This window comes from Pinus tabuliformis, chromosome 7, assembly GCF_031772625.1.
Source record: "Pinus tabuliformis cultivar Carrire ecotype Pingquan chromosome 7, CPIR1, whole genome shotgun sequence".
In the NCBI taxonomy this organism is placed as follows: Eukaryota; Viridiplantae; Streptophyta; class Pinopsida; order Pinales; family Pinaceae; genus Pinus; species Pinus tabuliformis.
The window spans coordinates 1004576815-1004648903 of NC_142293.1; positions in this window are offsets into that span (position 1 = coordinate 1004576815).

Genomic DNA, 72089 nt, shown 5'->3' on the forward strand with positions numbered 1-72089 from the left:
CGTCTATCATTGGAGATAAACCATCTGAATCCACACCAGATGAAACTCAAAAGGTCGAGGCAACAGTTGACCCAGTCTTGCCTTCTGAGGATCCATCTTCAGATGATACAGTCACCTGAGAGAACAAGAACGACACCGTCCAAATTCTCTTCGTAAGCACAGACTCCGATCAACATGGGGGTAGTCTACCCGTTCCTTTACCGCAGGAAGGAAGTTCGTCAGAGTCATACCTGGCCATGTATTTGGTCCCACCTCCAAGCAACCTGGTTGTTTCCTTTGATTGGAATCTACTAGGCAGACCCCGCTTACTGGCTAGTGTGCCATTTTGAATCATTGCTCAAATATATAGAATGGTCATGGCTGGTACCATCATATATGAAGGAGCTTCTGTGAGTATCCTTTCCTCAACTACATGGAAAGCGCTTGGTTTGCCATCGCTTTTTCCTGAAATGAGAAATCTAACAGGATTTGACAAAGGAACCAGTCGACCGTTAGGGATCCTTCCCAGTGTGCCGATAACATTGAGAAAGAAAATCGTTCACATGAACGTAATGGTAGTCCAAGGACCCCTGGATTATAATCTACTCCTTGGACGTGACTATATTTATTGCATGGGAGCCATTGTCTCCTCACTCTTTAGAGTAATGTGTTTTCCGCATGAAGGAAGAGTGGTCAAGCTCGTAGACCAGCTTTCATTCCCTGGTTCACACATCACAAATAGTCAAATACAATCCCTGAATGGTCTTTTCATGCAAGGAATGTCTCATCAATCCCCAGTCCGTCCACCTGATGGGCGCAAGTGATTCATGAGGACATGACTGAAACCCAAGGGGCATGCACCCTGGTCTGTTTCAGAAGGAAAACCTTCGGCATAGAATAGGTTTTTGCAAAGGATATATGACTGGTTGACATACCCGCCATTTAGGAAAATGGGGTTAGACCAGAATAATATACCTCTATTAAAGGTAGGCCTTTCCTGATAAAACAAATGTTTTGTCTACAAATTGAGGGGTAACCTGGAAACTCTACTTCACTATACCTGGGGGCATGCAAGCGAAGAGCGACCATTTATTTTTTTAAATTTGTAGGTCCTCTAACCCTTTAAACTCATAGGATTGGTCATTTCCTAACTTGCATAAAGAATGGATGCGGGGCAAAGCTTTGAAAAAATGCCAGTTATATGAGACATCCTTATTATACGACTGGATCGAGCAGTTTTAAAACGAAATTCAAGCTCGTTAAAAAATAAACATAAGTAATGAGCAAATGTTCCCCCAGAGTTTAAGCTCATTAAAAAATGAACCAATTTCCAACAAATAACCATCGTGAATGTATTATCATCAGCCTTTGAAGCCTTGGTCATGTTCTCATCATCACCTCCACTCTATATTGGCCGATCATTCACCTCCATTTGATTGTTTACCCCTTTTGAGGAACAACTGCGAAGAGTGATCCTGTTAGCCATCCTCGTGACACTGCCGTGATTGGAAAATTCCAAACCTTACCTGGAATTAGTTGCTACCCAAATTTATCACTCGTTCCTAAAAAAACGAGTCTCCTTTAAGTTCTTTTCAACTGACTCATAAAATATGAAAAGATTGTCGAGCAATTGGCCTCTCCAACTCGTTAAAATGACTGGAAGTTCTATCCCTCCTTTAGATTTTAATCTTTTTGGACTTGAGGGATTATTACGCGGAAATATCGAGTGATTTTTTTTTTTGGCTCGTTAAAAGTACCGGAAATTCATCCCTTTTGTATTGTTTTATACTTTTTCAGACTCAAGGGATTATATGACGAAAAAGGATTATGTGAGTTTTCTTTACGTCCCTTTTTCAGACTCTCTAAAATTGAAAAGGACCGAGTTATCTTTGTCGTTAAACTTGTTAAAACTCAATAGCGAAAAACTTGTCCATATAGACAAGAATGAGTTTCACTATTGCTAGGCTCGTTAAAACATAGCGATGGGTTTGCCCGAAGGGAAAATTATAGAACAATCATATGTTATCCTCCTCAAGCTTGACAAAAATAAAGAGGTATTGGTCAACAATGACTGGGGAAAAATTGGGAAGAAAACTTGAAGAAAATTTATTGGTAGCAAGTCGCTCTTGAACATGACACTTTCACTCCACATCCGAGTCAGGTTGGGTTGTTCCGTTCACTGGTCATATCACCATGGGTCCATCACACCATCCATATTTGGGGTTAACGCTACCAATCCATCATGTCAGTGTCACCAATATGTTTAAGAGAAGTTGCTCAGAGAATTCACCTGTGTCTCATCCACTACAATACATTTATGCTCCATCCTTTCATGATCGCCACCCTGAACCTTATATCATCAGATCGTTTTCACCTCCATTAAAATCATTTGCTCCATTCCGTGTCATTGATGTGGGATTCAATAAGGCCCTCCTATGACGGATCACTTCTTGTCTACATCAGCTCATTATCCAGGAAGTCGATCTAGGAACAACCCTTTCAGTACTTTGAAGCTTGCATGCCTCAATGGCAAGTTTCTCACATCCGGCGACAGGTTTACATCAATGTCCTTCGACCGAAAGATTTTGCGTGGTGTTCAATGCCAAGTCCTTTATTAACACCACGTGAATTGTACTGTAGTACCTTGAGGGTCACCATCATTATCGGTGATTCCTCTCGCGCCTATTAACAACTTACATCATTGGCTAGTAATCAGGCAATGTCTTTCCATGTTCAACTCCAGAACATCTCTCACATGGATCGACTTGTACTTTGAGTGAAGATCGAACGCGATTTAAGACCCCGGATCTAGTTTCATCCATTTGGGCTGTGATATATATTCAGCAAAATAAAGACATCAATTGTACATCATTACTGCACAGATAATCATCCAATCCAAAGGATGATGGCTCTACCAGAATCATCAGTCTTCACTCAGACAATTGTCTGTCTTATGTACATGAAAATGAATTTATAAAGCTGAGCATGGGAATGCCCGCCTCAACTAGATCATGAAAATATTATGAAAATAATGTATTGTATTTTATCTTATTATAGGTCGCCTTCCAGATCGAAAAAACTTCAGATCCTCATGATAAAGCATTTCACCCGACATCAACAGATTAACGACCTCATGCTTTAGGGGGCAACTGTTATAGACGTTATTGGGCACTGCAACCCCAATAATAAATGTAACCCCAATAATAAATGTCCATAAACCAAGGGCTCTTAAGTCCTTAAAAGTGTTGTTCCAACCTCTAAAAGAACAAGGTCAACTGATTACATCTTCTCCCAGAAGTTCTCCATGAAAAACTACTCAGAACTGGTCAAAACTCGACCATCTCACTTGCTCCATGGTCAAAGTGCGTTGCATCCCACCTAAATACACACGGGAGGTGTGATGCATATTGAAAAGCCCTTTCTATGGGGTGCGATGGGTGAGAGTGGACAAATGGCAGGGTCAATCTGCAAGGTGGAGGATCGTGGAATCTTCTAGAAACTTCTCCTGTGACACTTGCCTCTCTGCATTCGCCCAGGGATGAGTAAGAGATCATCAATCTCTAAGTGGAATCAAGAACTATCAGAGAGAGGACACTAATCAAATCTCAAAAGCTGACTCACCCCCTTGCAAACATCTATATATGGATCCCTCATCCTAGAGAACTAGAGGCTGGAATTTTGTATCTTGTAAGGAAGTGCTGCTGGTTTCTTGGTGTAACATCATAGCATTGGGTGATCTAAGATTTTCATGAGGTGAAGAAGGGCTTTCTTGCTAAGAAGATGATGCTGGGTCAGAACAATTGGTTGTAATCCTCTTTTCTATTCTTGATTATTAATAAAGCTATTCAATTTTTCCTCCACATTCTTGTATGATTGATGATATATGCATTTGTGTGGTCAATATATATCTGGTCCTATATTGTTTATGATATTAGATCTATGTTCTTGGATAGTGTTATGCTGCTTTGATTCTACAGGTGCTCTTTGAAGCTGGGTAGACGAGGAAGCGAGGGGCAAAGATCTATCATAAGGGAGAGGAATCAAGCAAGGAACCAAGCACAAGACAGAGGTTGGTCTCCTTCTTTCCCCTCTTATCTACTTCTCATAAATGAAAACGAAATTGGTTTTAGTTTGTTTGTTTCTAAGGTAGCTACCAGCCTTAGTGGGACTAGCAGCTCTGCATAGACACTAGATTTCCCAATAACACCCTACAATATCATGTTCGCAATGGTGTTCTACCTATCTAGAGTAATCCAATGTTTTGTCATTGTAGAATATATTTAATTACCTTTTTTGTTTCCATAATTACCCATGTATACAATGCCATAGGTGAGGTTAAAGGAAGAAAAAATGGTATTCCTAGAAGCAGAATTAAATATTTTACATGTCATACACTTGATGAGGATGTCATTTTTGAGATGGTTGACATGGGATTTCCAGGGTCTAGTGGAGAGGAAGGATTGAGGCATGTTGAAGTAAATACCATTGAAATGGGTATGGAGTGGTTCTTCCGAGGAAATTAAAAGGATGTCACTTGATCTCCTAGACTTTTACACTAAATAGAGTTCTATCTGCAATGTGATCGTCCTGTGTGACTCTTGTGAAGGTGTTGGTAGTTCCCATTCGACACCGTGATGATATAGGATCACTTAGTGCAGCAACCAAGAGTGTGGTGATTCCTCCTGCAAAAAAATTTCATCATAGTCTTGATGTGGATGATAATTCTAGCTCATTTTCATTTGAGTCATCAATTTCTTCAAAGTTTCGCTACTTGGAAAGTTGTGGATGACATGCCAACAATTATATATGACAACCATAAGCAAATGTGTGATACAAAAATGGTGAATTATTTATTTGCTAATGGTATAGTTAAAAGTATTTTCTTACTACTTTTGAAGCAACAGTTCATCTAGTGTGGACAGTACCATTATGTCACAGCAAGGAATGGAAAGAAAAGATGGTAAAGGTATTGGAAATTACAAGCAAGAGAATGCACCTTGATTTTTAGAGACATTCGAAGCTATTGCAGGTTTTCGTAGTAAATTTTGAATTGTTCTTTGCTATTAATTATGCCCTCTACAACACAATTGTTAGTGCAACCAATTTTTGAAGGCTCTATCACTATTCTGAGGGATTCAAATGTTTTTTTTTGCACCCTACAAGGTCAAGTTATCAATGGTGTTCTACCTATCTAGAGTAATCCAACATTTTGTCGTTGTAGTCCATATTTAATTGCCTTCATTGTTTCCATTATTACCCATATGTACACTGCCATAGGTGATGTTAAAGGAAGAACCAATGGTATTCCTGGAAGCACAGGTCAATTTTTTACAAGTCACCCACTTGATGAGGCTGTCATTTCTATGATGGTTGACATGGGATTGCTAAGGTCTAGTGCAGAGGAAGCATTGAGTTGTGTTGCAACAAATAGAATTGAAATTGGTATAGAGTGGTTCTTGCCAATAAATTATTATAAATTAAAAGGATGTCACCTAATGTCCTGGACTTTAACACTAAATAAGGTTATGTATTCAATTTGATCATCTTGTGTGGCTCTTGTGAAAGTTTTGGTAGTTCCCAATCAACATTGTGATGATATAGGATTGCTTAGTGCAACAACCAAGAGTGTGGTGGTATCTCTTGATAAAAATTTTCATGCCAGTCTTGATGTGTATGATAATTGTAGCTCATCTGAGTTTTAGCCATCACTTTCTTCAAATTATTTCTACTTTGAAAGTTGTGGATGACACGACAACAATTATATATGACAACCATAGGCGAATGTCTGATACAACAATGGTGAATTGTTTTTATGATCATGGTATAATTAAAAGTTTTTTTTATTACTTTTGAAGCAATAGTTAACTTATTGTGGACAATACCATTATGCCACAACAAGGAATGGAAACAAAAAATGATAAATGTATTGGAAATGACAAGCAAGAGCATGCACGTTGGTTGTTAGAGACATACAAATCTATTGAAAACTTTTGGAGTACATTGTGAGTTATTATTTTTTGTTAAATGTGCCCTCTACATCAAAACTGTTGGTGAAACTAGTTTTTGGAGGCTCTGTCACTATTCCAAGGGATTTAGAGGTTTTTGTTAGCACCCTACAAGATCAAGTTCTCAATGGTGTTCTACCTATCTAGGGAAATCCAATGTTTTGTTGCTACAACCCATATTTAATTACCTTTATTGTTCCATTATTACCCATGTATACACTACCATAGGTGATGTTAAAGTAAGAACATATGGTATTCCTGGAAGCATAGGTCAATGTTTTACAGGTCATCCACTTAATGAGGCTAACATTTCTATGATGGTTGACATGGGATTTCCTGCGTCCAATGCAGAGGAATCATTGAGGCATGTTGCGAAAAATAGCATTGAAATGGCTATGAAGTGTTTCTTTAGTCATCTTGAGGAGCCAATGCAAGAATATGATGAAATTTCGCAAGATCTTTCCTTGTCACTTAGTAATTATAAGGTTCCCAAAGACAATGCCAATGAAAAAGGAAGAAAGTTTTCTTTTCATATGAAACCTCTAGAAAACCCTCCCATTGAGGATATCTTAACTACATGTATGAATCAGTTGCAAAGTATAGATGCAAATGTTTTTTCCATGCCTTATTTTGTTGTGACTTTATGAAACCAAAAGAAAGCCCGGTATTGTCTAAGAGTTAATAAATTTCTTTTTCAATAACTAAATCTTTGTAAGGTGGATGGATCTGAAACTTAGTTGGCATGATTTTTCCTAAGCTTTTCTTGAAGGTTGCATACTAAGTTCCTAAGGTGTTTTTCTCTATGATGAAATTTTATTTTCTTTGCTTATATAGGTTATTTCGCCACATAGTGACCACTATTTCTCAATTGAAGAAAAAATGTTCGAGTTTCTTGCTTTTCTGGGGAAAAATGGCATTGACATTAGTAATGTTGAGGTATATCGTGTATAAATATTTTATAGTCTACTTTATTTTATATTATAGTGTTCATTGTCTTTCATGTCTTATACTCTGCATTGCATCTTCTTTCATTTTTAGAAGATGAACTTAGTATTGATGGCCAGATGCAGGAATTGAAGAAAGAGGAGAACAATAACACTGGAGCCACAAATACAAAAAGATAGAGAGAAGAGAAATGGTATAGTGATACCCTTAAATCCAATATCCTGCATGAGACACAGAAATACAGATGGATGATCAAGTCTTTAGAGTTGGTGAATTCACCTACAATGCCTTGGATATAATATATGGATTTTTGTTTTGTAGATTTGTTATTGTTTCTACCCAAGTTATCATAGGAAGAAAAATATTGATATTGTAATAATTATTTGAGTACCTCATTAAGGTCGATCTTTCTGATGTCCTACTTGATTGATACCTTCTCATTAGAGGAAGGATTTAAATATGAATTAATATGTTCTTGAAACAAATTAGATTCAAAGTTCATAGATATAAAAGATAATAAAAAAATATCAATTCCTTCACTTGATTGTTACTTGATTATGGTGTGGGTAGGTTACAGAAAATGGGATTTGAAAAAAGATGGGGAGACAATGCGAAGCATGTCTTGGATATGATTCATTCGTTGTTGTAGATCCTTCAGGCACGTGAGCCATATTTTTTGGAAATGTCTCTATTATGGATTCCTATGGTTTTTAATGTTGTGATTCTTTCACCTCATGGTTATTTTTGGCAAGCTAATGTTTAGGAATGTTAGACAAAACACTAGTGGACATGTAAAGAAATTTCTTATGATTGAAATGTTCATTCCATGATATTCACTCTTTATTGTTTGATTTTATTTTGAATGTTTCTTTTGATTTTGTTTTGTATTTTAAATATGAAATTGAAAATACTTGGTATCATTTCCAATTGAAAAACATCCAAAGTTTGAAAATGAGTTTAGTATTACACGATATTAATTGAAATCCTTTTAGTTGTTTTGTGTTAAGATATTTTCATGGCTATTAAAAAAGTTTATTTTCATGTTGTTTTTTGAGCACAGGTTTTCTATAAACTTGACCAAGTTCATGTGTTAGAGAATGAAATGTTGTTGCAAATAAACTAACAAGGGTTAAACATCCAACCTTAAATTATTTGTTTTAAAAAGTTATCTACAACCTGATATTTTTAACATGTGACTTAATTGACATGATTGTGCCTAAGATTTATTTGAAGGTTGAATATAACTAAGTTACTAAGGTGTTCTTTTCTATGGTGATGTTTTATTTTCTCTGTTTATATGGGTCATATGACCTTATAATGGCCATTATCCCCAATTAAAGAAAACTTATTCAAGTTTCTTGATTTTATGGGGGGAATTGAGATTGACATTGTTGATGTTGAGGTATATGTTGTATAAATATTTTATAGTCCACTTCAATTTATATTCAAGTATTCATCTTCTTTCATGTCTTATACACTGCATTTATCTTCTTTCATTTTCAGGAGAGGAACTCAAAATTGATGGTAGAAGTAGGAATTGAAGAAAGAGGAGACCAATAATATTGGAGTGACAAATACAAAATGAGAGAGAGAAGAGAATACCCTTAGAGCTAATATCTTGCCTAAGACACACAAATAGAGGTTGGTGATCAAGTCTTCAGAGTTGGAAAATTCACTTGCAATGCCTTTGAAACACAGTGATAATGTTTTGAAATGAGCAAACAATATTTCATGTGAAAATTGTAGTCCAATCAATATTAAGTTGGAAACTCATATTGTAATACTTGACATTTTATATAATAAAATTTACGTGGTTAAAATTATTTTATTTTAAATTTATATTATTTAGTCTTGTAATTAATATATGTAACTTTGTGTTATCATATTAGATGAACATGCACATTGTATGACATTTCTTTTTAATTGAGTCAGAAAATCATACTAATTAATTTATGTTGATTAATAATGAACACATAAAATCAATCTAAAACTACTAAAATTAGTAGTTAATATTAATTAATTATGAACACAAATAAAATGAATATATGACTAAATTAGTTGTTTATAATGATTATGAATGAAATTAAGTGAAATGAATAGAAACTACTAAATCAATCGTTTATATAAGGAATATGAAACTACAAAAAAATGACTACTACAAATGATAAATTTGTGATTACAAATGATGACTAAGTTTTGCATATATATGACTATTAGTAGCTTATTTACAGTATCTTATAACACATTTAAAATTTAGTCATATTTCTTTGGCTATTAATTGGTTTCAAATGATGTCTAAAATCTGCATATATATGACTATTAGTAGCTAATTTACAATATCTTATAACACGACCAACATTTTGGTCATATTTATTTGGCCATTAATTGGTTTTCTTGGGTAATCATATAGTAATATATTTTGTTGTATATTTGGTTATTAATTGCAGCAATTAATGACTAAATCAATAATTAAATTAGTGACTAAATATATTAAATTGAGACAACCAATGAATGACTAAGTCAAAAAAGAATAAAAGTTGGTCGCGTTATAAGATATTGTAAATTAGCTACTATTGGTTACCAACTAAAAAATGGTATTTTATATCCAAATTTTAGTCATTTTTTTAGTAACTAATTAACCATTTTTTGATAGCGGAATGTAAAGTTTAGGCCAATGGTATATATGTCTACTTAATATATTTATCAGTGTAATTGGCTAGAATTGTTTCCCCAACAGTTCTGAAAATTGCACAAGCTTCTTATGACTTTTAATAATATAGTGATGAATACATTTATGTCGTTGCTTCAATCTAATCAATAATCAAAACATTAACTAATTTTTCTAGTGCCCTTAATCGGTAGTTTTTCATTTCTCTCTTTCAACTGTAAGCTCAACTTGAAAGTCACATAACTTGAACTCATAATGACAGAAAATTTGAATAAAAGGAGTTAAATCAAACTTGGAAATATTAGGGAAAATTTTGAGATTTTTTGTTCCATAAAATTTTCAAATAATGTTTTTTTCTCCATGATGATTTTATTCTTATACATTTTAAGAGACACAAACTGATAAATTGTGAATTTATCAGTGTAGAAAATGACAACAAAAGTAGAAGTTGGAACTGAAAATGCAGATATAAAAAATGAGTGGTTGCAGGTATGAATTTGTCTATGAATGTGGGAGAAACTATCAATGTAATCATTAGAGAACTAGTCAGAATTTTTCTAGTATAGATATTAAAGTTGTGTGAAAATATGCATCTTCTTACTATCACTCCTTTTCCTTTTGTAGGAATTGCATTCATGCAAAATATTTTGAATGGGAAATCTCAATCAATGAAGTCAAAGAAAAAGAAATAAATAATAATAGTCTGGTTGTTGGTTCCTTGTGGAATTTATGGCAGAGCTACTTGTTATTGGCTACAGTGGTAAATATGGGCAGTTTTGTAGTCCACATGTAATGTAGACAATCAAGGTGAGGAGGTATATATTTAGAGTTAGGTTAGTTGTGAATTGATGAACCATGCCCTCGTCATTGTTCAATTGAAAATTTGAAAGCTACGAGATTTTTAGGTTTCATATTTAACCTTCCTTTAAAACTAATAATGTTAATTTAATATCGTTGTTTGAGTTGACGTTGTCAATGGAGTTTTTGATTTTGTATGTGATTTCAATTTCATTTAGATGGATTGTAAGAATTATGATCCTTAATTTGATGAATTCAGTGGCATCATGGCCTTCCAAATGATTGGTTTCACCAAAGTATTTACATAGTAGATAGTGTAGTAACTAATATGATGATTTTGAGTAGGTCATTTCTTTGTATTTGCTGGTGTTGGAGAGCATACTAGAGAATGAAATGATTTATACAGGGAAATGATTAAGAGTGGTGTTATCAAGCTTGGGGAAAAACAGGTTGGATGTTATTGTATATTATTTGTTGTTCTTTGCATGCATAGTCAAAGAATTAACTACTAATGGTTTTCTTGTTATACCGGGTTAAAGCAAGTGTTCTCTTGTATGTGGTCAAATGAATGAGTTTGCTAGTGCTCATGCACATGTTGGACTTACAATATTCACTGTTGCAAAGAATTTTCAAGATGCTGAAAGCCAAGATGTGTTACTCTTCATCGAAAACATTTTATGTTTTAGACGAGTATGATTGGTATTATGTCCAATGTAATTTTTTCTCTTTTTTAGGAATTCGGAGAATTTAAATTTCTAAAAAACTATCACAAACTTTACAAGCTTGTTATGTCATTCAATAACTATTGTTTTAAAATATCACCATCACAAACTAATACTTTATAATGGATTACCTATACAATGGATTACCTATGTCCTTAAAGCAAATGAATTTGACATCAATACTGACATTAACATAAAAAGAAATTGTTTTCATGTTATTCTATTTGACAAGAAAACTTTGAAGTGTCTGATTTGATGGGATGAATTCCTTTAGCTGTCAGATACTAGACAACTTTAGCTATTGATATTGCAGTCTTGCAAAAATGTATTACAACAACCAAGAAGGGTTCCATTATTTTCGTGCAAGCTATGGATGTGTCAAGTGATGATTTGACAAATCCAACACCTGAAACAACATTCATCCATCTTGATGCCACCAATGTGATGTCTAGGTAAGTCTGTTTTGGTTTCTATCTATAGTTTTTTCCTCTAATGTGTTTTTCTTGTTTAACTTCTTTTTACTTTATTATGGATCCCTATGCCTATGAAATTTTTATATTAATATATTAGGTCTTAGTATATACCCAGTGGTTTACCCACTACATCGTACATGGTTTCTACTCACATCCTAGGAGAATACCACTATAATACTTATCGAGGTGTGTAGAAGGTCCTTCAGAACTATAATAACCTTCAAGATATTATTGCAATTTTACGTATGGATGAAATAAGTGAAGATGAATTTATTATTGTCTCCTAAGCTAAAAATATTTAGCGATTCTTCAGTTAACCCTTCTACGTGGTTGAATTTTTCATGGGTGCTCCAGGAAAATATGATGACCTGAAAGCGAGCATTGCTAGCTTCCAAGTATGTTGGAATGTATAAATGAAATGGTTGCAATATAGTTTTATTTTTTACATGATTCTTTTTCCAATTCTATATTTATTGAGAGCCATTGAAATTTTCTATAATGTTTAGCAATTGTGATTGGGTAGTAGCATTCTTTTTGTAGTCTATCATCTTTAGAATTACCTTAAGTTGAATAAGTAAAAATCTAGTTTCTGCTTTTAGTTAAAATGTTGTGAGTGAACTATTGATCTTCTCTTTAACTTTTCTCGACACTTCAATCCAAAACCCTTGATGCTTGTAGAAATACATTGCTTCTTTTATATTTGTCACACCATGAAAACCATGATTTATACCATCTTGTACACCATTGTAAAACATTATAAAATGTTGTGAAATACTATGGAAACATATATAATGCATTTGAAAAGGACGTTTATATATATAAACTTTATGAAACATATTGTTACAGGTCTATCTGGTCACATCACTCCTAACATTTAGATCAATATTATTAGGGCTCATCAAACCCTAATTCAGTTGTTACATACCCTAGACAAGCCATCACATTGATGCTTCCTTCTACGAAAGTTTCCTAGCCTGAAGCCTTCCTGAAGTGACTCCTTAGGACACCAGCGCAGCCTTGGTCAGGGGTAACTATGTTGTAGAGCAAGTAGGCCCACTATGGCCTACACTGCAGTGCAATTAGGACCTATTTAACCTACTTTGGGCGAGATTGAGAGAAATTTTCATAGGGTTTAGGAATATTCCTTCATTCTAGATGATTCGAGAAGGATCCCATCTCTTATCTCCTCCTATGAGCTTGAAATTGGATAGGCTAAGGATCAATTAACCTCCTATCCTCTCATCCATTACTCCATGGAAACTAACTCCAACTTTGATTAGTGTCATTTCACTAATATTTCTTGGTTCCACTTGGATATTTCATGATCTCTTACTCATCCCTGGGCGAATTCAGAGAGGCAAGTGTCATATGAGCAGTTTCTAGAAGATTTTTTGAGTTTCCACCTAGCAAATTGATTTTTCCATTTATTTGCTCTCGCTCATCGCACCCTACAGAAGGTATTTTCAGTATGCATCGCACCCCCCATGTGTAACAGGTGAGATGCATCGCACCCTCATCATGGAGCAGTCTGTATGGTCAAGTTTTGACCAGTTTTTCCGAGAGAACTTCTGGTAAATGATGTAATCAGCTGACCTTATTCCTTTAGGGTATGAAATGAAACTTTTAAGGGTTCAGAAGCCCTTGGTTTATGGACATATGTGATTGGAGTTGCAGTTCCCAAATATGTCTATAACAGTTGCCCCCTAAAGCATGAGGTTGTAAATCTTTTGATGTCGGGTGAAATGCTTTATAATGAGGATCCGAGGGTTTTCGAACTGGAAGGTGACATGTAATAAGATAAAATAAAATACATTATATTCATAACATTTTCATGATCTAGCTGAGGCGGGCATTCCCATGCTCAGCTTTATAAATTCAGTTTCATGTACATAGGACGGACAATCGTCTGTGTGGAAAATTGATGATTTTGGTAGAGCCATCATCCCTTAATTTAGATGATTATCTATGCATCTATGATTACATTTGATGTCTTTATTTATCTGAATATATCGTAGCCCAAATGGATGAAACTAGATCCAGGGTCTTCAAACTCGTTCAATCTTCGCTCGAAGTACAAGTCGATCCATGTGAAAAGATGTTCTGATGTCGAACATGGAAAGACATCGCCTGATTACCAGCCAATGATGTAAGCTGTTAATAGGTGCAAGAGGAATCATCGATAATTATAATGACCCTCAAGGTACTGCAGTACAATTCACGTGGTGTGAATACAGGAGTTGATGTCAAACACCACACAAAATTTTTCGGTCGAAGGCCATTGATGTAAACCTGTCATCGTAAGTGAGAAACTTGCCATTGAGGCATGCAAGCTTCAAAGTACTGAAAGGGTTGTTCCTAACTCTACTTCTTGGATAATGAGCTGATGTCGAAAAGAAGTGACCCACCATAGGAGGGCCTTAATGAATCCCACATGTACGACACGGAACGGAGCAAATGATTTTGTGGAGGTGAAAACAATCTGATGATACAAGGTTCAGGGTGGCGGTCAGGAAAAATGGAGAGTGAAGGTATTGCAGTGGATGAGGCATTAGCTGGGTTGGTGAATTCTCTGAGCGACTTCTCTTGAACATATTGGTGACACTGAAAATGGGTTGGTAGCGTTAACCCCAAAGTGGATGGTATAGTGTACCAATGGTGATATGACCAATGAATGGAATAACTCAACCCATCTCAATCATGGTGATGGAGTGAAAGTGTCATGTTCAAGAGTGACCTGCTACCAATGAAGTTATTCAAGTTTTCTTCCCTTTTTCCCCAATCATTGCTGACTAGTACCTCTTTATTTTTGTCAAGCTTGAGGAGGATAACATATGCTTTTTCTATAATTTTCCCTTCGGGCAAACCTGTCGCTATGTTTTAACGAGCCTGGCGATAGTGAAACTTGCTATTGTTTGCATGGACAAGTTTGTTGCTATTGTTTTAATGAGTTTAACAACAAAGATAACTCGGTCCTTTTCAATTTTAGAGAGTCTAAAAAGAGACGGAAAGGCAACTCCTGTAGTCCTTTTTCGTAATATAATCCCTTAAGTTTGAAAAGGTATAAAATAATACGAAAGGGATGACTTTTCGATATTTTTAATGAGCCGAACAAGACAAGTGCTCGATATTTTTGTGTAATGATCCCTCAAGTCCAAAAAGAAATAAATATAGAGGAGGGATGGCACTTCCGATCGCTTTAATGAGCTGGAGAGCCAAATTTCTCGGCAATATTTTCATATTTTACGAGTGAAATGAAAAGAGCTTAAAGGGGACTCGTTTTTTGAGGAACGAGTGACATTTTTGTATAGAAACTGGTTCTAGGTAAGGTTTGGAACTCTTCAATCATGGCATTGTAAAGAAAGTGGCTAATAGAATCACTCGTCACAGTTATTCCTCAAAAGGGGTAAATAATCAAATGGAGGCATATGATCAACTAAAAAAGAGTGGAGGTGATGGTAAGAACACAACCAAGGTTCAAAAGCTGATAATTATGCAATCGCAAAGATTATTTACCGAAGGTGGGTTCATTTTTTAATGAGCTTAAACTCTGGGGGAACATTTTCTCATTGCTAAGTTTATTTTTTAACAAGATTCAACTTTGCGTAAAACTACTCGTGACAGTCGTATAATAAGGATGTCTCATCGAAAGGTTCTTTTTTTAGGGAGCTTGCACCATTCGAAACTTTGCTCTGAAGCCTTTTGTTATGCAAGCTAGGAATGACCAACCTATGATTTTAAAGGGTTAAGAGCCTACAAACTAATAAAATAAATGGTCGCTTTTCACTTGCATGAAAAAAAGTTTGCATGCCCCCAGGTATAATGAAATAGAGCTTCCAGGTTACCATACAGAAGTTCTTGCATTTATTAAGATTGGTCCATCCGTGTAGCAGACAAAACACTTCCTTGGCTTCATCCATCCAAATGGAGAAGGGTGACTATTGTCAGTGCTAGTCACATAACCTTTTACGGGGGAATCCTTTTCCAGTCTAAATCCATTTTCCTAAATAGATAGGGGTATCAGACTAGTCATATTCCTACATGGAAACCTACCTTATATCTGGGGTTTTCCTACCGTAGCAGACCAGGGCGCATGCCTCCTGGGTTTAGTCACATTCACCGAATCACTCGCGCTCATCAGGTGGATAGAATAGAGGTTGATGAGACATTCCTTGCACAAAAACACCATTTAGCGATGGAATTTGACTAGTAGTCGTGTTTGAACCAGCGAATGAAAGCTGGTCTATGATCTAGACCATTCTACCTTCATATGGGAAACACATCACTCGAAAGAGTGAGGAAACAATAGCTCCCATGCTATAAATGTAGTCATGCCTAAGGAGTAGATTGTAATCTAGAGGCCCTTGGACTACCATCACGTTTATATGAACAATTTTCCTTCTCAAAGTGATATGTAAATTTGGAAGGATCCCAAATGGTTGACTAGTTCCTTTGTTGAAGCCTGTTAGATTTTGAATCTCAGGCAGAAGTGATGGCGAACCAAGCTCTTTCCAAGTAGTTAAGGAAGGGATACTCACAGAAGCCCCTTCACCTATGATAGTACTGTTACCGGGAAAAGTGTCTATTTAGAACTGCTCTATCCCACTAAGGTGTGACAGCTGCCTTAGAAACAAACATAGAAAACTACTTTTGTCTTTCCTTTATGAATTAAAGATAGAGGGGGATAGAAAGAACCGACCTGTGTCTTGCGCTAATCCTTTGATCCAATCCCTCTCTTCTTTGACAGCTTCCAGCTACTTGCTCCCTTACTTGCCCAGCTTCACCAAGTTCCTGTAAGATCACAGAAGAAGAAAACTATACAAAGACATGGATCTATATTCATAAACAGCTTAGGATCAGATTTAAGCTAAACATACAAATGTAACAAGCATCAATGATACACAAGCATGTAGGAGAAACTCAAATAGTTTTTATTGATATACAAGAAGATCCAGGAGGAGTTACAACCGATGATTCCTAACCCAGCATCAAACTCCCAGCAAAGAAGCCCCTTCTTCACCTCCAACAAAGCATAAATCACCCAATACTCTGATATCTATCTCAAAACCAACAGCAATTTCTTGCAATGTACAAAATTCCAGCCTCCGGATCTCTGGGATGAGGGATCCATATATAGATGCATGCGAGGAGGATGAGTCAGCTTATGATTTGATTAGTGTCTTCTCTCTGTCAGTTCTTGCTTCCACTTGGAGACTGAAAGCCTCTTACTCATCCTTGGTCGAATTCAGTGAGGCAAGTGTCATTGGAGAAGATTCTGGAAGCTTCCATTGTCTTTCCACCTCGCGGAATGGCACTTCCATTTTTCATTTCTTGCTCAACGCACCCTGATATTGCATTTAGGTGCGTTGCAACGCACCCAGCTAGTGTATTTAGGTGCTATGCAATGCAGCTAGCTAGTGGAGCAGCTAAAATGATCCTGTTTTGACTTATTCTGAGCAATTTCTGGTGGAGAACTTCTCAGAGAAGCTGTAATTTGTTGACCTTGTTCCTTTATGGGTTGGAACAACACTTTTAGGGACTTAGGAGCCCTTGGTTTATGGACATTTCATGCTTGGAGCTGCAAGGCACAAAAATGTCTATAATAGTTGCCCCCTAAAGTATGAGGCCATTAATCGGGTGAAATGCTTTATTATGAGGATCCGAAGTTCTTTCAATGCTGGGAGGAGACCTGTAATAAGATACAATAGAGTACATTATCTTCATACCATTTTTCATGACCTAGCTGAGGCGGGAATTCCCATGTTCAGCTTTATAAATTCATTTTCATGTACATAGGACATACAATCGTCTGAGTGTAGACTGATGATTATGATAGAGCCATCATCCTTTTGGTAGGATGATTATCTGTGCTGCAATGCTTGTACATTTAATGTCTTTATTTCCCTGAATATATATCGCATCCTGGATGGATGAAACTAGATCCGGGGTCTTCAATCTCATCCGATCTTCACTCGAAGTACAAGTCGATTCATGTGAGAAATGTTTTGAAGTCGAACATGGAAAGACATCGCTTGATTACCAGTCAATGATGTAAACTGTTAAAAAGCGCGAGAGGAATCACCGATAATGATAATGACCCTCAAGGTACTGCAGTACAATTCACGTGGTGTGAATAAAGGACTTGGCGTCGAACACCACGCAAAATCTTTCGGTCGAAGGCCATTGATGGAAACCTGTTGCCGGAAGTGAGAAACATTCCATTAAGGCATGCAAGCTTCAAAGTACTGAATGGGGTGTCCCTAGATCAACTTCTTGGATAATGAGCTGATGTCGACAAGAAGTGATCCGTCATAGGAGGGCCTTAATGAATCCCACATCAATGACACGGAACGGATCAAATGATTTTGATGGAGGTGAAAACGATCATATGATATATGGTTCAGGGTGGCGGTCATGAAAGAATGGAGTATAATGTATGGTAGTGGGTGAGACACAGGTGGCTTCTCTGGATGACTTCTCTTGAACATGTCGGCGACACTGATGTGATGGATTGGTAGCATTAACCCCAAATGTGGATGGTATGGTGTGACCATGGCGATGTGACCGGTGAATGAAACAACCCAACCTAACTCGGACACAGAGTGGAAGTGTCATGTTCAAGAGCGACTTAAATTTTCTAATATGATTTGAATTATTTACTTTATATAATAATTATATTAATATATTAATCAATATATTAATTAATTAATTAATTATTATATTTAATATTCAATTATAATTAATTATTTATACAATATTAATTAATTATTTATATAATAATTGATTTCTATTGTTGTAGTTTCATATTAATTAAATTTATTAATTAATATATTAATTATAAATATCATTTATGTTTAATAATTAGTAATTAATATGAATAACAAGAAAATATGATTATTATTAATTATGTATAATAATTAATTTATTGTAAATATTAATTATTTATAATAATTAATATGTATAACAATAATATTATTAATACTAATTAATTATTTATTTATAATATTAACTTATTATAAAAATTAATTATTTATAATAATTAATATGAATAAAATAAAAATAAAATTATATAAAAATAAAATAAAATTAAAAATTCGAGCCGACTCTTTGTTCTCTCTTATTCTTCCTCCTCATTAGTATTTATTTAGGTTTTTTGCTCTTCTTGTATCATCATTCTTCAACCCTGATGATGGATCCCACTTGGGATTTGAAACGTTGGTATAAAGATGTTAAAACTGTGGATTCTCCGATCACTGATTCAAAAGACACAAGCCACAGATCTCTAAAATCCAAAAAGATTCTTTGAGTTTTCTTCCCAATTTTTCCCCAGTCATTGCTGACCAATACCTCTTTATTTTTGTCAAGCTTGAGGAGGATAACATATGCTTGTTCTATAATTTGCCCTTCGGGCAAACCCATCACTGTGTTTTAACGAGCCTAGCGATAGTGAAATTCATTCTCGTCTTAAAGACAAGTTTGTCGCTATTAATATTTTTAACGAGTTTAACGACAAAGATAACTCGGTCCTTTTCAATTTTAGAGAGTCTTAAAAGGTACGTAAAGGTAACTCCAAAATTCCTTTTTCGTCATCTAATCCCTTAAGTCCGAAAAAGTATAAAACAATACAGAAGGGATGAATTTTCGGTAGTTTTAACGAGCCGAACAAAACAAGTGCTCGATCTTTTTGTGCAATAATCCCTCAGGTCCAAAAAGATTAAAATCTAGATGAGGGATAGCACTTCCTGTCCCTTTAACAAGCTGGAAGGCCAAGAACTCGGCAATCTTTTCATAGTTTACGAGTCAGTTGAAAAGAGCTTAAAGGAGACTCGTCTTTTGAGGAACGAGTGATAAAACGGGTAGCAGTTGATTCCAGGTAAGGTTTGGAATTTTCCAATCACAGCAGTGTCACAAGGATGGCTAGTGAAATCACTCTTCGCAGCTGTTCCTCAAAATGGGTAAACAATCAAATGGAGGTGAATGATCGGCCAATGAAAAAGTGGAGGTGATGGTGCAAACACAACCAAGGCTTTAAAGGCTGAAGTACTACATTCACGGTGGTTATTTGCCGGGGAATATTTCATTTTTTAACGAGCTTAAACGCGGGTGGAAACATTTGCTCATGTCTTATGTTTATTTTTTAACGAGCTTGAACTATGTGCTAAAACTGCTCGATGCGGGTTTATTTTTTAACGAGCTTGAACCTTGTGGTAACACTGCTCGAGGCGAGTTTATTTTTTAACGAGCTTGAACCCTACAGTAACATTTCTCGTAGTGGGTTTATTTTTTAACGAGCTTGAACCCTACAGTAAAACTGCTCATGATAAGTTTGCATGCCCCCAGCATAATAATGCAAATCGAGGTGCATGCCCCCCAAGCTTCATTGCATTCAACTCGGTGGTTGGAATGAAGGTTTACCTTTGAGATTTGGAAAGGGGATTTGTTTCAATTTTTAATGAGGTTGACACACTAAAAGAACCATCCTCAAGACTCCTTGTTTCTACAGTATTTGATAGAAAATAAAAAACTGATGGATGATTAAGGTTGCTAGAATAATCTTCGTGGTAATCTTCCCATGGTGCCTCTACTATGATCCCTTTGTCTGTGGAATGTACATGCAACCAAGGATTTGAAGAGGTGCCATTTTCCTTAGACCTATCTATCCAAACACTCGATGAGCGTTGATTTGGGTTTGCCCCCCAGGCCAAGAAAATTGATTGATACAATATTTCTAAAATGGCGATGATCCATGCTGGCAAAATGTTTAGGAATCTTCCAAATCCATTAGATATAGAAGATTTCATATTGCAGGCTTGCACTGTGGCCACTTCCGCCAGATTACTTGGAGGCGGTAGGGAAAAAGTACCCATTAAGGCAGGGTCTTTTAGGAGGCCTACTCCAATATTTTGAAGCGAATGATTGCTTCCATGGATCATTGGAATGCTTCCCGTAACTTGTGAACTATTGGGGAGAAATGTTTGTTGGTCGACGATTGTAATTCCTCCTTGAAAGGGAAATGCAATCTTCCTGAAGTAGGTCAACACAACTGCGGCCATGGCATATATCCAGGGTCTTCCCAGTAGGATGTTGTAATTGAGGTTTCCGTCAATTACTTCAACATCAATTTCTACTGTTTTACCCCCCAGTTCAACCTACCTTAAGGGATTAGATGACGAAAAAGGAATTTTGGAGTTATCTTTACATACCTTTTCAGACTCTCTAAAAATGAAAAGGACCGAGTTATCTTTGTCGTTAAACTCGTTAAAAAGATTAATAGCGACAAACTTGTCTTTAGACGAGAACGAGTTTCACTATCGCTAGGCTCGTTAAAACATAGTGATGGGTTTGCCCAAAGGGAAAATTATAGAACAAGCATATGTTATCCTCCTCAAGCTTGACAAAAATAAAGAGGTACTGGTCAGCAATGACTGCGGAAAAATTGGGAAGAAAACTCAGAGAATCTTTGTTGGTAGCAAGTCGCTCTTGAACATGACACTTCCACTCCGTGTCCGAGTCGGGTTGGGTTGTTTCATTCACCGGTCACATCACCATGGTCACACCATACCATCCACATTTGGGGTTAATGCTACCAATCCATCACATAAATGTCGCCGACATGTTCAAGAGAAGTCATCCAGAGAAGTCACCTGTCTCCCACCCACTACCATACATTATACTCCATACTTTCATGACCGCCACCCTGAACTGTATATCATCAGATCGTTTTCACCTCCATCAAAATCATTTGCTCTGTTCCGTGTCATTGATGTGGGATTCATTAAGGCCCTCCTTTGACGGATCACTTCTTGTCGACGTCAACTCATTACCCAAGAAGTTGATCTAGGAACACCCCATTCAGTACTTTGAAGCTTGCATGCCTCAATGGCAAGTTTCTCACTTCCGCCGACAGGTTTACATCAATGGCCTTCGGCTGAAAGATTTTGTGTGGTGTTCGATGCCAATTCCTTTATTCACACCACGTGAATTGTACTGTAGTACCTTGAGGGTCATTATCATTATCGGTGATTCCTATCGCGCTTGTTAACATTTTACATTATTGACTGGTAATCAAGCGATGTCTTTCCATGTTCGACTTCAGAAGATTTCTCACATGGATCGACTTGTACTTCGAGTTAAGATCGGATGATATTGAAGACCCCGGATCTAGTTTCATCCATCCGGGCTGCGATATATATTCAGGAAAATAAAGACATTAAATATACAACATTGCAGCATAGATAATCATCCTACCAAAAGGATGATGGCTCTATCAGAATCATCAGTCTACACTCAGACGATTGTCTGTCCTATGTACATGAAAATGAATTTATAAAGCTGAGCATGGGAATGCCTGCCTCAGCTATATCATGAAAAACAATATGAAGATAATGTATTGTATTGTATCTTATTACAGGTCTCCTCCCAGCATTGAAAGAACTTCGGATCCTCATAATAAAGAATTTCACTAGATTAACGGCCTCATACTTTAGAGGGCAACTGTTATAGACATTTTTTTGCCTTGCAGCACCAAGCATGAAATGTCCATAAACCAAGGGCTCCTAAGTTCCTAAAAGTGTTGTTCTAACCCCTAAAGGAACAAGGTCAACAAATTACAGCTTCTCCCAGAAGTTCTCCACCAGAAACTGCTCAGAATAAGTCAAAACACAATCATTTCAGTTGCTCCACTGGCTAGCTGCATTGCATAGCACCTAAATACACTAGCTGGGTGCGTTGCAACGCACCTAAATGCACTATCAGGGTGCGTTGAGCGGGAAATGACAAATGGCAGTGCCATTCCGTGAGGTGGAAAGACAATGGAAGCTTCCAGAATCTTCTCCTATGACACTTGCCTCACTGAATTCGACCAAGGATGAGTAAGAGGCTCTCAGTCTCCAAGTGGAAGCAAGAACTGACAGAGAGAAGACAGTAATCAAATCACAGGCTGACTCATCCTCCTTACATACATCTATATATGGATCCCTCATCCCAGAGATCCGGGGGCTGGAATTTTGTACATTGCAAGGAATTGATGTTGGTTTTGAGATAGATATCAGAGTATTGGGTGATTTATGCTTTGTTGGAGGTGAAGAAGGAACTTCTTTGATGGGAGGTTGATGCTGGGTGAGGAATCATCGGTTGTAACTCCTCCTAGATCTTCTTGTATATCAATAAAAACTATTTGAGTTTCTCCTACATGTTTGTGTATCATTGATGCTTGTTATAGACATTTTTGTGCCTTTCAACTCCAAGCATGAAATGTCCCTAAACCAAGGGCTCCTAAGTCCCTAAAAGTGTTGTTCCAACCCCTAAAGGGACAAGGTCAACAAATTACAGCTTCTCCCAGAAGTTCTCCACTAGAAATTGCTCAGAATAAGTCAAAACAGGATCATTTCAGCTGCTCCACTGGCTAGCTGCGTTGCATAGCACCTAAATACACTAGCTAGGTGCGTTGCAACGCACCTAAATGCACTATCAGGGTGCGTTGAGCGGGAAATGACAAATGGCAGTGCCATTCCGCGAGGTGGAAAGACAATTGACAGCTTCCAGCTACTTGCTCCCTTACTTGCCCAGCTTCACCAAGTTCCTGTAAGATCACAGAAGAAGAAAAATATACAAAGACATGGATCTATATTCATAAACAGCTTAGGATCAGATTTAAGCTAAACATACAAATGTAACAAGCATCAATGATACACAAGCATGTAGGAGAAACTCAAATAGTTTTTATTGATATACAAGAAGATCCAGGAGGAGTTACAACCGATGATTCCTGACCCAACATCAACCTCCTAGCAAAGAAGCCCCTTCTTGACCTCCAACAAAGCATAAATCACACAATACTCTAATATCTATCTCAAAACCAACAGCAATTCCTTGCAATGTACAAAATTCCAGCCTCCGGATCTCTGGGATGAGGGATCCATATATAGATGTATGCAAGGAGGATGAGTCAGCTTATGATTTGATTAGTGTCTTCTCTCTGTCAATTCTTGCTTCCACTTGGAGACTGAAAGCCTCTTACTCATCCTTGGTCGAATTCAGTGAGGCAAGTGTCATTGGAGAAGATTCTGGAAGCTTCCATTGTCTTTCAACCTCGCGGAATGGCACTGCCATTTGTCATTTCCCGCTCAACGCACCCTGATAGTGCATTTAGGTGCGTTGCAACGCACCCAGCTAGTGTATTTAGGTACTATGCAACACAACTAGCCAGTGGAGCAGCTGAAATGATCATGTTTTGACTTATTCTGAGCAATTTCTGGTGGAGAACTTCTGGGAGAAGTTGTAATTTGTTGACCTTGTTCCTTTAGGGGATGGAACAACACTTTTAGGGACTTAGGAGCCCTTGGTTTATGGACATTTCATGCTTGGAGATGCAAGGCACAAAAATGTCTATAACAAGTACCAACCATGATCATTTTGTAAGATTGTAGTATGATTCGGAATGGTACATTAGATGGTAGGCAGGGTCTCCCTAGTAGATTCCAATCGAGGGAAACGACTAGATTGCTTGGAGGAGGGGAAGAATAAATGGCCAGATAAATCTCTGACGAACTTCCTTCCTGTGGTAAAGGAACGGGCAGATTGCCCCATGTTCATCAGATTCTGTGTTAACGAAAAGAATTTGAACGGTGTCTTTCTCATCCACTTTGGTGACTATATCATTTGAAGGTGGGCCTTCTGAAGACAAGACTGGGTTGACTGCCGTCTCGACCTGTTGACTTTGGTCTGGTGTGGACTCAGAGGGTCTATCTTCAATGATAGGTGCTTTGACTGACAACAATGGTGTGTTAGTTGGATTTTCAACTAGCGATGGACTCGGCAAGAGTTTCTTGTATCCAGGAGGAAGTCGCTGTGGTGAAGCAGGACGATTATCCGAGACTCTTTTAGCTTCGTCTAGGAAAGGACAATGGTGGAGGGCATGATCGCCTTCACAGAGTCTAGAAGGAAATTTAGATCTTCCTTTCTTTCCATTGGCTTCATTTTCACTAGTTGGTGGTGTGCTCTCAACATGATTGTCAGAGGTTGAAGACACTGGATTGTGCAAGCGGGGAAACCAATCCCTCAGGATCTGTGGGATGCAGGGATAATCTCGATGATAGTGGTCTCCCTTGCAAATGACACATGGAGATTTAGGTTTGGAAGGTGTAGTGTGTGGATTTTCACCAGATGATGCATGGTTTCCCCCATTCGCTGTTGGCTTCTTCTTGTTCTTCTTCTCAGTTACTTGGTTTTTAGTGTTACTAGTTTCAGCAAGTGAAGAGGAAGAAGGAGAGGGAGAAACAAACAATGTAGAAGGTGGGGGAGCGACTTCAGGATCATCTGGTTGTTGATTTGATTGCTAAGGAACTGCAGTGTTTTGAATGACAGAGGTCAAGAAAAGCCATACTGGTAGGCCAATTGTGAGTCCTGGAAGGGACAATGTAGCCATGTGTAGAGCACCAACATCACCCCAAGAGGAGAAGGGACTAGGATCTCCCCCAAGGGAAAATCCTTGATTAGTAGACTCCATTTTCTCAACCTAAGACCAACGAGGGAACAATGGCATTATTCCGATTAAAATAAATTCTATGAAGCTTTGTCAACACTTGCTTTTTCAATTTTTAAGAGTCGAGAAAAAGCTAAAGATGACTCTAGTTGCCTTCAATTTTTAATGAACCTAAAGTGACAAGTGCTGAGATGGACCTTTTCTTTTAAGGAATCTGAAAAGGAATGAAAGCAACTACTATGGAAATATAGATAGAGGGATTACCAAACCAATCGCAAAACAACATAATATTTTTTACGGTACGACAGTCAATCTTCCCGAATGTTGTGTTCAGTGAATTGCGATCGATAGGGAGGTAGACACAGCTTCCTAAGGATAAAGGATGTAGCCTATTGTGGTCTCCCAATATGTACTCGACGGTACGTGGGAGCACAAGTTCATACTGCAACTTGTTGTCTCAAAGAGGAGGAATCACCCAACCTACGATGAAAGTGATAGTTACCAGGCTTTATGACACTGTAATACTTCTCTAGCCTAGACTTTTATATGTTGTGCGTTAGGTTCCAAAGCGTTTTTATGTTCACTGAGGTTTATTTTATAGTTGATCTTTCTTAAGAAGTTTTCCTTTAAGGTTCACCGCGTGATGTTGATATAAAATTCCTAAATGTCAAATCTAATATGATAAACAATCATTTACTTTCTTTTTGCAATGAAAATCCTAGCTACTATGGAAAGAGAAATGAAATTCTTTCAACATAGAGTAGAGATCACACACTATATGCACTTTTTCTAAATCAAATTCAACATGCAGTCTAAATTCAAATGCACATGCATGTATTTTTTTCACTTTCCTTAATGTGAGGATGACAAAAAAGAAAACTAAGTTCAAATCTAAATTATTTCCTTTCAAAGCGATAGTACTAACAATTTTCTCTTCATAAAGAGAAAGGAAGGATAAGATGACACTTTGCGATTTTGAACTTAAAATTGCTTTTGACACTTGAAATACTATTAATTCAAATAAAATACAATGGCAAAAGTGTAATCGACTATCTAAAAGAGGAATGCTTTATGACACTCTTTTTTTTGACTGAAAACGACACTTGCAACACTTTGAAATCAAAAGATGACAGTTCGATTAAGTTATTGTTTGCAAAGGAGAACTGTAAATGATGAAAAATACATTAAAAACATTCACAATTCCTTATCAGTGGAGGTTGAATAATGCAAAGGAAGATCATTTCGACAATGATATACTGATCATAGACAGAAAAAATACTGAATAAATCTGAAGACAATGAAGAAAAAAACCAAAATCTGGAAGCAGAAATAGTCTCACTCAATCATCGCACCTGTAACAGAGGGAAACAGGGATGCATCTCACCTGCAAGACATGGGAGGTGCGATGCATCCAGATTTCCAACGAGAGATAGTGCGATGGTCCAGGGATGAGACTAGGCTTGGTTTTCTCTCACAGTTTGCAGCTAAGTTCAGGGATTTAGGTTGAGCTAATGATAATCAGTAAACACAAAGTATAGGGGTTGATCTAATGAGGTTATTTGAGCTAGCACCAACGCACTTAGGATGTCTGCAAGTCAGATGTTCAGTTCATAAACCAACCCGGAGATTGACTGAAGAAGCGTTGATCTACTTTGTAGTTGCATAGCAAAAGCAGTTCGAAGGCTAGATGGCTTAACTTCAGGCTCCATTTGTGGTTTATAAAGAAAACAACAGTAACAAAACAAACAAACTATTCGCTCCCCAACGGAGTAACCATTTTGTTATCAGGAAAACTAGTGTCCATTCAGGGCTGTTAGTCCCACTAAGATAGGAAGCTATCTTAGAAGAAAACAATGTAAAGTTACTTATGTTTTCCTTTATGAGAGATAGATGAGAGAGAAGCATAGAGTACCAACCTCAATCTTTTTCTAGTCTCCTTGCTTGTTTCCTCTCTCCTATGATAGAGCTTTTTCCACTCCTTTCTCACTTGTCCCACTTCAAAGAACACCTGTAAGTCAAAGCAACAAAATACCATCAAAGCATAGAGATCTATAACCATAAACAATGTAGGATTAGATATACATTAACCATATACATTCATATACAAATACAAGATTGAAAGATATACAAGCATATGGAGGAAAACTCAAATAGATTTATTGATAAAAGTAGTAGAAGAGAGGATTACAACCAAGATGTCTGATCCAACATCATCCTCCCCGCATGAAAGCCCTCTTCACCTCATACAAAGCAAGATCACCCAACAATGTCTTCAAAGAGAAACTAACACCACTTCCTTGAAAATTACAAAATTCCAGCCTTTGGATCTCTAGGATGAGGGATCCATATTGTTACACTAAAATATCATCACCATGATTATTTGCAGTCAGTATGGGTCTATCATCACTTGTACTGTCCTCCTAAGCAAGTCTAAGACCTCAGCTCTTCAAATCAAGCTTTGGAAGTGGGAGAAAGACATAAAAAATCAATGTAACTCTAGTTCCGCACTTTCTCTCACGGTCACCTGCGGTACCGCACCTTCTGTGTACAAAAGCTGCGTACCTACCCGCTCTGTCCCTAACGGTGTAGGTGCGGACCCCTGTGAAAGTCAAAAGGCGTACATTTTATCTTAAAAAAACTCACTTTGGGTTAATTCTAGAGTTTTCTAGAAGGAATTTTGACGTGGATTGTTCGCTCTGTGGTGGTTCATGCATCCCAAAAGAGAAGGAGCTAATCCCTTGACTAAAGGAGCTATCCCTTTGAAGGAGGGCTTTATCCCTTTGAAGGAGGACCTAGTAACTTCCCTCCATTGCACTATAAATACAGGCATTGGGGTGAGGACTAGGGAGGTTAAAAGCTGAACATTTTGAGGGTAAATGCTGGTGAAATTAAGACTCTTTGGTTGAGCTTGAGAGGAGAGATCACATACCTCTTGGTTCCATTGGAGAGTGAGTGAAACTTGTCAAAGTAGAGGAGACATCTTGTTGGACCCTGGGAGGAGCTTGTACAGCGTCAAGGCAAAGGTTGTAAAGTTCTTCTTCTTTTGAATTAATACAATCAAACTCATTCTTCTCAACAAGTATCTTATGTTATTTGTTTCATGGACTCCTTGACTTTCATGTTAAATATGTTTTATGCAATTGGTTTTCAGGTGCTATTTAATTTTTTTGCCTTGTTTGTGTTTGCAGATTCGCAAAAAGGAGCTCATTTGGATGAAAGGAGCGAGGGCATCCACAAGCTTGCGTTGGACCAAAGGTAGGCCCTAAAAACACTTGTTTGCTATTGTTTATCAAAGCATATTTAGAGAAAGATAGTGTCTAGTTGGTTTGCTTGTCATTAGGTCTTCTTTAGATTCTAGGAAGGTCTATCTTGTCCGCAAGATCGACTCATTCCACGTGACAAAATGGCGACTCTACTGGGGACTTGATTGTTTTCTTTGTCTATACTTTGACCTGAGAAACTATATTTTCTATTTCTGTTTTTGACTTGATGATTGTGGGATTGGGTGAATTTAGTTAATTTTGAGTTAGTTTTCATTTTTCATAGTTTTGGGAGAGGTATACACCCTTTGAGTTAAGCACAGTGCGTACCTGTATGAACTTTTGCTTTGTGCACAGAGCGTGGACGCACCTGTGTAAACAGGTTGCCTGCGTACCCTGTCAAAATTTTGAAAAACTTTAAATATTTCTCTTTTTTATCAGTTTAGAATTTGTTTATAGGTTTTAGCCATTGCCCAGACCTGCTTGTTCCCTGTCAAAAACTTTCCTTGGTTTAATTTCATTAGCATTAGGGTTTTATGTGGAATTCCTAGGAATTTTTCTTGTTGGGTTTGTTTTTCGTTTTTGGTTGTGTAGTGGCTCTGAGCTTAGAAGCCATAGGGACTTCAGATTACCTTGGTGTCTACCAGTCTTCTTATGAGTCTGACCATTTATGAAATCTCCCCTTGTTGAGGAATCCGCTTTGAGTTTTCTCATTTCAAAATTTCGAAAAGCTTGTAGTTGAAAGTTTGGAATTTTCATTTTTAAAAAAGAAAACGAAAGATTGGTTGTTTTTTGACTAATTGTGATTCTGCATAAATTAGTCCTTAGCTCACATTTAGCTAAGTAAAACATCCTCAAAAAGACTTTTAGTAGGCTTTGACTTCAAGTAGCTTTTTATAGTTTGTAGCTCTCAAAGTTAGTCATTTTCATTAGTTTTGAGTGTTTTATTTACAAAATATAAAAAAAAATCTCTTTTGGAAAAGTTTGTTTTTTTGTAGTGATTGAGTGCTTTGAAAAGAAAAGGGAAATTTGTGTGAAATAGCTAGTTGTCTCATTTTGAGTGCTTTGGAAAGGAAAAGATCTTCTTTTAATTTGTTTAATTGAGAAAGATTTGTGTTTACAAAGTATTTGCATTCTCAAACTCTTTCTTAGTTTAGAAGTTCATCGAAGAGAAAAGATTGTTTAAATCGTCTTAGGTGCATCTTTTTAGTGATTTCGAGTTGAGTCTTTACACCACGAGTTTCATCTCCGCCACCTCTTGACTTAAACAAAAACCACTAAAATTAACGCTTAAATTAGAATTCACCTAGTAACATTTTATTTCTAGGGCTCTGATACACCAACTTAGCTTAGGCTAGTGTCTTGGAGTAGGAGAGTAATTAACTCTCCAAGACAGCTAAAAACAAACAAGTAGTTGTATCTTGTGGTAGGAAGAAATCAAATTGTTGCATTTATGCTCTGGGAAAGCTCCTCTTAAAGGAGAAGCATGAGATCGTGTTTGAACCAGTGTGGGAATCAATCCTTCCTCATTGGGAACGACGCCAGATATTCACGTATTAAAAACGATAAACCTTGGATTAACCATTGTCGAGGAGCCTGGGGTCACTTGTTGGTAAACCTTGGATTATGTCAAGGAGCCTTCAAAGGGATTGAGCTTGCTACTCTGCCCTTGTGTGCGTATCAGATCATAGACTGTTCCCCCAGGTGTATTTGTCTCAGTTGGTAACCTTAGTGGCCATATTCTTTAGGATTCTTCCTAAGGTGACAGTGGTGGGAAGATCCCACTGTACCTGGAGCAGATGTCGGCTAGACTCATTTGGATTTTCTATGGGGTTCACTTCACTCGAGATGGTTAAGTGGAGGAACTTGGTCCAGTCTATTCATTAAGCAGGTTGCTGGGGTAACTGTTCCAACCGCCATTTCTGTACTGAATTCTACGACGTTGGATTTCATCACCAACTAGTGTTTTCGGTCCGGAAAATTACTGTTTGTATGTGTTTGATCTCTAGATTCTTTAGGCGTGTGATTCAAATTTGTTTGGTTCTTTAGAGGCTTTAGGTGGTTTTCATTGAGATTTTACTTTGTTTGCGTGTGAAGTAGTTAAAAGTTTTTAACTGTGGCTGAATTACCAAGACAGTCCCGTAGACTTTGAGGCCAGTCTCCTGAGTTTGTAACCGTATCTGATTTATTGAGGAAGTCCCGTAGACTTCGGGGCCAACCTCCTGAAGAAGTCCCGAGCCAACTTGAAGGCTTGAAAGTCCTCGTAACTCCTAGTGGTAGTAAAGTTGGGTCACCTGAAGAAGGAGAGTCTTCATTGGTTGTACATCCTGATTACCAAACTCTAGTAACAGGTTATAATCCTGAATCTATTTCGGTTTCCGAACTTGCTAGTAGCTTTTCATCTACTAGTGATATAGGTGAAGAACCTGAGATATTTGAACCTGTTACTCCAACATCGGGGTTTGTCTCTCCAACTTCTAGTGGTCCTAATTCACCTAGGGTAGAAAGAGTAATCACCGAAAATCTTCCTTCTGGTTTGATAGCTATTGAAGAACTTGCTCCGGAAGAAGAAGTAGGCATCCCTATCCCTGAAAATCAACCTGTTATTGATCTAAGGGAGCGTGAATCAATTTTTTACAGTCCACCTAGAAGTACTACTTGGTATCTTTCTTTGACTAATTATTTGGAAAACCCAGCGTTAAGTTTTTCCCCACCTCGTGCTCCTTATCATCCTAGAGGTTTTTATACTCCCGTAAATATGTCAGGTCAGTCGTCCATGTTTACTCAATCTCCTGAATCTTTTTTGTACGTCGGTCCTTCTATTCCCTCTGGGTATAAGTCACTTTATGGTACTTTTTCAGGAGCATCTCCTCAACCCATTGAACAAGGGTTATTCACTCAAAGCAATGGTGCGAAGGCATTGAGCGTAGAAGACATTCTTATGATGTCAAAATCTATTCCCAATTCTCAACCTCAAGGTGGCCAGTTACCACCTGGGGGGCAGCCTCAATTAATGCCTGGGGGGCAACCTCAAGGTACCCAATTTGCATCTGGGGGGCAACCTCAACGATAGTACGTACCTACAGTACAATACGTTCCTCAAGGTCAACCCCAGACTCAATATGTACCCCAAGGTCAACCCCAGTATCAATTTATACCTCAAGGTCAACCCTAGTATTAGTACGTGCGTCAAAGGTATCTACCCCAAGGTCAGTACTCGAACCAAGGTTTCCAACCACCCCAAGGTCAATCTTATGTTCAAGGAACGGTAAATGTACCTTTCAATTATCAATCCTACCGTCAACCCGGTTATAGTCCTCAATATTCTCAACCTGTTATGGGTCAGTACCCCGGAATGAACATAGTGTGGGATCCATCGCAAACTCAACAGGTGTTGCAGCCAAGTGTACAGTTGTCATCTCAAACTGGACAACCCTTAGTTTCTGGTTCACCCCAGCAACCAGTCCAGTCTAACAATCAAACTTCTGTACCTTCGGTAGTTTCTCAGTCTGGGCCTACTGCGCCTCGTACTCCATCTCAAACGACTGCTGCAACTACCGCAACATCCGTTCAATCTACCCCACCTACTTTTGGAGTATCGACAGCTCCGGTTTCTACTATTCCTGTATCTACTCCTCAGACATCTTTACCACCATCTGGATCCACGATTCAAACTATGGTTCAGATGCCTGTAGGACAACCTGGTTTAAGTACAGTTGTCACAATTCAACCTCAATTCACCTATCAACCGTACCAGGGACAGTACCAATTCGGTCCTGCTGTCCAGAAGCCAGTTTATTAGTATCAACCGTATCTTGGGTACACTTATCAACAACCTCAACAACCCCAGCACGGTCCAGTTAATCCTGGTTTTTTGGGAGGATACAATATCCCGAGCGCGATTCCTATTCCTAGTTATCCCGGATATCCTCCTCCTGGGGCTGGTCTCATGAGCTAGAGTTTTAGGGATCCTAATCGGCAGTTACCGTTTATCGCAACTTTGGACTTACCTGATTTGTCGCGCCTAACGAACAATCCAATTAATTATCTTTCGTTTTGGCCGCCAATGCCGAATAAGTTTCCCAGTGACATTCCCAAGTTTGAAGGTAAATCTGGAGAGGACCCGTCGAACCATGTGATGACTTACCACCTCTGGTGTGCGTCTAATTCCATCACAGATGATTCGATCCGTCTTAGACTTTTCCAGCACACTCTAATTGGTCTCGCGGCCAAGTGGTACATTGAGTTACCGCGAGGCACTTTTTATAATTTTAGTCAGTTAGCTACCTCGTTTTTAACTCATTTTCAGTTGCCAGTCAGATATGACAATGGCACGGAATTGTTAACTTCGCTAAAACAATCGACATCCACGTACATTTCAGATCATATTCATGAGTGGAGACGTCGACGACGTTTAGTGAAGGTATTTATTCCGGATCAAATCTTGGCTGAGTGGTTTGTAAAATCTTTGTTGCCAAGGATCACTGAAGATGTTGCTAAAGCCGGAGTTGTTACTGAGGAGCAAGTGATTGCTCAAGCACAGTACCTTGACTTGGTCTATACTCAGTGAGATACGTTACATGAAAAGATCCCCGATCTTCCCAAGTCAAATCAAATCACTGCAGCTCCTTCAGGATCTCATGCCGCTGACGGTATGATTGGTACAGTTAACACTAAAAGTAAGAAGAAGTCTTCCAAGAATTATTCTCCTATCGTAACCTTGCCTGATTCCCCGACAGGAGATTCTTCTGCAGAGCTTTCCGCCGATATTCATGTTGTAGAGTCATATACAGCCAAATCAAAATCTAGTGGGAAGAAGAAAGGAAAGAAGAAGAATAAAACGGACAAAAATTCAAAGGAGAAACCTGAAAAGGCGGAATCTAATGATGAAAAGCGCAAACCTCGTTATCCATGTCTAATTTGTGACGAAGAAAACTTTACAAGAGACTGCCCTCATCGAGCAGAGGTTGCGAAGATCGTCAAAGGTTCCCAAACTCCTGCTGTTTTGAAGGATCCATTTCCAAGTCAAGATAGCAAGATGATAGGTTCTTCCTCGAGTGCCAATGAAGAACCCATATTGATGATGTCCCATGTAAGGATTGCGACTCGATTGCAAGATTATGGCAGTAAAAGTCCTGTTGATGGTAAAGAAGCAGAATCTTCTCATTCTAATCCATCAACCTCAGCTCTCGGTTCCGATCCACTACAGATCGAGAAACCTAATCCGGACTTAGTAATCAAACCGCCCGCCAACGGTATACTTTGAAAGTCAGCTTTCAATCCACATGCGAGAGTGGCTCAGAATTATAACATTGTTGAGGATTTAGTTGTTTCACCCTCAGTAATGTCAGCTTTGGAGGTGCTGCAATCATGCCCAGCACAGCGTAAATTACTTTTGTCGGCTATAGGAGCTGTTGACGTTCAGGACCCGAACCTAATAATATTTGATCTAGAAAATAGTACACCGCATTTGCCTCATCAAATGGCTTTCTAGATCCCCATGATAGTAAAAAACAAGCCTATTCATTGGACTGTAATTGATGAGGGAGCTTCAACGTGTATTATGTCGATACAGTGTTGGAGATCGCTTGGTTCTCATTCACTAAATCAATCCCCGACAATTCTAAAGGCCTTTGATGGCCGTGGGTTTCATCCTTTTGGCATTCTACAGGATTTGCCTATAGGGGTTGAAGGAAAAACTATTAGTCTAGACGTGGAGGTGGTTGATGCCCCTCTAGATTACAACCTTCTATTGGGTCGAAGTTGGTCTTACGCTATGACAGTGGTCGTTTCATCGGTCTTTCGAGTAATAAAGTTTCCACATAATGGAAAGATCGTAACAATAGACCAGCTAGCTTACTTTTCATTTGACCCAGCCTCTTCGGAGAGTATTCAGCATGTCGGTAAATCGACTATCCCATATAAGGATGTTGGAGTAGGATTAGTTAATGATGCCGGTTTACTGGGAACTTTTCCTTTTCCTCCAATCAACGCATCATCTTCATTTGCAACCATTCATATGATTACATTAGACACCATTTCTTATGACGATCCTTGGATCGTTCCTTCTGAATCTGAAATAGACTCATTTGGTAATTCCATGCCTTTGAGTCCATATGAAATTGCCTATGAAGTCGTGCAGTCTTTTGCCGACCCGCGTTCAACCGAAAATGAATTAATGAATGTGGTCCGTGAGGAATCACTTTTCACATCAACCTTGGATTTAACTACGTTTTCTGAACTTTTTTACTCTGATGAGCAAATTCGTGAAATCCTATGTGTAGATGATTTACCATGGGAAGATCTCCATCACAGATCTTCGTTTTTACCTGAGGATGATCATTTTGAAAATGATTTCTCATCAATCTTTAGGACTGAATATGTCAAGGAACCTCAAAATCCAATGAAACATCCCGATTCAGAGTTAAATTTGGGAAACATCTCTCGAACTATTCATTGACATTTCAGTTAAGCCCGGAATTGTTGAGAACATTCATATAGGTGCCTCGTGTATAGATGACAAAATTCAATTATATAAGGCCCTATTTCAAGAATTCCACGACGTGTTTTCCTAGTCCTATGAGGAAATGCCAGGAATTGACCCCATGATTGTTGTTCATGAGATCAAGACTTACCTGGACGCTAAACCCGTCCGGCAACGTTTGCGTCAGATTCACCCACGAAAAGCTGCTGCAATTAAAGCAGAAGTTGAAAAACTGTTGAAAGCAAGTTTCATTTATCCGATCCCGCTAACGAATTGGGTATCGAATATTGTTCCGGTTAACAAAAAACAGGGGACAATAAGAATATGCATCGACTATAGGGATATTAATCGAGCCTGTCCAAAGGAAAACTACCCAACTCCCTATATCGATCAAATCATTGATGATTGTGCCGGCAGCGAAATATTTTCCTTTATGGACGGTTTTTCCGGATACAATCAAATCAACATTCTACCTGACGATCAACCAAAAACAGCTTTCATTTGTCCATGGGGGACATTTGCTTATTGCAAATTACCTTTTGGGCTTAAGAATGCGAGAGCAACTTTTCAGAGGGCGATGTCTTATGCGTTTCAGGACATCAAGCACATTGTGCAACCCTATCTCGATGACTTGGCGACTCATTCATTACATCGAGCTGATCAGCTCGTCCATTTACGAGAAATCTTTATGAGGTGTAGGCATTATCGTATTCGATTGAACCCACACAAATGTGTCTTCTCTATAGAAACGGGTCGATTGCTGGGATTTGTGGTTTCGAAAGCCGGCATTCGAGTTGATCCCTCGAAGGTCGAAGCCATTATAAATTTGCTTCATCCTTCGAGTCTTGCCAACTCCAAAGTTTGCAGGGGAAAGCAAACTTTTTACGACGATTCATTCCTAACTACGCCGAGGTTACAAAGGGTTTTACACGGTTGTTGAAACAGAACACTCAATTCTCTTGGGATGAGATAGCTCAGAAATCTTTTGATGCACTCAAACACGCGTTGACCCATGCATCGTTGTTGCATCCTCCCAACTACAACCAGGATTACTTCTTGTATCTCGCCGCCTCCCATTCCACCATTGGAATGGTCTTAGTTCAGGAAGATGAATTCGGAACGGAACATGTGATATATTACCTTAGTCGAACGTTAAATCCAACTAAGCTAAAATACTCACATGTGGAGAAATTGGCATTGGCAGCCGTTCAAGCTGTCCAACGTTTTCGTCACTACATTTTACTATGTAAAACTACGGTAATTTCAGATTGCAACCCTATGATCTACATTTTTACCAAACAATTGCTAGGGGGCAAGTACTCTAAATGGATCATTATCCTGCAGGAGTTTGACTTGGAGTTTGAGAAATCTAAGTCTAAGAAATCTTTAGTTTTTGCAGAATTAATGTGTGACTTCCCGCGTGCTGACACAGAAACTGTGGCAGAGGAGCCCATTGCAGAAGAATCTTTGTTTCTAATCAGCACTTTAGATCCGTGGTATGGAGATATCTTCGTCTATCTCCAGACTCAATCCTTTCAGCCAGAAATTTCAAGGTTGGAACGTCGGAAAATTCGATTCTAGTCCCAACAATTCAAAATTATTGGAGATACTCTTTATCGCCGTGGGGCAGACTCTATTTTTTGACGTTGCTTAACTCACGAAGAGGTTGAGAGGGTTCTAAATGACTGTCACTCTGGAGCGTGTGGCGGTCATATGTCTGGGTATGCCACAACCCAAAAGATATTGCGTGTTGGCTATTCCTGGCCGTCCTTGTTTAAAGATTGTATTACCGCGGTCCGAAAATGCCACAACTGCAAGATTTTTGATCGTACGATGCGCGCTCCACCTGCTCCTCTCCACCCTATAATTGTCGTCGGTCCTTTTGCCAAATGGGGTATCGATTTTATTACATGTAAACCTCACTCGGCCGGGGGGCATGCGTATATCATCCTTGCGGTAGATTATTTTACTAAGTGGGCCGAGGCGATGCCTACATTCGAGGCAGACGGCAAGACAGCTGCAATTTTCATGTTCAATCATATAATTGCTAGGTTTGGTGTCCCACAAGCGATAATCACTGATCATGGGCGTCATTTTCGAAACGTTATGATGACCGAACTTACAGGCCAGCTTGGTTTACGTCACGATAGTTCAACTCCTTATTATCCACAAGCGAATGGTCTGGTTGAATCCATCAACACAGTTTTAGTTATCATGATCCGATGAATCATTGGGATTCATCGGTCGAATTGGCACAACATGCTATTTTCAGCGCTTTGGGCGTGCCGAACTTCAGTAAAAACATCAACAGGGTTCACTCCTTTCCAACTAGTCTATGGTTTGGAAGCTGTGTTACCCATTGAATGCGAAATCCCGTCACTGTAAATGGCCATCGAGTTACTTCCAGCTACTTCCGAAGAGGAAAAGCGTTTGTTATACTTAGCTCAATTAGATGAAAGTCGACGTGATGTTGCATTGGCGATCGAGACTCACGCAAAATGTATGAAAGCTCAGTATGATCTGAATGTGACCCCTCGAAATTTTTCGGAAGGAGACCTAGTGTTATTGTATGATCAAGCTAATGATAAATTAGGCACTGGGAAATTCGTTCCTATGTGGCATGGTCCCTATATTGTTAAGCGAAAGCTAGCAAAAGGGGCCTATGAACTGGTAGACATTGATGGGGACTCTTTGGGTAAACCCAGAAATGGCCTTTACTTGAAGAGGTACTATGCTTAAAATATGGGGTATGGAGATTTTTAGTTAGGATAGTTTTTTCTTTCTCGCTGGTGTGTTTTAGTTTTAAGAAGTGTGCTTAGCTTAGAGAGTGTTTTTCCGTCATTATTCCTGCTTATCTTGGTTTTACTCTTGATATTGCAGATGTCGATGCCTCTCCAAACATACATTGGATTTGTTGATGGTGCTTGTCGTAATACACAGAACATCTCTTCCGCAGCTTGGGTTATCTAATCGCCCTCTGACAAGTTAGTTTCTATGCGTGGGGTAAGCCTCGGTCAAACAACAAACAACATTGCAGAGTACAGTGCAGTGATTGAGTTATTGTCTGAATCTATTTCATTTGGGATTCGGAGTTTGATAGTGAGGTTAGATTATGAACTCGTTGTGTTACAGCTTAATAGAGTGTATGCCATTAGAAATCTAGTGTTATTAAGATTGTTTTTGAGAGTGCGTCTCTTGGAACGTGAGTTTGATTATATTGAATATCAACATATTCCAAGGTCTTTAAATACATTAGCAGATGTAATTGCTTCTCGAATGTTAAATAGACATTTACAATAATCATACATGTAAATTTAAAACCATTCCATAACATGATTTACAAGATAAGCCGGTAATAGTGATATATATATAGGATTTGTCAAAAAATACATCGTCTTCGATCATAGGTTGAAAAACACCTTATTATCGGCAAAAATGATAAGTACAAAAAACAAAAATGTCACATGTGCCCATAATAGGCGATCATCCTATCACTGGTGATGATCTCTATAAGAAACCACTGCACGGGCCACCTTGCAAAGGAACCTCCTAAAAGGTCCCGGGACTCCAATCACATAGCACTGAAGTCGACGAGGAATGTCATATATAGTGGTCTCAGGAATATCTCCTGTCAAGCGCTCAAGATGACCCTCCAACTCGGCCAAAACCTCTGCGGATTCGTCCTGTGGGGCTGGCGTAAGAGCAATTGGTTGCCTCCTCTCGAAAGGCCGGAGAGCGGCTGGTCGCTGTGGACCCACATCTGCATTTGAAATTTTTACTATCAGTTTTGAGACGATGGAAAAATAAAAAAAATTAAATAGGAAAAGTTGAAAACGATTTTACCTGACTCGTCCCACTGCTCTCCTGGTGGAAGAGCCATGTCTGGGTCACCATGAAAATCTATCCCAGCGTAAGGGAAGTCCTGAATCGAAAAGACCTGGTTTTCCAACCATTGGAAATACTCAGGTTTGAACCGAGCAACTTCTGTCCTCTCGTCCGGGTGACGGGCCATGACTGCGACCCATCGCATTAGTTTGGGCTCTCGAGGAAGCCCAGCTCCAAGAGTAAGGTGCTGTGGGATCAGCATAGGAACCCTCTCCAGGCTAAAACTCACGACCAAAGCCCCATAACCAAAGGTCTTTAGTCGTCCACTCTTGGCCCTGGTCAGTTGGCCTTTCACATTGGACAGCACAGCATTGCACCAGTTGAAGATGGTGCCTCGAAAGCAATCAACTGCCATACGCATCTGGGATCTGGTGGCAATATGTAATGCGGCAGCTCCTCAAAGTCTGGTGATAGTAAACGCAATCACCATGAGCTCAGGACGGGATATGGTCTTTATGTCTATCCCTTTGTCTTTAGCCTGGTTGTTGCAGTACTCTAGCCGGAGGCTATCGACAGACTCACCACCTGGCCTAGTCCCGTATAGAGTCAAGTCTTCGCCTCTCTTAGGCAAACCAGTCAAGAAATAAATGTCCTCCGGCTCGATTTTCAACCGGTGCCCGCCAATGAAAAAAAACTGGTCCTGTATGCTCCATCTGTCAACCAGCCACTGTAAGAAATCCACCTGAGCCCTCATGCCAGGAATGGTCCAGAATTTGTACAGTGCGCATGCCCTCAAAGAATCAAGTGAAGGCTGATGATTCCATGCGGCAGTATCCATGTCCTCATGCTCTCGTTCACGCCAATCTAGCATGATATACTCTCTGCATCAAGTATAAAGATTAATTAAATTACTAGAAAACATTTTGATTGGTCCATTTTTGAGACATTTTGGGTTCAAAACCCTTGCGGCGGGGTACGCACCCTCCGGGTTAGACACAGTGCGTGGGTACGCACTTTGTCTACACGGAAGGTGCGGACCCCGAGCTTTTTCCCAATGGAGAAAAAGTCGGGGTCCGCAGGTCCGCAATGGTAAACCTGCGGACCCCCGCGCGCGGGTTTTGCGCCTAAAAACCCTCCCAAAAATTAAATGAAGGACTAAATCAAAAAACTAAACGGTTGAAAATGAAGAGTAGGATGATGTGGATTACCTGGAGAAGACGACACTCGATTCCGACGATTGAATTTTCCACAATCTTCAGGGGAAGTTTTCTAAGCAAAAGCACTATTTTCTCACCCAAACTCGAACGGTAAAAATGAATTGACAAAGGCCATTTTTATAAGTTTTTTGAGTAAATAAATCGCAAATTTTTTTATGTTTCACTTTGAAAAGGTATTTTGCAACGCTTTTATCCATTTCAAACAGGTATGAGAAATGTTTGTGTTTTTGTGCAGAATAAAGGATTATTCATCCGAAATCTATCATTTTCAACGAAAAAACAAGTAGAGTCATCTTTAAGCCCTTTTTTGACTCCTAAAATATGAAAATATTGCCGAGCGTTTCTTTTACACTCGTTAAAATGGAATTAAAAGACAGTCTACTTACAGCTCTTTTCCGACCGTAAAAATACGAAAAGATTGCCGGATTTTTTTCGTTTCAAATTCGATATTGGTTATAAAACGACGTGTTGTTGATCGCTTTTTTACTTTTTCAGATCAATGACACTAATAACGAAAAGTACTCCTTGGTCGTAAAAGATCAAGTGGTTCTCTCAAGTATTATTTTATACTTTTTCGGGCTTGGGAGACACAAATTTATGAAAAAGGTCAACCCTGGAGTCTTCTTATGTTTTTTGAGACTCTCTAAAATTGAAAAACGCCGAGTTTCTCCTATACTGGACTCGTTAAAATTTCACAGTAAAGGACCTATTCAATTACAAACATGAATGAACCACTCCTTCTTAGGGTTCAAATTTAAACTAAGTTGGACTCATCCGAAGGATGAGCTTATAATCAAGCAAATGTTATCCTCCTCAAGCTTGTCAAAAATAAAGAGGTACTTGCCAGAAATGGTGGGGTAAAAGAGAGGAAAATGAGTCTATTTTTCATAGTTTGTAACCACTCTTGAACACGACACTTTCATTCACCTGGGTTGGGAAATCCTTTTCCTAACATTTGGTCAAACCACATTGAAAGCCTTCAGCCAGTTTCTGGGTATTAACTTTGGGTCAATTGTTACCAAGCCATATGTCGTGTCGTTATGTGTTCAAGAGGTCACTGCCAATAAAGCCATTCATCTGCAAAATATCTGTCATCCATCTTGACCATCCCTGAGTCAGTCCTTGCAACTAAATTTCTTCAACTTAATCTATGATTTCGCTTTGTGGGCTTGCCTGCAACGGATCGCTTTCTATCGACATCAGCACATTATCTAGAAAGATGATCTAGGAATTGTCAGTACCTTGAGATCTGCATGCCTCAATGGCAGGTTTCTCGCCTTTGTCGACAGTTTACATCATTGACTTTCGATCAAAGGATTCCGTGACATGTTCGACATCAACACATTTATTCACATCTCATGGATTGTACTGGGTACTTTGAGAGCCATTGACATCACTAGTGGTTTCTCTCACACTTGTTAACGGTTTACATCATTGACTGGTAATCAAGTGGTTTCTACCATGTTCGACTTCAACACATTTATTCGCATGGATAGAATCGTACTATTTTGGGATATAGAAATGAAGACCTTGGATCTAGTTTCCACCATCCAGGCTGCAAGGAATTTTGTATTCATTGTATTGTGGACTATTCATAAATAGATGGCTGCGTCCATACTGTGTTCACATGAGTCCATACTTGTGATGTTTTACAAGATCATTCCTATATCAGAGCAGTAGATAGTTTTCTAGTTAGTTTTGATCTGAGTATGGGAATGCCTACCTCAGCGATGATATGATCTCATATATATATCTTGCATTGAATGTTTCTACAGGTTCCAACCGGGCTCTCCACAAGATGATCCTCGAAATGATAAAGTACTTCACTCTTCCTATATGATAAATGAAATCCTCATCTACTACAGACTTCGCACTTTAGGGGGCAATCTGTTACACTAAAATATCGTCACCATGATTATTTGCAGTCAGTATGGGTCTATCATCACTTGTACTGTCCTCCTAAGCAAGTCTAAGACCTCAGCTCTTCAAATCAAGCTTTGGAGGTGGGAGAAAGACATCAAAAATCAATGTAACTCTGGTTCCGCACTTTCTCTCATGGTCACCTGCGGTCCCGCACCTTCTGTGTACAAAAGTTGCGTACCTATCGGCTCTGTCCCTAACGGTTTAGGTGCAGACCACTGTGAAAGTCAAAAGGCGCAAGTTTTATCTTAAAAAACTCACTTTGGGTTAATTCTAGAGTTTTCTAGAAGGAATTTTGACGTGGATTTTTCGCTCTGAGGTGGTTCATGCATCGCAAAAGAGAAGGATCTAATCCCTTGAATAAAGGAGTTATCCCTTTGAAGGAGGCTTTATCCCTTTGAAGGAGGACCTAGTAACTTCCCTCCATTGCACTATAAATACAGGCATTGGGGTGAGGACTAGGGAGGTTAAAAGCTGAACATTTTGAGGGTAAATGCTGGTGAAATTAAGATCCTTTGGTTGAGCTTGAGAGGAGAGATCACATACCTCTTGGTTCCATTGGAGAGTGAGTGAAACTTGTCAAAGTAGAGGAGACATCTTGTTGGACCCTGGGAGGAGCTTGTATAACTTCAAGGCAAAGGTTGTAAAGTTCTTCTTCTTTTGAATTAATACAATCAAACTCATTTTTATCAACAAGTATCTTATGTTATTTGTTTCATGGACTCCTTGACTTTCATGTTAAATATGTTTTATGCAATTGGTTTTTCAGGTGCTATTTAATTTGTTTGCCTTGTTTGTGTTTGCAGATTCGCAAAAAGGAGCTCATTTGGATCAAAGGAGCGAGGGCATCCATAAGCTTGCATTGGACCAAAGGTAGGCCCTAAAAACACTTGTTTTCTATTGTTTATCAAAGCATATTTAGAGAAAGATAGTGTCTGGTTGGTTTTCTTGTCATTAGGTCTTCTTTAGATTCTAGGAAGGTCTATCTTGTCCGCAAGATCGACTCATTCCGCGTGACACATATATAGATGTTTGCAGAAGAATGAGTCAGCTTCTGGGATTTTGGTTAGTGTCATTTCACTGATAGTTCTTGGTTCCACTTGGAGATTTCATGATCTCTTACTCATCCCTGGGCGAATTCAGAGAGGCAAGTGTCATATGAGCAATTTATAGAAGATTCTTTGAGTTTCCACCTAGAAAATTGCTTCTTCCATTTGTCTGCTATCGCTCATCGTACACTACAGAAGGGCTTTGTAGTATGCATCGCACCCCACGTGTGTAACAGGTGAGATGCATCACACCCTTAGCATGGAGCAGTGTGTATGGTCTAGTTCTGAACAGTTCTGAGCAGTTTTCCAGGGAGAACTTTTGGGAAATGATGCTGACCTTGTTCATTTAGGGTATGAAACAACACTTTTAGGGGTTTAGAAGCCCTTGGTTTATGTACGTACGTGATTGGGGTTGGAGTGCCCAAATATGTCTATAACAAAAACCACCTCCATTTCCTATAAATTGAGCACTCATCATAGTGATCAAGGGGGGCTAGAATCTGAAGTTTGTAAGGAAATTCTGTTGGTTTGAGAATTGATTTTATGTTAAGCAATGTTATGTTGCTGGAGTAGTGTGCTTTTGATGTGGCAAGGGTTGGACTGAAGCTAAAGGAGTGACACGGGATTGAACTGTATTGGGCGATACTCTTCCTTCTACATTAATAAAGAGTTTATTCCTTTTCTCATATTATTTTTCATATCTATGATGATTATGTGTTTCAATGTCTTCGATTCCATTGTTTTATAGTAGATAGATCATGTATGCCTTAATCATTTCTTGTTTATGTTTCTCTTGATACAAGTACCTTTTTAGTGGATTTAGTTCATGTGGGAGCATCAGGAGCAATTCAAAAGAGATCATGGAATAAAAAGACTACAATTAAGTTCCTCCATCTCATCTATCTTCTATAAGAAAGGGTTAAACTACTTTCCTTCTATTGTTCTAGGTGTAGTCACCCACCTAGGGAAGATGTTTTTATCCGTAGCTGCAAATTCCACATAACATATTGGTGACTCCACTAGGGAATGAATTTCATTCCTAGTGGCTTACCCTCATCATATTACACCCTAGTAGACTTTTCTTGACTTTATTGATCTTATTTCAGTCTTTGTGAAGTGTTTTTAGTAAAAAACTATGCTTGAATGTCTCTTGATTTGACTCGCTGGCACTAGTGTAGTGTTGGTATTGACACATTGCACTACAGAGTAGCCGCTACCTTAGACCTAGTGCATTGCAACGCACTATCTCCCAGTCTGTCCTACGCTGATTCCTCTTAGGAAAAAAATTCCCACCTTGGACTTGATTTTTCCAAAGTTTCTTCTGTTTTTGTTTCCTAAAAGATCAATAATTCTTATGGTTATAAAATCAAGTTGTATTTCTCCTCCTAGCCCTACTTTGGCCTTGATTGTTTAGTGTTTCTTAAATGATTTGTTTATCATTATCATTCCATTGTCAAATTTATCTTATAATTGATTAACAATTTCTAAAAGGGAAGTGTCATAAAGTCTTCATTTCTTTCAAAAGGAATTGTCGTAAATTCTTCATTTTTTGCAAAAAATATTGATTGATTGTACATGAATTTAGTTTCCTTTTGTTCATCTAAACATCAATGGAGTTGAAAAGAAAAAATTGCATTATGCAATTAGAGGTTTTTGTGTGCTTGTAGGAATAGTATAGGGAAATTGCATTAGATGTGCTCTTTGCTCTTTGGTTAAACATTTTGAATGCTCTATCCCTTGTAGTTAAGGTTTTCATTGTTAAAATAAAATGAAAAGAATGTTTCTCATCATAGTTGCATTCTAGGATGAACCTGAAAGACAAACTCTTAATCAAGATCAACTTGAAAGTTATCTCAGTTAACCTACTAGAGCATTGTCACCTAACAAATAGCATTTACAGGTTCTAGGCTAGAGACGCATTCTGACATTGTAAAACATAGCAGTTGTCATTAATTGTCTGCAATACATTCCAAGTGTGATACATCATTCCACGTACGCAAGTATATCGTATCTCATCCATGTACCTTCAGGTATATAGGGCGGTGTTATAGTATGAAAAGTATAAAGGAATGCTCTCATTCTTGCGGCTTTGCATTAGATAATGCTAACATGGATTGTACCTCCACGTACTTTTAGGTATATATGGGAGGACTACATTAGGTTGCTATCCATTCTTAGGTAACCGAGTCGACTGCATTGTACATTGTGATACATCGAACACAACATTCAGGGAGATTTCATACACGTATGTGAAGTCTTTGGTTTACTCAGGTAGTATATTGTAGTTCATATTTGCTTGGTAATCCTTTTTCCTAGACCACCCTCTTCTTGTTTATTTCTTTTTGTAATAAAATCAATCAAAAATCGTGAATGAACATCAATCCTTACCCCATCTTTTGCGAAGGACAGTGATTAAACCACCTTTACCCCATGAAGCTACACCTAGCCGGTAAAAGCAGTGTCATTTGACTGAATCCAATACATCAAAAACTTCTGGTTCTTCATCTGAATTACCAGAGTCACCTATATCAGTAAGTATTGTGCCCAGTTACTCCTACAATTACTGGTACATCTATTACTGAAATAGAACCTTTAATATTACCTGAGGACACTAAAAGTGAAGTTAGTGAAATGGTAACCCAAGTTGTCCAACAAGAATTTGATTCTCAACCCACAGTTGTTCAACAAGAAATTACTTCCAAACCAGAATCTGTTCAACCAAAAGTTGATCCTGAACCTATCACAGTTCAACCTAAACTTGTTGTTCTTTTACCAAAACACTTGGATCTTGAAGTTGAACAATCAGAAGTTGTTCCCATACCAGAAGATGATCAGCCAATTTATCCTTATACATCTGTAACTATTGAGACTTCCCCTTTACCACAAAGTCAAATAACAGAAATCTATTATGGACCTGACAGTGAAATCCTTCCACCTGGTTTGATTTCAATTGAAGAGGAGCCTAAAGAAGAAACACCCAGAAATCTAACTCGCTTTGACCCTGGGCTTTATCTTTATCCTTATACTCCTAATTTTACTGCTCCTTTTGATCTTGATTACTTTCAGACTCTCGTTGATTCATTAGGAGATTTATTGAGTCATTAACTATGGCAGAATCAACATCCCAGACTGTACCATCTGTTACATCTGTGGCAGAATCTACTATCTCTACTTCTTCGATGTTTAACACTACACCTAAGTCACATTTGTATGGTGTTCTGTCCCTCCCACTGAGTTACCAATCTCTATCTAGAACCCACTAAAGTGTTTCTTCTAGTCCAATGTCTTCACCCGTGTCCTCCACAGGAATTTTACCTGGTTCTTCACTTACGGATATTGAGCAGTTTAATCCATCAAGTCAATATCAAACTAGTCCATCTGGTTACCATATAATGTATCGACTTTACACTGGATTACCCCCATACAAAGAACAATATGCACAATCTCCTTATCCTCCATTTTCCAGGGCACAACCATATGGCTGTATGCCATTGTCTTTAGGTTAGCCTAGAATGACTGTTTGTCAGTGGTAGTCTACAATGCCCATTCAACCAAGGCTTGTGTATCCATCACAACCAATGTAATTTGTCTCATCCATACTGACTACGCCTATCGTTACGACGTTACCACAGTCACAAGCTCAGTTATTTGTATCTCAACCTTTGCAAGCTGGTCCTTCAACCTCTGACCCCCAAGCTTCAAGTTTACAAATTCAGTCTTCTCAGGCCATTTTACAACAACCGTTTATGCCTAGAATCCAACAACCTCAGGCCAGTTTACCATTACTAGAATGACTCAGACTTATACTGGTTTAATATATTCACAACCTAGTCAAACTTGCATTGGTGGGCAACAACCATTAAATCAATAACCATGGCAACCACAATATCAACAACAACAATTCCAACAATACCAAACTTATCCTATACTTGGTCAACAAGCCTATGTTGGGTTTGGTCAACAACATGTTTACCCAAGTCCTATTCAACAAGCCTATGCTGGGTTTGGACAACAACAAATTTATCCTGGTGCTCAACAACCACGTTATACTAGATTTTCTCAAAAAACTTACCACTATCAAGGTTAGCAGCAGCAAATCCCTTATGTTGGTATGCAAAGTCCTTTTGCCCAGGAAATTCCATCTTACACCGGTTACACTCAACCTGACCTCAATAGATAGTTGCAACACTTGAATTACCAGATTTAAATCAGCTTCCCAATGATCGAATTCTTTATGCACCTTAGTCACTGGTGATTCCTCATAAATTGCCTTCCAATATTCCAAAATTCAATGGAAACCCTTGATAAGACCTGTCCAAACATGTTAGATAAATATCCTTCCGATATTCTAAAATTCAATGGAAACCCTGGAGAAGACCCTCATAATGGAAGAATCATAGTAATTGATCAACTCAGATTCTTTTCTCTAGTTCACAGGCTACTGGAAGCATTCCATTAGGTCATGGACCCTCGATATCTCTTCAAAAAATTGGAGTAGGTCTCTTCAAAGATTCTTTCCTAATGGGTACCTTTTCGCTACTGTCACCATCACAAATGGCGAAGTTGCAAAAGTTGAGACTTGCAACATGATATCTTCAATTTCATCTGATTCATGGAAGATTTCCAATAATTTTGAAGATGATATGCATAATGAAACCATGCTACTAAGCCCCATTGAGCTTTCATAGCAATCAATATTTTTGGGTTGTGTAGCAAACCCAAATCCATTATCAACAATTGTATGGGTTTATCACTCATTAGAATATGGTACTTACTCTAATTGTTTTTCACGTACATTTTCTACTCATGAAGGAATCATCCAATCAAAGATGACAAAAGAGGAACCATGGGTATATTATCATCATCGATCCCAGCTTCTAGATCACATAGAAGATATTCCTTATGAATCAAATCACATTTCAATTGTTGATTTCCTTTAAAATTCAATATTTAAAGACACACTTGATTCTGAAGAAAACTTGTCAAATATCGAAGAAACCATTTCTATCGACATTTCAACCAAACTTAGAATTGTAGAAAACATCCATGTTGGAATATCTTGTTCTCCATCAGAACTTGAAATTTACCGTTCTCTTTTCCATGAATTCCACGATATATTTGCCTGGTCATATGAGGAAATGCCAGGAATTGATTTTAGTATTGTTGAACATGAAATTAAAATGTATCCTGATGTTAAACTGATATGACAACAACTCCATCCTGTTCATCCAAAGAAGCCTGGTGCCATAAAAGAAGAAATTGAAAAACTTTTGCATGTTGGTTTCATATACCCCATTCCTCTTACCGATTGGGTTTCCAATCTTGTTCCTGTCATGAAGAAACAAGGAAACAATATGAGTGTGTGTTGATTAAAGGGATGTTAATAACGCTTGTCCAGAAGACAATTATCCCACTCCCTTTATCGACTAGATAATTGATGACTATGCCAGATGAGAAATATTCTCATTTATGGATGGATTTTCCAACTATAATCAAATCAATATCCGCCAAAAATACCAATATAAGATGACTTTTATTTGTCCCTTGGGAACATTTGCATATAGGAAACTGCCTTTTGGTTTGAAGAACGTGGGGGAAACATTTCATAGGGCAATGAATTATGCCTTCCATGACATTAAACACATTGTTCAACCTTATCTAGATGATTTACCTCCTCATTCACAGAAAGAGGTTGATCACCTGGAACATCTGAGAGCTATCTTTTTGTGGTGCTGACACTACAAAATTCAATTCAATCCAGATAAATGTGTGTTTTGTATTGGTTCTGGTAATTTTCTTGGTTTCGTAGTGTCTGAAGAAGGAATTCGACTCGACCCTTTGAAGGTTAAGGAAATTCTTGGTTTGCCTCCACCTTCCAATTTACTGTAGTTACAGAAACTCCAAGGGAAGGCTAACTTTCTAAGGAGGTTCATTCCCAACTACACTGAAATGGCTAAAGGATTTACTCATCTTCTAAAAAGGGGATTCCCTTTCATTGGGACTAGTTCGTGCAAGCTTCCTTTGATACTCTAAAAGATACAATGATTCGAGCATCATTAATGTATGACCCTAATTATCAAAATAATACTTCATGTATCTCTCCACTGCAGATACAACCATTGCTATGGTTTTAGTCTAAGTAGAATATGGGACTGAACATCTTATCTATTATTTGAGTCACAATCTCAGTGATATGGAAGTTCATTACTCTTAGGTTGAAAAGTTAGCTTTGGCCACTATATTCTACTTCGAAAGACCACTGCTATTTCGGATTGCAGCCCTATGACATACATTTTGTCACATCAATTATTGGGGGGGAATACTCGAAATGGATTGTCATTTTTGCCAGAATTTGATTTGGAATTCGTCAAATCCAAATCAAACAAATATCTAGTCTTTTCCAAGCTTCTTTGCGACCTTCCCTCTACCGATATCGATTCAACAACAGAAATATAAATTCTGGATGAGTCTCTGTTTATGATTTCATCTTCTGACTCGTGGTATGGAGATATACTGATATATCTTCGTGATGGTTACTTCTGGCCAACCATATATAAAGATTGAATTATTGCTATCATAATTTGTCATGCATGCCAGATTTTTGACCGCAAATCAAGATTACCGCCTGCACCACTACATCCTATCATCGTTGTTGGACCATTTGCAAAATGGGGCCATTTATTTTATGACATGTAACCATACATTTCCTCAGGGGCATGGGTATATTAGTGTCGTTGTGGACTATTTTGCAAAATGGCTTGAGGCCATGCCTACAATAAGAAACAGCAGCAAGACGACTGCTCTTTTTTTTTCAACCATGTGGTTGCACAGTTTGGTGTACCACAAGCTATAGTTATAGATCATCGGTCACATTTTCACAACCATATGATGACCGAATTTACTGCCAAGTTAGGAATTTCAAATGATAGTTCTACTCCTTATTATCCACAAGCTAATGAAAAAGTTGAAGCCATCAACTAAAACTTTAGGCGAATGCTCCAACAAATGATAGCATTTCATAAACAAAACTGGCATTTAATCTTGTACTCGGCTTTGTGGGCTTATTGAACCTCGATAAGAAATACAACCGGATTCACACCTTTTCAATTAGTGTATGGTTTGGAGGCGATCTTTCCTATACAATGTGAAATCTTGTCATTAAAACTCGTAAATGAACTGTTACCTGACACTTCTGAAGAAGAATCGCATTTCTTAGAGATCATCCATCTAGATGAAACACATCATGAAGCCGCATTGGCTAACGAAACAAATAAGAAATGAATAAAGGAACAATATGACTGAAATGTCAAGCCTCGCATTTTCTTAGAAGGAGACCTGGTATTTCTTTATGATCAGGAAGCTAATAAACTAAGAGTAAGGAAATTTGAACTATTATGGATAGGCCCTCCTATTTTCAAGCATTTTTTGGCAGAAGGTGCTTATGAGTTAGTTGATTATGATGGAATTCCAGTCACAGCCCCGTAACGGGTTGTATTTGAAATGTTACTATGTTTGATTTTTCATAGCAATAAGTATTGTATATATACTTTGATTGTGTGTGTGTGTGTTATAGTGTGACTTTTAGAGTCTTTTATGTGGTTAAGTAATCCGCTTTGCATTTTTTTCAGATGTCAGAATCTTGGAACCATTTGTTGGTTATGCTGATGGTGCTCGTCGTAGTATGCAGAACCTATCTTCTGTAGCATGGGTGATATTTGCTCCAAGTGGTAAGTTAGTGAGTTTTTAGGGGATTTGCATTGGTTGTTCTGTGAAAAATATCGTTGAGTATAGATCATTGATCGAAATCCTCTTTGATGCCATTTCTCTTGGCATTTGCCGAATCATCATTAGGCTAGTCTCATAACTTGTCACACTGCAACTAACAAATGTTTATACCATCTGAAATCCAAAAAATTATCGTATGTTACTTAGATTTCATCTCTTGGAAAGACATTTTGATTACATCCAATATCAACACATTTCCAGGAACTTTAACTCATTAACTGATTCATTAGTGAACTATCTGTTAAACAGACATTTGCGACACATGTAAAGGTAAACCTTTCAATTCACTTCAATAGTTGAATAGGATCACACATAACCATGTATAAAAATACTAAAAGTAAAATTGATAGATGGTTTTAAATTTTTTACAAAATTTGTGTCCAAGACATGTTAGTCATCTGACCTCAAAACTCAAAATCCATATAGAAAAACATCATAAGTAGACCTAATGATGCTCATGATAACAAGTCACAGCCTGATCTATCATGCACAATAGCCTCATCCAACCACTAGGTACACCAATAATATGGTGTTGCAGCCTCATTGGTAACTCCTAAATCCGGATATTCGAAATAATAAGGGTTAACCCCTCTACATGATCCTGTAACTCTTCTAGTGTCTTGGTCAAATCCAAATCCTAGAGAACTGCTCTTCCAACATTCTCTGCGTTGTTTCACCCATATCCTATTAATGACCCATAGGTTGAATAGTACCAACACCTGCATGCATGAGTACGTTTTTTATTTTAGTCTTGGAAACATCAGAAACACAAAAACATGTAGAAACTTAAAAATTAAAAACACTTGGTCAAAACAATTTACCTATAACACCCATTGGGAACCCACTCATAACCTCAAATCTGGATCTCCATGAAAGTCCATCCCCACATATGGATGCTCCTCGATGACAATGTGTTGTTGACTGAGCCAAATGAAGAATGTAGGAGGAAATGAGAATGATTATTGACCAACATGTCGAGCCATCAACTCAACCCATCTCTGCATCCGTGGATCTCTAGGACCAGTCAAACTCAATGACACATGCTGAGGTTGCATCAATGGAACTCTCTCTAAGGTAAAGGAAATCATGATCAAACCATAACTAAAATTCTCCATCTTAACACTCTTTACCTTGGTCAACTACTCTTTCATATAAGAGGGAACTTCCTCACACCAATTGAATGTAGTTGGTTCAAGCCACTCAAGTGAAAATTGCATATATGATCTATTCGTGAGAAGAAGTGTCGCACTACCCGCCAACTTTGTGATAGTGAAAAGGATTGTTCACAAAGGCAAATCACGAACATCCCTAATGTTTATCTTCACATCCTTGCTAGGTTTTGTACTTGGACAACAGAACTGTCGAATGTAGTCCCTCACTGATTCACCCCCATAGGTAGAACCTGAAAGAGATATGGGGCACCACATCTCAACAACCCTATAAGAAAGTAAACATCATCAATCAACATAGGGAGAAATTTCCCCCATGTGAAAATCTTGATCTGTTGGATCCCATGAATGAACTAAGAACCGCAATAGTTCTAGTTGTTGCCTCATCGCAGATAACCTGAAGTATTTGAGTAACCCATAGTCTTTGAGGGCCTCAACTGTACCCAAATCATTTAGAGAAACCATATCCTATTATTCATGCTCTCTTTCTCACCAAGTAATAGTCATTTTGATTTGATCAAAGCCTAAAATCAGACCATAAGCTTAGTTAGGATCCATTTCATGCAAAAAATTGAGGAGTTTTTCGGTAAAACAAGAGGAACAAATTTCTCAACCGCACCCAGCACAGCCTAAGCCTTGAGATAGTGCACTGCAGAGTAGGTACCCTCCTGTTTGGGTGCACTGCACTGTAGTTTTTGATGTGATAGGCTGTACTGATGCCAGGGCAAAGTATAATTACCCTAGAGACCCCAAAATGCTAAAAGCTTTCTTGAAACTACAAAATAATGAACTTAGATGGAAGAGAAAAGATAGATCTCCTACTTGATCCTGACGGTGTGACAAATGATCTATAAAATATCTTTCAATCAAGTGCTTAATTTCGAGGTAAAAACTGGTTCAGAGCACAAAACTGAATGGTAAATATCAAATGGTGAAAATGAATTGGTACATTCTTGTTTTATTGTTATTTCATGTTCATTTAATGAATAAACTATAGTTTTTTACCCATTTTTGCCAATGAAACAGGTATGTTTAATCCATTTGGTGTTTCTTTGAACATATTTATAGCTGATACAGTGAATTTGACACGCACGATCGTGAATTGTACTTTTAACCATAGAGCATACTTTTATCTCTTTTTCGAGCACTATTAAACATCGAAAAAGGAACCTCCTAGAGTCCTCTTTAAGCTCTTTTCACACTCTCGAAATATGAAAGATTGTCAAGTGCTTATCTTTTTAGTTCGTAAACGGATTGAAAATGACATCTACTCAGTATAAGTTTAACCCTTTTATGGACTGAGATAGATTATTTATGAAAAAGGAATATGTTGACTGAACATGGTCAATAGGTTCTCTCTTGTATTATTTTACACCTTTTTGGACTTGAGAGACAAACATATGAAAAAGAACTTGTGCAGTTTTCTTTTTGTCCCTTTTCAGATTCTCTAAACATGAAAAGGATCAAGTTTTCATTATCGTTAAACTCGTTAAAACATCAAATAGTGACAAACTTGTCCATCATGGGAAGACCGAGTTTCACCTTCGCTAGGCTCATTAAAACATCACATAGCGATGGATTCATCCAAAGGGTGGAATTATACTACAAGAATATGTTATCCTCCTCAAGCTTGTTAAAAATAAAGAGGTACTGGTTAGAAATGACTGGGGAAAATTGGAAAAGTGATAAATCAGTTTATGGTAGCAAGTCACTCTTGAACATGACACTTTCACTTCATCTCCGTGATTATTTGGGTTGGGTTATCTTCTTGATGGTTATCATACTTATGGTCTATCATACCATCCATCACGTTGGTTTTATGTCAATGGTGCCAATTTGTTCAATGTTGTCGACATGTTCAAGAGAAGTCACTTAGTAAAACTCCATCTTTTGCAATACTCATAAAACTTTATTTTCATCACCACCATTCCTAAACCTCATGTCATCAATCAAATTCTGTCTCTAAAATCATTACACTCGTTTTGTGTCGTTGATGTGGGATACATCAAGGCCCTCCTGCGACGAGTCGCTTCTTGTTGACATCAGCACATTATCCAAGAAGTTGACTTAGAAACACCATTTCAGTACCTTGGGGCTTGCATACATCAATGGAAAGTTTCTTGCTTCCGGCAACAGGTTGACATCACTGGACTTCGACCACAACACATTGTATGGTGTTCGACATCAAAACATTTGTTCACACCATGCAGAATGTATTTTAGTACCTTGAGAATCATTATCATTATCGGTGATCTCTCTCACGTTCGTTAACGACTTACATCATTGGCTAGTAATTTGATGGTGTCTTCCCATGCTCGACTTCAGATCACATATTCACATGGTTAGACTCGTACTTGAGTGAACGATTGGATGAGATAGAATACCCTGAATCTAGTTTCATCCATCTGAGCTACGATTTCAAGAGAGTACTAAATCATCTGTACGATGGCTTTACAAGGATGGTCATCCTATAATGAGTCTATATCTGTATACGACTATCTATGTACATGTAATGAAAAGTTTATATGCTGAGTATGGGTATGCCTACCCTTAGCAATTCATTAAAAAATCCAAAATATCATGATGTTATATATTTTAATCGATGGAGGTCACCGTCCTCTTTAGTTCCTCTCCATCACATCGTAAAGCATATCACTTGACATTATCATTTTCAACTTCATGCTTTAGGGGGCAACTATTACAGGTCTATTTGGGCACATCACTCCCGACATTCACATCAGTACTATTAGGGCTTATTAAACCTTAATTCAGTTGTTACATACCCTAGACAAGTCATCACATTGAATTCTTCCTTCTATGAAAGTTTCATGGCTTGAATCCTTCGTGAAATGCCTCCATGGAACACCAACGCAACATTGGTCAGGGGTAACTGTGCTGCAGAGTAGGCAAGCCCATTGTGGCCTGCATTGCAGTGAACTTAGGCCGTTTTTGACCTACGCTGGGTGAGATTGAGCTAAATTTTCATAGGGTTGTGGGAATATTCCTTCATTCTAGATGATTCTAGAATGATCCCATCTCTTATCTCCTCCTATGAGCTCAAAATTGGATAGGTTAAGGATTCATTAACCTCCTATCCTCTCATCCCTTGCTCCATGGAAACTAGCTCCAAATTTGGAAGGCCATTCAATACCCTCATTTATGACAAAACCACCTCCATTTCCTATAAATTAAGCACTCATCATAGTGATCAAGGGGGGCTAGAATCTAAAGTTTGTAAGGAAATTATATTGGTTTGAGAATTGAGTTTATGTTAAGCAATGTTATGCTACTGGAGTAGTGTGCTTTTGATGTGGCGAGGGTTGTACTAAAGCTAGAGGAGTGACACAAGATCAAACTGTAATGGTTGATAATATTCCTTCTACATTAATAAATATTTTATTCATTTCCTCATATTATTTTCCATATTTGTGATGATTATGTGTTTCAATGTCTTTGATTCCATTGTTTTATAGTAGATAGATCATGTATGTTTCAATCATTTCTTGTTTATGTTTCTCTTGATACAGGTACCTTCTGAGCGGATTTATTTCAAGTGGGAGCGACGGGAGCGATTCAAAAGAGATCAAGGAAGCAAAAGACTACAAGTAAGTTCCTCCATCTCATCTATCTTCTATAAGAAAAGGTTAAACTACTTTCTTTCTGTTGTTCTAGGTGTAGTCACCCACCTAGGGAAAATGTGTTTATCCGCAGATGGAGATTCCACATAACACATATGCAAAACATTATATGCATATAATGTATCTAATCACAAATCTAAATATGCTTCGAAATGAAATGATCCCATTACCCATATCACTTCAGATGGGTCATCCCGATATACATGTACTATAATATACAAGGACAAGCTCACACAAATCAAAAGCTCACATAGGATGTGAAAGATTGGGGAGGTCATTTCTTATTATTAGAAATTCATTGTGTTTCTTCCACAAAAAGAAAATAATTTCAACATAAACATGTCTCCAAGCATATTGAAACACTGACACCCAAGGAAGAAAATTTCCTAACTAGGAAGCCTTCGAAGAAATAGACGCTCGTTATAGACATTTTTGGGCACTGCAACCCCAAGCATAAAATTTCCATAAAACAAGGGCTCCTAAGTCCCTAAAGGTGTTGTTCCAACCCCTAAAAGAACAAGGTCAACTGATTACAACATCTCCTTGAAGTTCTCCATGAAAAACTACTCAGAACTGGTCAAAACTGGAACATTTCACCTGCTCCATTGGCAAAGTGCATTGCATCCCACCTAAATACACACAGTAGGTGTGTTGCATTTCAAAAAGCCATTCTATGGGGTGCGATGGGTGAGAAGGGTCAAATGGCAGGGTCAATCCGCAAGGTGGAGAAGCATGGAATCTTCCAAAAACTTCTCCTGTGACACTTGCCTATCTAAATTCGACCAGGGATGAGTAGGAGATCATCAATCTCCAAGTGGAATCAAGAACTATCAGAGGGAAGACACTAATCAAATCACAAGCTGACTCATCTCCCTTGCAGACATCTATATATGGATCCCTCATCCCAGAGATCCAGAGGCTCGAATTTTGCATCTTGTAAGGAATTGTTGTTGGTTTCTTGAGGCAACATCATAGTGTTGGGTGATCTAAGCTTTTCATGAGGTGAAGAAGGGCTTACTTGCTGAGAGGATGATGCTGGGTCAGAGCAATTGGTTGTAATTCTCTTGGCTCTTTCTTGATTATCAATAAAACTATTCTAGTTTTCCTCCATACACTTGTGTGATTAATGTTTTATGCATTTGTGTGGTTAATATACATCTGATCCTATATTGCTTATGATCATATATCCATGTTCTCGTATAGCACTATGCTGCTTTGATTCTATAGGTTCTATGAAGCTGGGTACGAAAATAAGTAGCAAAGGACTATCAGAAGAGAGAGGAATCGAGAAAGGAACCAAGCGCAAGACAGAGGTTGGTCTCCTTTATTCTTCTCTCATCTATCTTTCATAAAGGAAAACGACAGTAGTTTTAGTTTGTTTTTTTCTAAGGTAGCTACAAGCCTTAGTGGGATTATCAGTTCTGCACAGACACTATTCCCGGTAACAAAATGGCAACTCCGCTAGGGAGCGAGTAGATTTTTTGTTCATCTACATTTGTTTACTTTATAAACTTACAAATCGAGCCTGAAGTCAAGCTAGCTAGCCTTCGAACTACATTTTCTATGCAAGTGAAAATTAGATCAACGTTGCTTCAGTCAATCTCTGGGTTTTGTTTGTGAATTAGACAATTGATATACAAGCTTTCTAATTGCCCTCGTGGTGGCTCTAGTAACCTCCTTAGATCTACCCCTGTGATTGATTTACTGATTGCCACTTGCTTGGCCTAAATCCCTGAAGTGAACTGCAAACTATGTCCCGGAATCCAATCAAAGTCTCGTCCCTGGTCCAACGCACTGTCTGTTCTATGAACTTTAAATGCAGCGCAATTCCCAAGTGTAGTAGGTGCGTTGCATTTCAGTTTAATTGTGTTACAGGTGAGCTGATCAGACTAGGCATTGTTCCTAAATTTTTGTTTCTGTGTTCACTCTTTTCAGATCTATTCAGCAGTTTTGCTGCCTATAGTCAGTACACCTCTGTTTGAAACCCCTTTCCTTGCTGCTATTCCGCCTCCATTGTGCAAATAACTGTAAATGTTTTTTATGTATTTTTTGAGTCATTTTCAGTTCTCCTTTACAAATAAGTAACGTAATTGTACTGTCATTTCTTGATTTGAAAGTGTCGCAAGTGTCGCTTTCTGTCATAGAAGAGAGTCTTATTGATCTTGATAGTCGATTACCCTGTTACTATTGTATTTGATCTGAATTAGTAGTTTTTCTAGTGTCAAAAGCAAGTTTTCAATTCCAAATCGCAAAGTGTTGACATTGTCCTCATTTTTTTTTGAAAAGAAACTTGTTAGTAATTGTCGGTTTGAAAAATAATTTAGATTTGTGCATTAGCTTTCTTTTTACCATTTACACATTAAGAAGGCTGAAAACAAATACATGCATGTGCATTTTCATTTAGACTGTTTGTTGGTTTGATTTAGGACAATGCATATAGTGTGTGCTCTTTGCTCTTTGTTGAAATAATGCCATCTCTCTTTCCTTAGTAGCTAGGATTTTCATTTGCAAAAAATAAGATTAAACGACTGTTTATCATCTTAGATTGCATTTTAGGAATTGTACATCTACATCATGCTGTGAACCTGAAAGGAAAATTTCTTAAGCAAGATAAACTATAAAATAAATTTAATGAATCTAACAACGCTTTGGAACCTAATGCACAACATCTAGAAGTCTAGGCTAGAGACGTATTCTGACATCGTAAAACCTGGTAACTGTTGTTTTCACTGTTGGTTGGGTGATTCCTCCACTTTGAAACGATAAGTGCCAGTACGGACTTGTGCTCCCACGTACCGTCAAGTATATTTTGGGAGACCACAATAGGCTTTATCCTTTATCCATAGGAAGCCGTGTCTGCTACCTATCGATCGCAATGCACTGAACATAGCATTCGGGAAGATTGACTACCGTACCGTAAAAAGTATTCTGCAGTTTTGCGATTGGTTTGGTAATCCCTCTGTCTAGACTTCCAAAGCAATCCCTTTCGTTCCTTTTTAGACTCCTTAACGGAAAAGTTCCATCTAAGCACTTGTCACTTTAGGCTCATTAAAAATCGAAGGCGACTAGAGTCATCTTTTGTTTTTTCTCGACTCTTTAAAATTGAAAAAGCAAGTTGTGTCAAAGCATCTAAAATTTATTTTAAATGGAATAATTATCACCTTTCCTACGTTTGTCTTGGGTTGAGGAAAATGGAGTCCACCAACCAAGGAGTTCCTCTTGGAGGAAATCCTAGTCCCTTCTCCTCTTGGGGAGATGTTGGTGCACCCCACATGGCCACATTGGCACTTCCAGGATTGACAATTGGTTTTCCCGTATGGCTCTTCTCAACCTCTGTCGTTCAAAACACCGTGATTCCTGAACAATCAAGTCAGCAACTAAACGATACTGGATTTACCCCCCAACCCTCTACTTCATCCAATTCTTCCTCTCTTCCTTCCTCTTCGCTTGATGAAGCTGGTAAAGCCAAAAATCAAGTACCTGAGAAGAAGAAGGAAAAAAAGAAGAAAGAGAAGAAGAAGAAGGAGCCAAAGGTGAAAAGGGGAAACCAAGCGTCGTCTAGCGAAAATCCACACACTACATAGACCAGGCCTAAATCGCCATGTGTCATTTGCAAAGGAGACCACTATCATAGAGATTGTCCTTGCATCCCTCGGATCCTAAGGGACTGGTCTCATCGTTTGCACAACCCGGTGTCATCAACCTTTGGTGATCATGTTGAAAGTACACCGTCAGCTAGTGAAAGTGAAGCCCCTGGACAAAAAGGAAAAGGTAAACTTCATTGTAGACTGTGTGAAGGCGATCATGCCATTCACCATTGTCCCTTCTCAGATGAGGCTAAAAGAGTTTTGGACGACCATCCGGTTTCACCGTTACGGCTCCCTCGTGGATATAAGAAACTCTTGACGAGTCCGTCATTAGTTGAAAATCCGGCTGACATGCCCTTGTGGTCGCCCGAAGCGTCTATCATTGAAGATTCCATACCAGACGAAAGTCAAAAGGTCGAGGGGGCAATCGACTCGGTCTTGCCTTCAGAGGTTCCGTCTTCAGATGATACAGTCACCAAAGAGAACAAAGATGACACCATCCAAATTCTCTTCGTAAACACATACTTCGATGAACATGGGGGCGGTTTACCGATTCCTTTACCGCAGGAAGGAAGTTCGTCAGAGTCATAACTATCCGTGTATTCGGTCCCACCTCCAAGCAACCTGGTCGTTTCCTTTGATTGGAATCTACTAGGCAGACCCCGTTTACCGACTAGTATACCATTCTGAATCATCACTCAAGTATATAGAATGGTTATGGATGGTACCATCATAGATGAAGGGGTTTCTGTGAGTATCCTTTCCTCAACTGCTTGGAAGGCGCTTGGTTCGCCATCGATTTTGCCTGAAATGAGAAATCTAACAGGCTTTGACAAAGGAACCAATCGACCGTTAGGGATCCTTCCCAATGTGCCCATTACATTGAGAGGGAAAACCATTCACATGAATGTAATGGTAGTCCAAGGACACCTGGATTATAATCTACTCCTTGGACGAGACTATATTTATTGCACGGCAGCCATTGTCTCCTCACTCTTTAGAGTAATGTGTTTTTTGCATGAAGGAAGAGTTGTCAAGCTTGTAGACCAGGTTTCATTCCCCGGTTCACGCATAGCAAATAGTCATATACCATCCCTGAATGGTCTTTTCACACAAGCAAAGTCTCGTCAATCCCTAGTCCGTCCACCTGATGAGCGTGAGTGATTCTGGGGACATGATTGAAACCAAGGGGGCATGCATCCTGATTTGCTTCGGCAGGAAAACCTTGGGTATAGGGTTGATTACCGCGAGGGATATATGACTAATCTGGCGAACCCGTCCTTACAGGAAAATGGGAATATACTGGAATAAGATACCTTCATTAAGGTTATGCCGGGTGACACCACTCCTCTTTGCCTGTTTCGATAGTTATCGCCAAGAAAGAATTTTATCCGCTACGCGGATGGAACTTTCTTGGTAACCTGGAAATTTTTCTCTATACCTGGGGGCATGCAAACCTTTTGGCGTGCAAGCAAAGAGAGACTATCTATTTTTTAAATTTGTAGGTCCTCTAACCCTTTAAACTCGTAGGATTAGTCGTTTCCTAACTTGCATAAAGAAAGGATTCGGAGCAAAGCTTTGTAAGGTGCAAGCTCCACAAAATTGGCATCTTAGATGAGACATCCTTATTATATGACTAGATCGAGCAGTTTTATTGCAGAATTCAAGGTTATTAAAAAATAAACATAAGCAATGAGCAAGTGTTCCCCACCCCCCCGCGTTTAAGCTCATTAAAAAATGAACTAATTTCTGGTAAATAACCATCATGAATGTAGTACTTCAGGCTTTGAAGCCTTGGTCGTGTTCTCATCATCACCTCCACTCTGTATTGACTGATCATTCACCTCCACTTGATTGTTTACCCCTTTTGAGGAACAGTTGCGAAGAGTGATCTTGTTAGCCATCCTTGTGACACTGCCGTGATTGGAAAATTCCATACCTTACCTGGAATTAGCTGCTACCCAAATTTATCACTCGTTCCTCAAAAATGAATCTCCTTTAGGCTCTTTTCAACTGACTCATAAAATATGAAAATATTGCCGAGCCATTGGCCTCTCCAGCTTGTTAAAGTGACCAGAAGTTCTATCCCTCCTTTATATTTTAATCATTTTGGACCTGAGGGATTATTACACAAAAAGATCGAGCTCTTGTCTTGTTCAGCTCATTAAAATTACCGAAACTTCATCCCTTTCGTATTATTTTATACTTTTTCGAACTTAAGGGATTTGATGACGAAAAAGGATATTTGGAGTTTCCTTTACATTCCTTTTCAAGCTCTCTAAAATTGAAATGGACCGAGTTATCTTTGTCGTTAAACTCGTTAAAACCTAATAGCGACAAACTTGTCCATAACAGACAAGAACGAGTTTCACTATCGCTAGGCTCGTTAAAACATAGCGATGGGTTTTCCCGAAGGAAAAATTATAGAACAAGCATATGTTATCCTCCTCAAGCTTGACAAAAATAAAGAGGTACTGGTCAGCAATGACTGGGGAAAAATTAGGAAGAAAACGTGAAGAAACTTTGTTGGTAGCAAGTCACTCTTGAACATGACACTTTCACTCCACATCCTAGTCGGGTTAGGTTGTTCCATTCACTGGTCATATCACCATGGTTCCATCACACCATCCACATTTGGTGTTAATGCTACCAATCCATCATGTCAGTGTTGCCAATATGTTCAAGAGAAGTCATTCAGAGAATTCACCTATGTCTCACCCACTATAATACATTTTCGCCCCATTCTTTCATGACCGCCACCCTGAACCGTATATCAATAGATTGTTTTCACCTCCATTAAAATCATTTGCTCCGTTCTGTGTCATTGATGTGGGATTCATTAAGGCCCTCCTATGACAGATCGCTTCTTGTCGACATCAGCCCATTATCGAAGAAGTCAATCTAGGAACAACCCTTTCAGTACTTTGAATCTTTCATACCTTAATGGCAAGTTTCTCACTTCCGGCGATAGGTTTACATCAATGGCCTTTGACCGAAAGATTTTATGCGATGTTCGATGCCAAGTCCCTTATTCACACCACGCAAATTGTACTGCAGTACCTTGAGGATCATTATCATTATCATGATTCCTCTCGCGCCCGTTAACAACTTACATCATTGGTTGGTAATCAGGCGATGTCTTTCCATGTCCGACTCCAGAGCATCTCTCACATGGATCGACTTGTACTTAGAGTGAAGATCGAAGGAGATTGAATAGCCCAGATCTAGTTTCATCCATCTGGGCTGCGATATATATTCAGGAAAATAAATACATCAAATGTACATCATTGTTGCACAGATAATCATCCAATCTAAGGGATGATGGCTCTACTAGAATCATCAATCTACACTCAGACGATTGTCTGTCTCATGTACATGAAAAATGAATTTATAAAGATGAGCATGGGAATGCCCACCTCAGCTAGATCATGAAAAAAATTGTGAAGATAATGTATTTTATTGTATCTTATTACAGGTCTCCTTCTAGCTTCAAAGAACTTCGGATCCTCATGATAAAGCATTTGACCCGACATCAAAAGATTAACGACCTCATGCCTTAGGGGCAAATGTTATAGACATTTTTGGGCACTGCAACCCCAAGCATAAAATGTCCATAAACCAAGGGCTCCTAAGTCCCTAAAGGTGTTTTTCCAACCCCTAAAAGAACAAGGTCAACTGATTACAGCATCTCCTTGAAGTTCTCCATGAAATATTACTCAGAACTGGTCAAAATTGGACCATTTCACCTGCTCCATAGGCAAAGTGCATTGCATCCCACCTAAATACTCACAGTAGGTGCATTGCATTTCAAAATCCCTTCTATGGGGTTCTATGGGCGAGAAGGGACAAATGGCAGGGTCAATCGTAAGGTGGAGAAGCATGGAATCTTCCAGAAACTTCTCCTATGACACTTGCCTATCTGAATTCGACCAAGGATGAGTAAGAGATCATCAATCTCCAAGTGGAATCAAGAACTATCAGAAGGAAGACACTAATCAAATCACAAGCTGACTCATCTCCCTTGTAGACATCTATATATGGATCCCTCATCCCAGAGATCCAGAGGCTGGAATTTTGCATCTTGTAAGGAATTGCTATTGGTTTCTTGAGGCAACATCATAGTGTTGGGTGATCTAAGCTTTTCATGAGGTGAAGAAGGGCTTACTTGCTGAGAGGATGATGCTGAGTTAGAGCAATTGGTTGTAATTCTCTTGGATCTTTCTTGATTATCAATAAAACTGTTCTAGTTTTCCTCCATACACTTGTGTGATTGATGTTTTACGCATTTGTGTGGTTAATATACATCTGATCCTATATTTCTTATGAAAATAGATCCATGTTCTCGTATAGTGCTATGATGCTTTTATTCTACAGGTTTTGTGAAGTTGGGTACGAAAACAAGTAGCAAAGGACTATCAGAAGAGAAAGGAATCGAGCAAGGAACCAAGCGCAGGACAGAGTTTGGTCTCCTTTATTCTTCTCTCGTCTATCTTTCATAAGGGAAAACTACAATAGTTTTAGTTTGTTTGCTTCTAAGGTAGCTACCAGCCTTAGTGGGATTAGCAGTTTTACATAGACACTATTCCCTGTAACAACGCTGAGAGGGTATTGGCCACACAGGGATTCCTCTCATGTCCATGCAAACTTCACTAAGAGACAAAATGAAAAAAGGAATTTTAAGGTCTCAACTTTCCTAGGGTGGGGACAACATATATTTTGAATTCAGCAGTGCAAGGTAAGAAGTATTCTATCTATAGACAGTCGCATCTTTGACTAGTGACCAAATGAACACTGTTTTTTTGGGTTTTAATGTTGGATTCCACATGCATCACAATGGTAAGAGTCAAGTATTTTGCTTAGATCTAAGGTGCTAGATATTATTGAGATAGCCATCAGGAATTGGTGTAGTGAAAATCCTATTGTAGTTGTTAACATGTTTGTTTTTGGGAAGGTTTTAGATTTGTCCCACTTATTGTGTCACCATCAAGAATAGTGGGGTTGAGGGCCAATATTGGAAAAAGGGCATGATACAAATCATTAGTTGAGACTTTCCCTTCCTATAAAATCTAAGTATCGATAAATATGGATTTTCAGACAAAACTTACCATCGCATTCAAGGAGTAGCGTCCACATCTTCAAATTGATTGGAAATCAATTTCAATGCAAATTCAAAAATTTCACTCCAACCTCGAGGGTCCCTGTAGATATTTTTTGTGAAATTTCATCCTTAGGGACTAATCTAAAATATCAATCACAATAGTATATATTTCACTTCGATCCAAACAAATACACTTAGTAACCCAAGAAAATAATCATACAACAATTGTACTTCAAGGAAACTATTATAGCCTTTGTTAATTTTGAATGATTTTGACCTGTTTTGACTAACCGAAGGGTGGGAAAAGGACAAATGGCATCAACGGTTGGGTGGAAGAACAAACAGTTGCGGAGGAGTGATGGCATGGTGACAGCAGAAGGCAAAGACAAATGAGGAGAGGGGAAGGCGCAGAAGCAACCAAGAGAGGAGGCAGCCGAGCAAGAACTAGTAGTCCAGGCCGCCGAGAAGGATATAAAAGGAGAAGAATAGAAAGGAAGAAGGTCATTGTTGAACACACCAGAGGCAGAAGGAGTTGGTTGCAGAAGTGGTACACAGGTGCAGAAGTTGAAGCAAAATGAGCTAGGATTTGAGGAACTAGGTTGCGGAGCTGATCTGACCCGAGCTACTGAGTCGGGTATTCTATGTATTGCTTGTGGCAAAATTCTAGATTATGATGTATTATGTTATGCTAAATTAATATAAATAGAGTTGATGGTTATTGAGACTTCTAATGTATTGAGCATTGTGCCTTGTGAGCCTATTAAAATTTTAAATAGTCTACCTGTTGCATGTAAATGGTGATTCATAGATTGATGCAAGGATGTTGTTAGTTCTGTGTTGTTTATGATGGATCCATGCGTATGAGTTATGGGTACTGTTATCTTTGTTTCATGTATTATGGATGCATATGTGTGTGATCACTTATGCCTAGTTGATATTCTCTTGACCCCATGTTGAACCCTTCTCCCTTTTGGTTGCAGCATACTTTAGGTGAGACTCATTACCCTTCAGGGTTAGGTGAAGATGCCATCATTGTCCAAGACTATAGCAGACCATTGTTGGCCTCCTATGCCTGAATCCAGGGTCTTTTCCCCTGATGACTCCTTCGAGCCAACAAATGCTTCTGTTGCCGAGACCAAAAGTTAATAGAATTGGTTCAGGATATGGTGTTGAGGGTGTTTAAAAGAGAGATCAGAGACTGGTGGAACCACAAAGTAGATCAATTTGTGGCAGAGAAAGCTGCCCACAGAAATCAACCGATTGGCAAGGTACATGAGGGGATTTTATACGATGATCGCTCATATGACTAGTATGAAATTTTATGGTGTAAGTTCCCTGAGGACCTATACAATTGGTTGAGAGGGCTGAAGAGGTAGAGTCAGTCAACTGGCTCGGTGATATTCTGCCATTATGGACTTCATCTGACACTGCATTATTATAATAGCTGGATAATGATCAGACAAGAGCAATTGATTTCTGCGTGAAGTCTATGGTGGAGGGATATCTGGTCGAGTTCATTGCATAGAGCTATCAATCCTACTCAAAGGCAGAGGTGGTGTTCAACTCCGAGGTATGGGGGGAATTGATAAGGGATGTTTTGACATGGATTAAGATGTTTTTGGTAGAATAAGGACTGCTATCTTTACCCACTACCGGGATGGAACTGTAAAACCCTAGTATCAGGGGAAAGAACTAGAGGGAAACATGTTTCCTACAAAGGGATAGGGATGCTGTAAGGGGATGGATGCAGAATGATTGAAGAGAGCTAGGGATGTTACAGCATAGAGGAGGGTGATGCTAGCGAACAAGTGGTAGGCAAGAGTGGCTCAGGATCTAGGGAAAAGAAGGAGGGAACCCTACCAAATAGGAGTGGTGATGGAAAAAAACCGAGTTGAGACGAAGGGAGAAGACAGTGCGAGGAAACCCAAGTGTGGGAAATTGGGATGTTGGAATCAGGAAGAGGAGGAAGGACATTCCCTGCAGATTTCAAAAATAGGATTGCAACAAGAGACCAAACGAGGAACATCTTGGAAGGTTGGGGAAATGGAATCGTAAAAAGGAATGGGTGGGGAATCCTCTTTGCAGGTTGCAAAAGTAGGATTGCAAGATCAACACCCATGTTGGCATGAATATGACGATAATGTGGGCGATGGGATGAGGAGGTTGTTTGACAAGGAAAAAACGTCCATCAAAATTCAGCAGCCCAAACCCCAAAATATAAGTGGAATTTTCCCCAACCTTCCCCTAGTACTTTATCACAAACCAAAAGAATATGTCACCAGCTTAGCAAAGGCAGTTCGAGTGTATAGTGTTCGAGAGAAACACATGACCGGTCTCAATATTTGAAGTGATACAAGAACCGACTATAGCGATAACTTGGGACTACATGGATCCCAACGGCCAGTAAGTAGAGGTTTTGTGTTATTAGCCCATACTCAGAGCAATATGGCAGGATCATTTACTAGATACCTGGAATTTGCAGTGAAAGGGAACCAGGATGTCAAGCAACATTGGTACCTCTGCGAAGCCATCTGGATGGCCCGACAGACTCCAGATAATGTTCGGGCAGCGGAATTCCAGACCACGCTAATAAAATGGGATCTACGCTAGTTCATAAAGTGGGTAGAGTAGAACCAAAACCCCACCATAGATGATATTAAGAGGGGATTTATGTAGGAATTCAAGGTACCGCAGACAAATCAATAAGGGTTATCAAAGTTGTGGGAAATTAGGTAGAGAGAGGGTGAGAGGGCTTGGGGGCTCATGTAAAGGTTTAAGGATGCCATTGCCAAGTTGAGTTACGCCCTCACTATAAGAAAAAAGGTCATTAGTGAGGGTCATGCTTGTGACGAATGTTTAAGGTCCATCACCAATGTCACATATGGTGACGATCTTTAAAAAATTGTTGTTGTAAGTGTATATAGTGATGGTCCTTTAATATTTGTCACCAAAACCATTTTCAATGACACTTTTGGTGAGGGTCGTTAAAGTCCCGTCATTAATTCTCTCTTTGGTGACACTTTTTGTGAGGGTCATTAAAGGGCCATCACTAATTCTCTCTTTGGTGACACTTCTAGTTAAATCTTTTAATGACTATCACCAATGATCTTTTTGGTTACTTTTGGTGATGGTCAATAAATATTCGTCATCATTTATCATTCCAATGAGTTTTTGATGATGCTTCATGCCTGTGATGGACCTTTAAGGTCCATCACCAATGTCGGATATGGTGACGGTCTTTAAAAAATCATTGTTGTAAGTGTATATAGTGATGGTCCTTTAAGGTTTGTTGCCAAAGCCTTTTCAATGACACTTTTGGTGAGGGTCGTTAATTTCCCATCACTAATTCTCTCTTTGGTGACACTTTTGGTGAGGGTCGTTAAAGGTCCATCACTAATTCTCTCTTTGGTGACACTTTGAGTGATGATATTTTATTGACCCTCACCAATGCTATTTTTGGTTACTTTTGGTGATGGTCAAAAAAATTTCATCATCATTGATCATTCTAATGATGCTATGTACCTATTACTATACTTTTTGTCAAAATATAATGATTTAAGACCATTGTTGTGGAGTCTTTTTCATTATGTGTCCAAGGTCATAGTGGTTATAATATCCAGTCAATTTTTCAAGTTATTAGTGTGTATCATTTCCCTCAAGTCATAAGAATATAGTCTTCCTATGAGTCAACACATGAGTCATCTCTATTAGGTTTATTATATAGCAAATTTCCTTTAAATAAAGTTCCACTAGTGTGTGTAGGAACTATATTATTTAATACATAATCAAGCTCTGTAAATTCTATTAATGAGAGATACCTAACACTCCTCAACACTCACGGCACACGTTAACATGCTTTGGAACAATACACTAACATTCCTTGCCACCTCGCATGTCTTGGAACATCTTTGTACCTAGAACATCTTGCCATGATTAGAACACCAAAGCACATGTTGGCATGCCATATCATAGCATAGCACTCCCCTATCTTGTGTTGGCATTCCTTGTAGTCCCTAGCATGCCCTGGAACTCCTTGGCATAATATTGCATTGACAAAAATTAGCACTTGGCACACATTCGCCCTTGGCATGTATTGGAACATATTATTAGTGTGCCTAGCATGCCACTTTTGGAAAAGATAAAGTCTCAACTTATTAACCCTATTATGTGTTCATTTCCTTTCACCTTATCTTGGTTATTCCTTTTGTTTCCTTGAAACTCCTTGATGCATATTGCCATACTCTGGAACCCTGCACATCCTAGCATGTCTTAGCACCTGGAATGCCTCGGCACTATTTGGCACATGTTAGCCCACCCCGGAACTACCTAGCACACTCTAGCACTTCTTGACATTCCCTAATATTCCCTGGCATGCCTTACCCATTCTTAGCATACCTTGTCACTCCCTTCTTGGCATGACAACTAGAACTGATTGAAACTACCGAAAACACCCTCATATTCATTCACTTCCATTCATTTTTACCTAGTGCTCCCTTGTGTTTTCCTAGTACTTCCTAACACTCCTCAGCATGCATTGGCATTCTCTAACACACCTTAGCACTCATAAGTGAAGAATGGAACTTGTAACCAACGCTACTAGACTCAGAATAGACAATAAATCGGTTAGGCAAAAGAGATAAGAGTTTTAATCAGATTGGGGAAAAACTGGAAAAAAAAATCAGGAAAAAATCATTGAATTCAATAAATAAAAAGATACGCATATATTGAATTAAAAAAAAAACATTTTTCATTGATATTCAGTAAAGCCATGTCCAAACAATGCATAATATTAATAGAAGTCCAAAATATCATGAATGAATAAGCATCTCATATATGTTATGAGTCCAAACATGATCCAAAGTAATAAGTCATGACTCCTAACTAGTGACTACATAGAACTACAAGCAACTTCTTCTAAAAGTTTACAAACAATTGCATACTAATTAGAAAAAATAAGTAACTAAGAGTCTAAGAATATTAAGAGTGAGAACTAGAAGCTATTCCTCCCACTCCTCTGCTTGCTTGACTCTCAAAGTTCTTAAAGTCATGTAGGCTTAAAAGAGGAGCCTCCTGTAATTGGACCCAATCTATTGCATTTGTAGTTTGCATATCTATCTCTTCAAGGTCTATTGGTGAATGTTGGAAATAATACTGAGAGGGGGCCTGAATCAGTATTATTAAGTCAAATATTTCTCATTCAACGATTAGATTTGTATGCACTACTTCAATTAGTGAAAACTATTTATATACGCAACTATAGTTAAGGAAAATAGCATATAACTTGCAGACTTATAATTTAATTTATTCTTCAGATGTTGATCATTAATCTCTATGTTAGAACCATATAAGCAGTAACCAAGTACAGTAAAACAGATCAGACAGTCACAAATAAGAACACAAGATATACGGTGGAAACCCAATGTGGGTGAAAACCACCTACTGCAATTCGTCTATATCTTCTTTTAATAAGAAACTTCTTTTTACAATGGTTATGTGTTGGTGCAGTCTTATACCAGTACGTAGGGCTTCTACTTGCAGAATACTACAACCTTCTCTCATTCTCCAGCTTCTCCTAGAAGGGAGCTACAACCCCGTTAGCTCTTGTACTAGATAAAGTACTAGTATGTAGGTGTTGACCTACAAAAGGCGACAACCTTCTCTTTTTTTTCAGGGACCACATTTCATAAATTTTCAAATGGGATCCATCAATAACAATAATCAATCATCAAATACATCTGCATCAACCAATCTCCTTTGCACCAATCAAAACTAAATCAACCAATCACTTCTTTGAAAGTTGTAACCAGAATACAGTAACAGTAACCTGAAACCAATCCTGAACCTAGAAAATTGTAGCAATAAACAAAAGTAGATAGAACATATTTCGTGAGACGTACACTACTTCAATATGTATAACCTACATGCATACACCTTTGTATTATGGTAAACCTGCATATAAGCAGTTTTGTATACTGAACCAGCGTGTCTACGCACCTTTGCTATGCTCAACCTGTGTACAGACCTATAAAGGATAATCTACCTTTTTAATTATTCAGACGTCATTTATACCCAGATTATTAGATTTATACATCAAGTTATGTGCCAAATATAACAGATCAAAATCATATAAAGATTCTTCACTTTAAGTCTAAAGATCTTGACCCATCAATAGAACTTATCCTTCTTCCAGTGCTCAGGTTCCTCCTTGATTCAGATCCAGCTATGCACCATAGCCCAATGACTAGTATTCTGGATCTTGCTCTTCATAAGATATTCAATCCTTAAGTGTGTATTTGCCTAATGATCTCCTTCCCCTTTTATAGTCTTAGGCCTTACTTCAATACCACGGTCCAAAACCACTTAGAACAAATACTTGTGACCCAATACCTGGGTTCAACATTTGGGACGAGATACCATGGTCCAAAACCATAGGTCCAAAAACCAAGGACTAAATACCATGGACTAAAAAATAAGTTTTCCCACATGTGCACACTTTTCCTTGCGTGAAAGTGCGTGCATATGTATACGCGCCTTTTGATCGGCTATCCCGTGTGTATATGTGACTTTGTCAATAGGAACCTGCGTATACCTCCTTTTTCTTTATTCTGAGAGCTTGTGAGCCTGAGCTATCATCTGAGTCATTTTCCAAGTAAGTTGGCATCAAGGACAATACCTGTGCCATAGTGCCAAACCTATGTCATAATGTCAACAATCTCCCCCTTTGGACTTTATGGCAACCCCAAGATACTCATAGTCAATCTCCCCCTTTGTCATCAAGGGCAAAGGGTTATGCTCCCCCAGAGCACATGTTGAAATCTCTATTCTGTTTTGTTGTCCATGCTCCCCTTGACTGAAGGCAAGGTCTGTAAAAAGATGTTCTACAAGAAAGAAAATAACTCTATACATCATAAGTGACCTTCCTATCACCAAAGACTCATACATACATCCATCTCCCAACCAATTGGGGATTGACTCATCCACCCAACCAAGTGGGGATACACCAAACGTTTACACATGATAAAACAAGAATATTACATCATCCATCTCAGGCATAGTGGGGAAACCAAAATAGGCCATTACATGACCTTGATTATAAAATAAATACATGAGATAGAGATTAAATATCTAAGACAGGATTGTGATAGTAATCAATAACTAACATGAACAACATCTGTCAATCATGATTCAGACGAGCAACCATGATCTCCCTCTACACCTGTTCCACCTCAAATAAAAAAAGTTGTGAAATTTGAACCGAGATCTTCTAAGATAATGCCAACAATGCATTATTACAAGTATATGCTCCCCTTGAACCTGTGCCAGATGGTCTCTGTTAGACCCATACCAGACTCTTTTCATCCTGAGTCTGGCCCCACTATTTTGTTAGGATATTCCGACACATAGGAAATAGTTAAGTTCAACTTGGTCTAGTATAGAGTTAGGTATAGAGTTAGGTAAAGTGTGTTTCTTTACCGTTGTACATTTTTTAACTTACAATCCAACGGTCACGATATGTAGTGATCCGACGGTTCACTCTCTCCTCGGTATTACCGACACTTGATCCATGGCTTGACACCCGATTGGTCCATGAATTCTATTTAAAGTGCATGGAGGGTCATTGTTCGAGTAATCCATGCATGAGAGAAGCTTATGTAAATTTTTATTCTTTGATTAATAAATTGCCTGTAGTAGCCACGTTGGCGGAGGCCGTGGACTGTTTCCCTCTTTGAGGGTTTTAACCACGTCAAAAATATTGGTGTATTGATCTGTGATCTGGTTGTGAGCGGTGTTCTTTCTGAGGAACTTACCCTGTAAATTCCTACATGGTATCAGAGCTATTTGATGGCCGTGTCCGTTGGTGATCCAAATTTGAAGCCGGTAGAACTGCATCCGACTGTCATTTCCTAGATCTGTTGTTTCTGACTGCTTTCGGGCCGAGAAGACTGCTCTGTTGCGTTCGGAGCATCTGTTCCAGTGAGGAACCCCT